Source organism: Chanodichthys erythropterus, chromosome 10 (genome assembly GCF_024489055.1).
Source record: "Chanodichthys erythropterus isolate Z2021 chromosome 10, ASM2448905v1, whole genome shotgun sequence".
In the NCBI taxonomy this organism is placed as follows: Eukaryota; Metazoa; Chordata; class Actinopteri; order Cypriniformes; family Xenocyprididae; genus Chanodichthys; species Chanodichthys erythropterus.
The window spans coordinates 6,133,153-6,205,241 of NC_090230.1; positions in this window are offsets into that span (position 1 = coordinate 6,133,153).

Below are 72,089 nucleotides of genomic sequence, written 5' to 3' on the forward strand. Positions count from 1 at the left end.
TTTGCAAAATCAGATACTAGTAACAGTTCCCTGGATATTCTGTATCAACACACATAGCGTCTCAACTAAAAAAAAAAAAAAAACGCCACACCACCGAAGCACTCTCAAGCGCCTGCAGCAAGAAGAGCACTGGTATTCTCAGCTGGCTAAAAACACTTTGGTGGGCACACAGCCTAAAGGTATCGTTTTTGCACTTTTATTTCTGAGAGTGTTTGTTGCCATTGACACAACCCAGAAAACCTTAGCAACCACCTAAAGCAGTGTCATAGGAACCACCCAGAACACTTTACCCATCACAATGAACACTTCAGCTACCTTGCAACACCTTATCAACCACACAGTACACCTTAGCAATTTCCTGTCAAATGCTTAACAACCACTCAGAAAAGCCTAGAAACCACCTAGCAACCACAGGTGACACCTTACCAACTACAGTACCTTGTAACAACCTATCAGCCAAAGCAGACATATTTCAAAGCCCTAATAACCAACACCCCAGCATTTGTCAAGCTGTTAAGATAAATGACTCGAGATTCAATTGCAAATGTACACATATTTATTAAGGAAGAAAACGTGAACAATAGCAGAATATCAAAGAAGGTCATGGGTGCTGATGGTGTCTACAATGGGCAGATGAATGAATTCCAAGACAGAAGTCCAGTGATAATGTGATCCACAAACGACATGCAGTAATAATCCATAACAGCGGAGAAATCCACAATGACAGGTAGTCCAAAACCAGCAGGAACACTGGAGCACAGCACACAGGGAGAACAGGTAACATTGGACAAAGAACGAGAGTGAGCAACAACAACGATCCAACAGTGAATGAACAAACACACACTCAATATAAAGCATAGCTGATCAGCACCAGCTGTGGCCAATCGCTATAATTCAGCAATAATGAGTTGCCCAGCAACGGAGGTGATGACCCCCCATATCCCCACAAATATGGTAGAACCATCACTTCTACCACTAAAGATTGCTTTATAAATAATCTTCCTGATCAGTTTCATTGCCTTAGCGTACCAGACAGTTTAGAAGACCTTGATGTTGCAACAAACTATTTACTTTTTTTCTCTTTTCCAGCACGTTAGACTCAGTTGCTCCTTTGCGCTTAAAAAAGATTAATGAAATTAATCCACTGCCGTGGTACAATGAGAACACTCGGGCCTTTAAGGGAGCAGCCAGAAACATGGAGCGCAGCTGGAAGAAAACAAAACTAAAAGTTTTTCGCATTTCGTTGAGAGAGAGAATGATTGAGTACAGAAAGAGTACAAAAACTGCTAGATCTGCTTATTTTTAAAATAATCTAAAAGAAAATAAACACAACCCTAGGTATTTATTTGATACAGTGGCTAAATTTGGCTAAATGCGATCTCAGAATTCAGGCCAGTTGATAATACCTAGAATATCAAAATTAACCGGAGGCAGTAGATCCTTCTCCTATTTGCACCTAAACTCTGGAACAATCTTCCTAGCATTGTTCGCTAAGCAGACACACTCTGTCAGTTTAAATCTAGACTAAAAACGCATCTCTTTAACCTGCCATACACAACACATTATCAAATTATATTGTTAGGCTGCATAAATTAGGTCAGCTGGAACTGGGAACGCTTCCTATAACACCAGATGTACTCGTTACATCAGAATAAGAAAGGCATCTACGCTAATATTAGTCTCTCTGTTTATCCCAAGGTTTACCGTAGTCAGCCGGATCCGGGCCGTATCCAGGTGAGATCGAGGATCTGCGCCTTGATACGACCACAATGCAGCCCTGAAGTATTAGCAGAGAGCAGAGATTGAGTCAACTAGATCATCCACTGTGCAGGCCTCATCGACACAGCAGCCAGTGGCACAGTTCCTCAACAAACCGTCCATACCGGCGTGATGAATACGATCATCAGCTGGATGTAACTGGAATAAATACTTTGACTGTTGCAATGCCATTGGACTTATGAAAGCTGCCGGAATCATAATAAAGCACTGTTCACCAAAGGAGGACCTGCCCCCTGACTAAGCCTGGATTCTCCCAAGGTTTTTTTCTCCATTTTAACACCTGTTTACCACCTGATGTCACCTGTTTGAGTTTGGGTTCCTTGGTGCTGTCGCCTTTGGCTTGCTTAGTTAGGGACACTTGACATTTGATATTCAACAGTGCTTTGATGTGCCTGCATTGACACCATTGTGTGCGAACTGAACTGAGCTGGATGATGACATCACTGTTTACTCCAGTGGTGATATAGATAAATTAACTAAATTAATAACTATTGATTCTTATATCGTAATGAATCAATACTGAATTTACTTAAGATGGATACTTACGCCATTTTCTTTAAGAGCTGTTGTGCAGCCAAAATTATATACCAGTTATCACTGTAAAGCTGCTTTGACACAATCTGCATTGTAAAAAGCGATATATAAATAAAGGTGACGTGAATTTACTTGATAAAAAAAACAAGTAAGTGTTCTAATTTCTCTCATTTTGGGTATCTCGACTTTCCACACACCAATACACACACTTGCAATTACAGGTAGAGAAAGAGGTGGTTGCAAATATCCTTTCATTGTTTCTTTCTCGTCTCACACTACAGGGTGGTCTAGCACTTTCCATGTTCTCCACTAAAATGTGCCATTTAAAAGGCCAAGTGGCTTTAAATTAGCCGCAGGCCATCTCTCCAGGCGGAAAGGGCACATCTTCACATTTTTAAAGAGATGTTTTCAATTAAATCAGTATTGGAGAGAGCATATGCTAATGCCATGAATATTTAATGTATGTTCTGAGAAATAGTTAAGACCCCTCTGGTCACAATGCTCTTTTCCTCACAATTGAGAGACGAAAAAAGTAAAAGAGTAACTAGAAGACAACGTTGACAGCTCTTGGGCAGAGCAGAGGGGAGAAAAGATAAAGGACGGGAGAGTGGGAAGAGATAACTTGGGCTTTTAAAAGCTGCTTTTCCTTCTTCTCTGTCTCACTTCTCCTTTCTTTCACAGACTAGGCTCGTTCTATCCTGAGGTGCATGAGTCTGGTGTGTTTAAGAACTCAGTGACTGATAGACAAAGAGTTTGAGGCGAAATCGCACAGGAATGCCAACAACCCCTCCTGTTATCGCCCGGCACCTCAAGCGTCCTCAACCTTTTTAGGGCAGCAGGCAAATTTAGGAAGCTATCTGAGCGACAACTGAATATCTTTTACCAAATGTAGAGCTTGTGCCTGTGTCATCTGCCTGCGGATTGTACAGTAGGTTATCTACAGTTTCACAGAATAGTTTCAAAGTCACTCCACTGGGTTCAGGTCAAGGTATCATGGTGGGGCGCTAGGACAGGAGTAAGGCATCATGCCTCAGAGAGGGTTTTATTCTAAATGAAAATACATATTGAAAAGGGATTAAAGTGTTCCTGGGAAGCAGTGAATTGAAAAGGGGCGTGGTGTCTGCATTTTGCCTTGGGAAGTCAAGGGCAGGTTGTGCTATAAAGGTCTGTTAAAGGGATAGTTAAAATTAAATAAAAGTGCTAAAATGAAAATTAATTCATCATTTACTCACCCTGGTGTTATTCTCATGCTGTATGCCCATTTTTCTGTTATAGACTACAAAAGGAGGATAAAAAAAAAAAAAAAAAAAATCGTGCTCGCCCATATAATGGCAGTGAATAGCGACCAGCATCAAGCTTTTTTTTAAAAAAAGACAAAAGTATCATAGAGTGTTCCCATGAATTGATATATATAAGATATATGTATCATAAGATATATGATATAATAATATTAGCACACACAGTTCATTCCGAATTGCCCATAAAAAGCACACAAGTTGTTAGAAATCAAGATTAACAAAAAGAAAGGTCAAGAATTTTTATTAAATTATACCTTACATTTTGGTGTGTTTTTCACCAAACCCTATTGTATACCCCCAGAGCATTTGGAATATATGGCACGTGTTGCATGGGATCATTATGTCATACTTTTGATTCTTTTTTAAAAGCTTGATGCTGGTCACTATTCACTGCCATTATATGGAAGAGCGTGATCTGCATTTATGTGGTCCATAAATGAAAGAAGGGCATAGGCCTACGGCATTAGGACAATACCAGTTTGAGTAAGTGATGACTTATTTTTCATTTTAGGGTGAACTGTCCGCTTTGAATGGCCTGGCTATTTGACGCCCTCCTTGGATCTCAAGGGCACATTGAATTAATCTAAGGTTTTTCATGGTGGATGTTTGAAACATGGAATTAGCTCTCTTAAAACAGGGGGAATACAAAGGAAGCCAGATCAGAAAAACAATATCCCAGGCTATAGGTCAACTATAATAATTTATTTGTTCTTATCAAGCATATGTGGCTGTCACACCAAAAGAAAGAATGATTCAAACAAGAGTGGAGAATTAACCATTAATTATTTATCATAATTTATCTTTGAAAGTGAAAGTGACATGTAGCCAAGTATGGTGTCCCAAACCCATAATTTGTGCTCTGCATTTCACCCATCCAAGTGCACACACACAGCAGTGAATAGTGAACACACACACACACACACACACCATGAACACACCTGGAGTAGTAGGCAGCCATTTTTGCTGCAGTATCTGGGGAGTGATTGGGGGTTAGGTGCCTTGCTGTGGATAATGAGAGTGGAAGAGAGTGCTGTTCATTCACTCCCCCCACCTACATTTCCTGCCGGTACTGAGATTCGAACCTTCAACCTTCGGGTTACAAGTCCAACTCTAACCATTAGTCCACAACGCACAACTCCACAACTCTGGCTGGTATTTTCATGATTTCCTCATTTGGAATATGATCAAATTTTGAATAAGTTGTCATGTGTTGGGGGATTTTTGCTATTGAAAACGTAACAGTTTATTTTGACTCAAACCAAATGAACAAAATGTCTTGTATAAAGATTTGTTCATTTTGTGAAAGGGATGTCAAGAAAATGATCTGAAAATGTCAAGAAAATGATCTGAACTTCCTATCACTAGGTCTTGTTAGGTTGTTCTGAATTGTTGCCTAAAAAAAGTAATTCCACATGCCAAATGATTTCAGGTATAATTAATGTATTACATCAAATATAATACTTAGGGTTCAAAGCACATTATACATTAAGTTTACTTAGAGTTAGGGGTAAAGCAAATTAATAGTGATGGTTGCTTTAGCACGACTAAAAAAAAAAAAAAAAAAAAAAAAAAAAAAAAAGAAAATGAATAAAAATCAATCACATGGCTTTAGAGCACAAGCAAATGATTTATTGCTGAATTAATTATTTATCAAGCCCTTATAAAAGGTTTTGAAATATGGATATGAAAGAAACAGCCACCAGGCTTAGGGAAATAAACTGTGACAGATTTACGAATGTAAACAAAGGACCAACTAATTTCAGCTTTCAAAAGGCTCCCTGCGGAGCTGCTAGCTCACCAGCACCTTTTTTTAATAGTAATTATTTGATTAGTTGCCAGTGTTGCTCACAGTCTTATAGATCACGGAGGTCACAGTAATGAAAACAGTCATGCTCTTCACTGTTGTCAAACCTAGCGTTAGCTGTTAGCTGTGCTTTGGAACCTGGTAGCTGGTTTGCTGCTGGTCCACCATCTTGAAACAGCACCAAACTAGCTAACTGCTAATCAAACCTTCTTCAGTCGTTTGCTTAATTGGTACTGTTGTCTTGTTTTTCAGTTAAAATGATAATAAAATAAAAAAACCTGAGAAGAAAAGCTGCACAAGAAATTATAATTGTTTTCAGAAAGGTTATTTTTTCTTGCTTATTTTAAACATCTAACAAAATTTAGTGATGTTTATGTTTAAAACAAGTGGAAAAAACATTTACCAGCATTACCAACATTTACCAGCCTTATTATGTTTTACACAATTTTGCTTCTCAAGTAAATTTATCCTGCTTTAAGGATAGATATTTACGGAGCCCTGAACATGTGGAAACAAAAGTAGTAAATTGTGAAAACCATGGTCAAGTTCTCCGCATGATATAATAATTCATTCCTTTGATTTTGTAATTCATGTCCACGCTGTACTAATTCGTCTCCTCATTTTGATATAACTAAAACAAGGGAACAAATTAAATTGTGCGCATGATTTAGTAAAACAAAAGAACAAATTATATTATGCACACAAATTAGTAAAACGAGGGAAATTATTATACTGTGCACATAATTTACTTAATATGAGGGAACCAATCAGCAAAAGCACTGTTGACATATGTGACCTTGGACCACAAAACCTGTCATAAGTCACATGGGTATATTTGTAGCAATAGCCAACGATACATTGTATGGGTCAAAATTATTGATTTTTCTTTTATGCCAAAAATCATTAGGATATTAAAGCAGAACTAAGCAAGATTCGCGAAGCTCCCCCTACAGTTTCCTTCAGTGAATGACACTGTCATAAATACTCCAAGCGCAGCTCTGGACTACAACGACTACAACACTCGCCAGCGCAGTAGTTTTGCAAATACAGTACAAGAAAGAGGAGGTGGGTAATTTGCAAATACAGTACACTCGATGGAGGTGGGTAATTTTCGAAATTGTCTTATAAAGTCATAATATATACATTGTTTTTGAATTACCGTAAAGCATTTTGTCACTCTCGCGTGAACGTGAACATGAGGCGAGATTGTGTCGGGTCGATGCAGCTCAAGTTGCAAGTGCTGTATTCTGGCATAGACGTACCAGAGGGGGTTAGTGCTCGCCTCAAACACACAACTACAAGTCAATTAACCATCGTAAGGACTTAGAAAACTATTTATGAAGGTAAAAAAAGTTACTTAGTTCTGCTTTAAGTAAAGATCATGTTCCATGAAGATAAGATATTTGAATAAATATCAAAAATTTATTTTTGTGAGTGGATATGCATTGCTAAGGACTTCAAATATTTTGATATTTTTTATAAATATAATTTTTTTTTTGATATTTGATATTTCAGATTCCAGATATACAAATAGTTGTATCTCGACCAAATATCCTAACAAATCATACATCGATGGAAAGCTTATTTATTCAGCTTTCAGGCAGTGTATAAATCTCAATTTTAAAAAATTGACTCTTATGACTGATTTAGTGGTCCAGGGTCACTGTTAACAATTGTTAATTTGTGGCCACGAAATAATTTTTTTTTTTTTTTTTTTTTTCCTGCATGTCATGTGCGGGGCTGCGTAGATATTATAGTGTTAAACAAGAAAAAAACACTGATTAACAAATTAAATGTTTGCATTATAATGAACAGTTTGAACAAGCTATCAGCTAGCTACCACATTCCGACACACATTAGCAACATAAGCGGTATTTTCCAGCAGGGCAGACCTTTCTGTAGTTGTTTGTTCCACACAATGACTGCCTGCACCGAGCTATTACTAGCCACGTGCTTGAGATTTCCAAAGCAAGGCTAATGCCAGCTCCTGACACTTCTCAAGCTGAACTCTGCCCTTTTAAGGTACTCAGAAAATCCCTCCTAGCTTGGTAGCATTATCACTCTGCTCTTTCGCTGTCTCATTTTCGCTCTCTCTCTTGGTCCGCAGAGAAATTCAGACATCCTTGAGCTGTGCGCTACTGTTGGTCTGCCCGGCTGCTGCTTTGAGTTTTATTAAGAGTGACCTTCAATATGCCTCAGCTTTCTGCAAAATGTCGCTAGCAGCACTAGGGCACCGAGAGGTCCTCTGGCTCCACAGACTGTCTCAACACTCTGCTTTCTTTCCCTCGCATTGTTTTGCCCGAGATGATTGAAATGGTTTGTGCAGAGATGAGCGGGGTGAACGCAGAGTTCAGGAGTCTGGAATATTTTTGTTCCAATTGCTCATGTTTTCCATCTAGAGATGACACAGGCTCAAAGTAGATCTCAATAAGATATACTACATGTGCACCAAACCTTTATTAGCAGTACTGGAAAAGAAGGGTAATTTTATATCATGGCAAAGGATAAAAATAGGATGAGAAAATAATAGACAGTCCAAAACTAAAAGGAAACAAATGGGTCAATTACTATTTTTTGGACAGATATATGAATTTATTAAAAAAAAAATATTTCATACATACAGTGACTTGATTAAAATTAAGACAAATTAAGTCATCCATAAACTACAAATAAAGGTGTAAATGATATTTAAAAGTACGTAAACTGCATACATTCAGGCACATGCTACATATATAGTATCATACCACCCAGCCCTAGTTCCTCGTGAGAATCTCTGTACTCTGTATAAATGCCATGTCCAAAACATTTTTGGTGACCCACAAGGCCTCACCAAAGTGATTTCCCTCTTTTAGAGGCCAAAACACTGATAAGACACATGCTAATATGTTTTACTCCTCAAACCTATTTAAAATTTCCAGAGGGTTGGTTCCTTCAAGGCGGCATTTCACAATAGATAAGACAGCTAAAGTGTTTATCCTTTTGGTAATCCAGCCTCAATATAAATCTATCCAGAGGTGCAAGTGACATTAGACACACCACCTAAACCTCCCAACCCTGCCTTTGCACCCCCCGTTGTTACCCAACTCTAAATATCTGACCTTTACAATGCTTGTGTCACCTGTCCTGTACAAACATAAAGCCATAAAACCCTTAATTACTAAAACCCTAATCAACTTTAACTTGTCAGGTCTAAATTGGATATGTTCATTTATTCAAGCTAATTGCTAGGCAACTGATCACCATGAGTTTATTCAAGGCCATTAAGTGCTAATGCAACAGAGGTAGCGGTAGCTATAGAGGCTGTCTGAAAAGTAAAAGTCATTGTCCTCGCTTCATGTTTACCAGGCCAGTGTGACTCATGAGGGTTGTCAATGCATAAACTAATTTCTCAAGAGAATAATGAGAATTTGGAGGTTGCGGGTAATGATACGTAACCTCAAGGCTGCATTCACAGCTCTGATAAGCCGAACTTCACCAGCGTTTGACAACGTACTGTTAAATGCTGCTTTAAATTATTTTATTAATCAGTATTTTGTCTTATCTATCTATCATCAGTTTGTTGTCATATATATCTATTTGGACATTTTGATCTATCTAAACTTTTTTCAAATTTTTAAATTCAAGTTTGTCTTAAAAGCTTCTATTTAAAAAAATGGCATATACGTTTTGAATTTCAACTCATTTAAGCAAAACAACTGGAATTTATAAACTCTAGTTTTCATAGAAGATATCTTGAATTAAGTTTATCTTATCTCTTCTTTGTCATTTTTTTTTAAACCTCATAAACCTCAAAATTGGTTAGCTTTATGCATCAACAAGAAAAAAAAAAGTTTATTTGTGGCAAAATTGCGATTTGCTACAAATTGTCCCTACACATTTTGCTGTTTATAATAACAAACTCTAATAATGACGTTATCACTTTAATATCACATTTCATATGTTCACGACCATCTTTATGTGATGATAAACACCTGCAATGGATCATCTTAGATCCTAAACTCTCTCATAAAAATACATTATTGAATATCTACCTCAGAATGATTCCCAGTTTCCAATTGCTTGGGATTTCACATTCCTGCCTGCTCGCTTCCAATGTTTAACATCTCAGAAAAGGCTCGAAACACGGAGGTGCTCATTTGTGAGATTGAAGAACACTAGAAATGATTGCAGAATCCTCGTGATTAGGGGTCAAATAGCAGCTTAATGACTTTCAAGTGGCAAAGCCTCGAGGGATTGAATATGAGGCCAGATGAATCCTGATTGATTCTCTATCATCCTGTCACAACCAGTGTCTCTCCGGCTTGTTTATTGGATTGAATTTATTACTTGAAATGATGTAATTTCATGAGACTAGGACAAAAAATTACATTATACTAATAGCGCTGTTACAGTGAAGCCAAGTGCATTACAAGACTGAAAATGTCACCCTGTTGACATAATAACACTCATTGGTACAAGCTTTACACGGATGTTATAATATCAAAAAAAAAAAAAAAAAAAAAAATGAAGGAAAGGGCTTGTAGACACTGCTAAAATAAGTTCAAATAGTCAACATAGCATTTATATAATATCCAGAATTTGGGGAATAATTAACTAAAAGTAGCAATGCTACACTCTAAAAAATGCTGGGTTAAAAACAACCCAAGTTGGGTTGAAAGTTGTTTTAACCCAACTGTTGGGTTAAATGTTTGCCCAACCTGCTGGGTAATTTTATTTAACCCAACTATTGTTTGAAAATGACTATATGGCTGACTTAAAATGAATCTAAAATTAAATTAAAATGTTCATTTATTAAACATATTATGGGTAAAAATATTTTGGGTTCATTTTAAGTAAGCAATACTGTAATTTTTAAACAACAGTTGAGTTAAATAACACTACTAGCAGGTTGGGCAAACATTTAACCCAACTGCTGGGTTAAAACAACCCAATCGCTGGATTTGTCCATTTTCAACCCAGCATTTTTTAGAGTGTACTATTTCAACTGCATTTTTAGCATAGCATAATAGCTGTTTTCAGAATAGTGTTGCTTTTCCATTAAAAAGAAACTTTTTGCAATAACTAGCAGAGTCTGATTATAAAAGGGAATTATATCAGTTATGTAAAAGTTTTCTTAATAGTTTGAAGTGCAGCTAAAGGGTAGCTTAACTGTGATTTAACTACGACCTTAAAAGTAAAGCTTCTTTATAGGTATTTATGGTTTCACGAAGAACCTTCAACATCCATGGAACTGTTCCATTGGAAAAAGGTAATTTAATTGTTCTTCACAACATGGACAACATGAACAACAAGAACAACATGTTTCTTTTTAAGGACAGTTTTAAAGATTGTTCACTTAAAGATTCTTTGGAGAACCAAAAATGGTTCTTCTATGGGATTACTGCAAAAACACCCTTCTGGAACCTTTACTTTTAAGAGTGCAAGTCGAATTAAAAGTAGTTTGGCAAGTTACATTGTCAAAGTACTTTCCCCAACATCTCCCTTCTCTTCAGACAGACACACAGAAGAGCATGGTTAATTATCTACATAGGAGTGCTGGGATCCATCTCCTCCTCATCTCCTGGTGCCGGTCTTCATGAGAGTGGGAGGATTACTACCTCCTCTGCTTCCCATCAGCCCAATCTCTACAAGGGACAAGCAGAGGTGAGCAGCAACTACACAGACACCAGAAGGAGATGGTGAACCGTGTCTCAGTGGCTCTTTAAAGCTCCTTTCCACGGCTCAATGAGCACACACCGTTTCATTGTCCCAGCCCCCGAGCTTCATAAATCCACTCGTATCTCTGGAGAGCAGCCAGAAATGCTGTACTACTCACTTTAGCCAGGATTCTGCCTGTTCCTCTCGGCACAGGCCATTATATCCAATATGAATGTAGGCGTCCTAAAGATGCCATGAATACAATAGACGGGGAGAAAGACAGCGTGGTGCCCAGGGGCGATGGAGCCAGAGTCGGGTCTGAGCACAATAACTGAGCCCAACTGCTGGCTAAAGGAAATGAGTGTGTGTTTTAGTACATAGAGTACAAGAGAAATATATAGACATAAACATCAGCTTCAGGTCATGCACTCACAAACGGTGATTTTGTGATCTGATCACTGAAACCACATTTGGAAAAAGTCAGAAATGCAGGTGACACGACATGCTGTGTAAATGATGATCTGAAGGAATCGCCTACTCACACTGAAACAAACTCATTTTCATACTTAGTATGCTTGTCTTATTTTCAAGCAAACATTCATAAACATTCATAAAACAAGATATATTTACTTTAGTATATTAAAGGTGCCCTAGAGGTGTCTTTTCAAAAGATGTAATATAAGTCTATGGTGTCCCCTGAACGTGTCTGTGAAGTTTCAGCTCAAAATACCCCATAGATTTTTTTTTAATACATTTTTTTTAACTGCCTATTTTGAGCCATTTTAACATATGCACCAATTATTCGTGCAGCCCCTTTAAAACTACCACTCCCCCGCCCCCGCGAGCTCTCAACTGCCTTAAACAGCAAACACAAAGTTCACCCAGCTAATATAACCATCAAAATGGATCTTTACAAAGTGTTCATCATGCATACATCGACTCCTGTGAGTACAGTATTTTTTTGGATGTTTACATTTGATTCTGAATGAGTTTGAGGCTATGCTCTGTGGCTAACGGCTAATGCTACACTGTTGGAGAGATTTATAAAAAATGAAATTGTGTTTATGAATTTTACAGACTGCAAGTGCTTAAAAATGAAAATAGCGACAGCTCTCTTGTCTCCGTGAATACAGTAGGAAAGGATGGTAACTTTAACCACATTTAACAGTACATTAGCAACATGCTAATGAAACATTTAGAAAGACAATTTACAAATATCACTAAAAATATCATGTTATCATGGATCATGTCAGTTATTATTGCTCCATCTGCCATTTTTTGCTATTGTTTTTGCTTGCTTACCTAGTCTGATGATTCAGCTGTGCACAGATCCAGACGATAATACTGGCTGCCCTTGTGTAATGCCTCCACCATGGGCTGGCATATGCAAATATTGGGGGTACATATTAATGATCCCGACTGTTACGTAACAGTCAGTGTTATGTTGAGATTCGCATGTTCTTTGGAGGTCGTTTAAACAAATGAGTTTTATATAAGAAGGAGGAAACAATGAAGTTTGAGACTCACTGTTTGTCATTTCCATGTACTGAACTCGTGTTATTCAATTTTTGAATCTAGGGCACCTTTAAGACAATTGAATTTATATATATATCATTTTTTTTATAAATTCTGCTATATATATATATATATATATATATATATATATATATAGCAGAATATAATATATAATATATAGTATATAATATATAGCAGAATTTATAAAAATGTCCCCGTTCAAAAGTTTACATACCCTTGATTCTTAATACTTTGTGGTTACCTGGATGATCCACGACTGTTTTTTTTTTTTTTTTTTTTTTTTTTTTTTGTTTTGAGATGGTGTTCATGAGTCCCTTGTTTGTTTTTAACAGTTAAACTGTTACACTGAAGTCCTCCAGGTGCTGCAGATTCTTTGGTTTTCCAGCATCTTCTGTATATTTGAACCCTTTCCAGCAGTGACTGTATAATTCTGAGATTTGTCTTTTCACACTGAGGAAAATTGAGGGACTCAAACACAACTATTAAAAAAGGTTCAAACATTGAACACTGATGCTTCAGAAGGAAACACGACACATTAAGAGTCGGGGATGTAAACTTTTTGAATTGGATGAACAAAATAAATTGTACTTTTTTTGTCTTCTAGGATACATGTAAGTATATTTTTTATCTTCCAAAGGGCAGAACTAAATGAAAAAATATGTTCTTTAAACAAAATAAAAACAAAAAACTAAAAAAAAACTTGCACATCATCTTCTTGTTCAAAAGATTTCACCCCTGACTCTTATGCATCGTGTTTCCTTCTGGAGCATCAGTGAATGTTTGCAGCTTTTGTAATAGTTTTGTCTGAGTCCCTCAATTGTCCTCAGTGTGAAAAGACGGATCTCAAAATCATACAGTCACTGCTGGAAAGGGTTCAAATATGCAAAAGATGCTGGAAAACCAAAGAATCTGTAGGACATGGAGGATTTTTCTGATGAACAGAGCTCAGAACAAACAAAGGACTCATGAACAACCATCCAAAACAAACAAACAAAACAAAAACAGTCGTGGATCATCCAGGTAATCACACACAGTATTAAAAATCAAGGGTATGTAAACTTTTGAACGGGTTCATTTTTATAAATTCTGCTATTTTTTTTGTCTTGTAGACTTTATGTAAACAACTGTTATGTGAAATACTTTATTCAGGACAGTACTAAATAAAAAAATAACATGCAATTTTCATGATCCTTCTTATTTTGTTAAAATGATTAACATTTTTATAGATTTTGCAAGGGGTATTTAACTTTTGAGCTCAACTGTATATATATATATTCATTGTATATATGATTTGCAGACCCAACGGTGTATGACATGAAAGTACCGCGAGAGCAGACGGCTCAGTAAGTCGAACACATGTATTGGAAAAAATGTTAAAACAATTATTAAATGAATATAAAATTAAATAACTAGAAATAACTAGAAAGAATTGAGAAGATATGTGATTAAGGCCCCATCCACACGAAGCCAGATCTTTCCCTAACCAATCTTTTTTTTTTTCTTGTCTCAAGAAATATCTGTGTACATAAAAAATATCGGATTCACCTTCTGAAAACGCCAGATTCATCTGGACGAAACGTCTATCTGATACAAAATTTTTGCGTATACACCTAAACGCGTCTCCATGTGGATGGGGCCTTAAGTAACTTTGAACATGGCATGGTTCGGGCTGGTCTGAGTATTTCAGAAACTGCTGATCTACTGGGATTTCCACACACAACCATCTTCAGGGTTTACAGAGAATGGTCCAAAAAAGAGAAAATATCCAGAGAGCGACCGTTCTGTGGGCGAAAATGGCTTGTTTATGCCAGAGGTCAGATGAGAATGACCAGACTTGTTTGAGCTGATAGAAAGGTACAAATAAGTAAAAAAACATTTGTTACAACCAAGGTCTGCAGAAGAGAATCTCTGAACACATTACATGTCAAACCTTGAAGCAGATGGGCAGCAGAAGACACACCGAGTGCCACTCCTGTCCGCTAAGAACAAGAAACTGAGGCTACAGTTCACACAGGCTCAAAAAAACGTTGCCTGGTCTGATGAATCTTGATTTCTGCTGCGACATTCAGATGGTAGGGTCAGAATTTGGCATAAACAACATGACAGCCTTGTCCTGCCTTGATTCAATGTTTCATGCTGCCGGTGGTGTAATGGTGTGGGGGATATTTTCTTGGCACACTTTGGACCCCTTAGTACCAACTGACCATTGTTTAAATGCCACTGCCTGAGTATTGTTGCTGACCATGTCCATCCCTTTATGACCACAGCGATAGGTATATGAAAGCTATGCTTGACAAAATCTTGTTAAACATGACAAAATATTTCGGCCCGGTTTCACAGACAGGGCTTAGGCTAAAACATGATTAGGCTTTAGTTTAATTAGGATTTTTAAAATAGCTTTTATAAGCGTACACTAGAATAAAACATTACTAGTGTGCATATTTAGACAAAACAATGGCTCTGACATATTTTAAAGCGGAACTCAGTAAGATTTGCAAACCTACAGATTCGAAAATTACCCATTCTCCATCGACGACTACAACGCTCACCAGCGCAGTAGTTTTGCAAATACAGTACAAGAAATCTCGATGGAGATGGGTAATTTTTGAAATTGTCTTATAAAGTGATAATATATACATTGTTTTTGAATTACCGTAAAGCATTTTGTCACTCTCGCGTGAACGTGAACATGAGGCAAGATTGTGTCGGGTCGGCGCAGCTCAACTTGCAAGTGCTGTTTTCTGGCGTAGACATGCCAGAGGGGGTTAGTGAACCCCTTAAACACACCACTACAAGTCAATTAACCATCGTAAGGACTTAGAAAACTATTTATGAAGGTAAAAAAGTTACTTAGTTCTGCTTTAAGATCTGTCAGTACAAGTTACTTTCAGTTGAAACAGCTCAAACATGCATTTTAGCCTAAGGCTAGCTTAAGCCTTGTCTGTGAAACTGGGGGTACAAATGTTAAATGGGAATAGAACTCACCAACTTTTGAAGATGGCCCCTCTGTACACTCTGTTATGACACTTCCTCTTCATCATCATTTAAAGGGACTATTATATTTATATATATATATATATATATATATATATAAAATACAGGGCTTGACATTAACACCCGCCAAATGCGGGTAAGACACACAGTCTCCCTTTTCCCCGCTACTGAAGCCTTTTCAATAACGCAGTGTAACTGCACCACTGCACAGCTGAGCCGCGCCGCCATTGGTTCAACAACTTGTCTATGAGTGAACCAATGGCGGCGCGGCTCAGCTCAAGGCCTATGAGAAGAGAGCGCGTGAACATTCTGTAATGTGCTATATAAGCGAGCGTTTCGCCATAGGCCATCAGGCCATATCGACTGAAGCGACGACCTAAGCTGCAGCCTCGTGGCATGGCAAGTAACGCAGTACTCGTTCCATATCTCAGGGAACCGAGGTTACGTTAGTAACCGAGTACGTTCCCTTTCGATATTTCACTCATACTGCGTATGGGGAACGAATCCAACCGCGCCGTGCCACGGCTGGGGAACGACAGACCAAGGACAAGTGAAGGCCGAAGCCGCCGTTCCACTATTACACTACAAAGGAGAGAACTCCTGGGTTTGTGCAAAAAGCGGAACTTATTTACACTGCGAATTTACACTGAAAGGACCCGAGCATGTAAGGTCGGAACGTCCAACTGGTAGAATCTGACAAAGGTGGACGAAGAAGACCAGCCGGCCGCTTCACAAATGTCTTTGATTGAGACTCCACTGGACCAGGCCCATGACGAAGCCATGCCTCTTGTGGAATGTGCCCTAACTCCGATGGGGCAAGTAGCGCCCACAGAGGAGTATGAAAGAGCTATAGCGTCAACGATCCATCGTGATAGATGTTGTCTCGAGACCGGGGACCCTTTGGTGCGACCACCGAAACAAACGAATAGCTGATCAGACTGCCGGAAAGGCTGTGATCGCTCAATGTAGACGCGTAAAGCCCTAACGGGGCATAAAGTTTCCATCTCTGGCTCGTCCGATGAACGGGGAAGCGCAAAAAGTGAAATCACTTGTGCTCTGAACGGCGTTGAGAGCACTTTGGGAACGTAGCCAATTTTTGGTTTCAAACCGACCATGGAGTCATTTGGACCGAACTCAAGGCATGCAGGGCTCACCGAGAGTGCCTGCAGATCACCAACTCGCTTTACTGATGCCAGAGCAAGTAGGAGGGCAGTTTTGAGCGTTAAGGGTCTGAGGCCCGCTAGACGCAGTGGCTCAAAAGGAGGACCTTTAAGAGCTCTGAGGACCACGGAGAGGTCCCAGGGGGGAACGGTGAGGGGACGAGGAGGATGCAATCGCCTAGAGCCCCTCAGGAACTTAATGACCAAATCGTTCTGCCCTACTGATTGTCCAGCAATGGGCAAGTGAAATGCTGCAATGGCTGCTACGTAGACCTTAAATGTAGAGGGGGCTTGTCCCAACTCTAAAGGCTCCTGGAGGAAGGTCAGGATGGAAGAAACATCACATCCTTCCGGGTCGATGTTGCATGTGGAACACCAGCTAACAAAGACCGACCACTTCTGGGCGTAGAGGCGTCTTGTATACGGGGCAGTTGATATGTAGGTGGCTTTCCTCATGTGTCCGCGAGCCGAAGGCCGGACTGCCCTCGCACAGAGCACCCCAACCCAAGTTGGATGCGTCTGTCGAAAGAACCGTTCTTTGTGATACGCCTGAAGGGGTACTCCGAGTGTGAACCAAGTGGGGTTCATCCAGGGCTTCAGGGCTGCCAGACAGGCCTGATTAACCTTGAGGCGCAGGCGACCATGGCACCAAGCGTAGGGAGGTACCCAAACCTTCAACCAGTACTGCAGAGGCCGCATGCGAAGTAGGCCAAGCTGAAGAACTGGAGAGGCGGAAGCCATGAGCCCTAGCAACCTCTGGAACAGCTTCAGAGGGAGGTAGGCTTTGTTCCTGACGGAGGCCGCGAGCTGCTGAATGGCCAGAGCGCGCTCTGGCGAGACAACTGCCGTCATACGGACAGAGTCGAAAACTGCGCCCAGGAACGGGATACGTTGAGTGGGAAGCAGCGAGCTCTTGGCTGGGTTGACCCTGAGACCCAGGCACTGTAAGTGGCTGAGAAGCACGGATCTGTGGTGCTCTAGTTCGGTTGTCGAGCTGGCTAAAATGAGCCAGTCGTCGAGGTAGTTTAAAACACGTATTCCCATCTGTCTCAGAGGGGAAAGGGCCGCGTTCATGCACTTCGTGAAAGTGCGAGGAGCCAGGGAGAGCCCGAAGGGGAGGTCCGTGTATTGGTAAGCCACACCCTCGAACGCGAATCTCAAGAATTGCCTGTGATGGGGGGCTATCTGGATGTGAAAGTAAGCATCCTTCAGATCCAGTGAACAGAACCAGTCCTCGTGGCAAATCTGCGGGAGGATCTGCTTCAGTGTCAGGACTTTGAACTTTCGTTTCATGAGGGAAAGGTTCAGTAACCTGAGGTCCAGAATGGGTCTGAGACCGCCGTCTTTCTTCGGCACCAAGAAGTAGCGGCTGTAGAAGCCCGACTCGCTCTCTGGGAAGGGAACTATTTCTATAGCCCCCTTTCTCAACAGGGTTAAAACCTCGGTTCGGAGGACATGTGCGTCGTCCGCTTGTACCGAAGTCTGAATGACCCCGCCAAACCGTGGAGGTCTTTTGGCAAATTGGAGCGAGTAGCCCTGGCTTATGACCTTCAGAATCCACTCTGACACGCCGGGGATGGCTTTCCAAGCCTCGGCCCGGGTGGCGAGAGGGAGAATAATATCGGATGACGGCCCGCTTAGAAGGGGGTCGAGCACCGTATTGGGTGGAAGAGGAAATTTGCTCTTTTATGAAATATTTAAAAAATGGGTCGCCGTGAAAACGGCGGTTGGTGAGGGCGCAGCACATGTGGGCCCTATTACAGCAGGTTGTGTTTCTCCCGCGCCCAGATATAAGGACCTGCCCCGATCCTCTTTCTTCTCAGACTAGGATGATTTAGGAGTCACAGGGTCCAGCAAAATCCTGGGCCGGGTTCCCTGGTTCCTGGGGAAGGAGGAGCGCTTAGAAGAGCACGAGCGTTGGCGTTGCTCCTTGGGCGGTGCTGCTTGGGAAGCAGAAGGGGCGGGCTTGGTCTGCTGAGCCGGCGCAGGCCTGGGGCGGCTAGAGGCAGACGCAGAGCTAGAACGTTTCGGCAAAAAGTGTCTCATAGCCTGAGAGGACTTCTGCGCCGCAGTAAAGCGTTCTGTGAAACCCTCCACCGCGGGTCCAAAGAGTCCTGACGGGGACACGGGGGCATCCAAGAAGGCCGTCTTGTCCTGCTCCTTGATCTCCGTCAGATTCAGCCATAGTTGGCACTCCAGCACAACAAGGCTGGCCATTGACCTGCCAATGGCCTGGGCCGTGGCCTTCGTGGCCCGCAGGGCTAAGTCAGTAGCGCTGCGGAGGTCCTTAAAGGCAGGCGCATCAATACCGGACTCGTCCAGAGAGCGTAGGAGTTTGGCTTGAGAAACCTGAAAGATGGCCATAGAGTGAAGTGCTGAGGCGTCCTGGCCCACTGAGGCGTAGGCTCTTCCTGCTAGGGCGGAGGTGGTCCTTTGGACGGGAGGGCTCTCTTGGCTTTCCATCCCACGGCCGCGGGAGGGTAGAGATGAGCGGCCACTGCTTCGTCCAGGGGCGGCAGGTGTTCGTACCCTTTTTCCTCCGCACCGTCCACAGCGGTGAGGGCCGAGCGGTGGGTCGTGTGTAGGTGGGCAGAGTAAGGGGCACGCCACGACTTTGTCAGCTCCTTGTGGACTTCGGGGAAGAACTGGGCGGAGTACTGGCGAGGGGCCTGGCGGCGGCCTGGAAGAAACCACTTGTCCAAGCGGCTCCGCGATGGCATCTCTGGCGGAGTCCATGCCAGTGCCGTGATCAATAGGCTCCAATGAAGGCAGGGGGGCAGGGTTGTCCGGCTCGCCAGCCCATGCTTCATGTTCAGAGGCTGCCATGGATAAGGAGTCGAAGAGCGGCTCCTCATCCATTCCACCGAAGGAGACGAGGTCGCTCGCATCTACCGAGGGACGCTGGTCTGGGCGGGAGAATGAGACGGGGGTTTGCTCTCTGTGGGGAGAGGGCGAGGCACGCAGGCGTTGGGCCGACGTGTGCTCGCCCGTCTCCATGCGCTGAACTGTTCTGCCCCGCGGTCTTTTCCTGGCAGGCGCAGGAGACGGGAGGGCATGAACAGGGGGGCCGCTCTCGGAGAAGAAGGCGGCCCGCGAGCGCAGAGATGCTAAACTCATGCGCTCACAGTGTGGGCATGAGCCGCCGGCAAGCGCGTCATCCGCGTGGACAACGCCCAGACATCCAACGCACTCCCCGTGTCCGTCATCTTTGTGCAGCGGGGCTCTGCATGTAGCACAGTGGTGAGGCATTGAAAAATGCCGGTAGCGCCGTGAAAACGGTGATTGGGAGGCTCTTTAACGGCGAGGGCCGGGCTCATAGCGGTGAAAACCACTGGAAAGTTGCTCTGAGGCACGGTAAAGTAACCGCGGGAAGACGCTCTCAGGGCGCGCCGGATGGCGGCAGGAGACATGCTGGGAAGTGGCCGGTTCGCGGGAGCGGGAGGCGGCGGCCCGACGATGGCGCGAAGGCGGCAGTCGGCGAGGGCGCGGGTGCTGCGAGGAGCCGGCGAGTCAGCTGGGTCCGCTGCGGGGCCTCTTCGACGGCGGCAAGAGCAACTTAGGAGAATTTCCCAAGAGCAAAATTGTGGCCAGTGAAAATGCTGAGTGGCTAGTAACTTTGGAAAACCACTAGGCACAGTAGCTGGTGAGCAAAAAAGTTAATGTCAAGCCATGTATATATATATATATATATATATATATATATATATATATATTAGTTACAAAACACTTTAGATTTGTGTTGTAGTGAGCGTCAACAAATGTGGATCTTATTGTGGCATGACTCAATATTTGGGAAAAAATATGAACAAACTTACTTCATTTTGTTCCATCACTTCATTATTAGTGAGCATAGAAAGGATTTTTATCCAAAGCAAAGTGTTGAAGTCAGCACAATGATGAATGAAAAGAACTCCAAGGTAAAACATAAGGCTGCAATGTGTCAAGGTGATTGGATGATAAAGTGTGGAGGGCAGAGAGACTTTTGCCAGTGGACATGGATGTGAATATTTATCTCTTACAATAATATTAGTTATGCATAAATCCTAGGGATGCTTGGCAAAAATTTTGGCAAGCATCTTCGAGGACAATGCTTGGTTTTGTGATTTTCTGAGAAGCAACTGCCACCTGAGGGCAACTTCTTCAAGAGACTACTGTCTATTTCTCTCTAGATAAAACGACTGAGGAATCATTCCTTGGATCATGTTTTGATGATGATGGATGAATTTATGAGTCATCAGAAATTATTCTTCACCATCTTGTCCTGGTCGTGAGCTGGGGTACGTTTCCCAAAAGCATCATTAGCCAACTATGGTCGCAAATTCCATTGAACTCTATTGGTAACAACAGAAACACACCCCTGGATGGCTGGTAAAATCTAAAATATTTAACATGACCGATGTTTGTTCAACAAAGTCAAGTTTGAGGGACCACAAAGATGAAGAATCTTAACATTTTTTGGTTTAATTTTCTATTTGCATTTACAGCTAACACAAATATGTTCTGAAGACATTATTTCTGAATGTACTCAGAAACATTTTTTTTTTAATCTTGGTTATGGGAACATTAGATAAAATATTAAGGAAATGTTTTCTCTATCATTTTGCAAATATTACGGGTTACTTTTGAATGAAAGTAAAGTAGTAAATAGTAACATTAACATTAAACAAATGTCCCACTAAGATAAGAAAAATGCATGTATGATTTATAATATTTTTTTTTCTAACATTTTGAGAACATTATTAAAGATCAGATAACTTAGGACAAACGTTCCATTAATGTTACTGGAAGAATGTTTGTTCATATCTTTGAGAGAACCTTGCCAGGATGTTAGAGAATGGGAGAATGTTTCCTGTTAGGTGGGTTGATGAAATACTTTTAAAATGTAATATTTTAGAAATGTTAAATCGTTAATTAGGACCTCAGTAATTTCATGATATTTTTTTTTACCTCTGAGTACAGCAAGTCATCACTTAGCATAATCACATAAATTTTATCAATATCAAATGTGCACCTCTCTCTCTAATTTTCCTCTATTTCGTGCCAGGTGGAACTTATGAATGAGGCTAATTTTGGCCCCCATTTTTCTAACTAGGCACTAGAATTTATTATTGGTAAATATGAGCATTTCAGGAAACAGTGGCCCCAAAATTATTTTGACATTTAAGTGATGCTTAAAATGTCATAATTTCACTGCATTAAGTAACAACATCACACTTATAGTGACATTAGGAAATAAATCATAATAATAATAAATTCTTATATTTATAAGAACTTTAACCATGTAAGGTTCCAGTTCCCATTCAGTCGGTCACGTTCGACGTACGTCGGACAGACCGACGAATAAGAATCTCACTAGAGAGGCCAATCTACTTCGAGTGTAACTAAAACGAGCCAATGCACATTGGCATGCAATCATATGCATCAGCTGCTCGCCTCGCAGCGCGGGTATATAATGAGCAGCAGGTGCGTTGCATCTTCAGCTTTTCGCTTCGGAGCCGAACGGTGTTTGTTCCTGTTCTCTGCAAGCGAGTGTCTGCTAGAAGACGAGTCAAGCTTTTTGGTTGAACTTCTCTTTTTTTTTCGATTGCAGGCGAACAGCACAGCAGCGGGGTCGAAGTCCTCTCTTTTTCTGTTTTTGTTTCGTTTGCCGTTTTTGAGCAAATAGCTGTTTGACAGCGTCAGAAGGCTGTTCTCACGGCCGGTACGGTGCGCTTTTGAGCGCTGAAAAGCCGTTTTTACGGCTGGTAAGAGTGAGCGCCTTCAAAGAGAGAGAAAGCACATGACAGGCTGCACACAATCCCTGTCTGTGTTGCGGTGGCCGTTCCCCTGCGTGCTTCAGCACTTCTAAAAGAGTAAAGTCCCTGAAAGAGCTTACACAAGTAGATTCGCGTCTTTTTAAAGACGACATCCTACTTGTGTTTCTGGATGCGATCGTTCCTGTCCTCACTGACGGCCACGATCACCGTTTCGCATGTCTGGGCGCGTGCTGAAATGATGTTCGTGGGTGTTCATGTTTTCATATGAGAACATGATCACGTCGACACGCCGGTCGTGACTCTTCTTTCTCCGGGAAGCTTGAGTCCCCTCTGTTGTTGGCCAGCTGCCGCTTGTGTGTAAAAGCACAGCCGCGGGTCTGCCCGACACTCTGGGAGACCGTGGAGATCAACGAGAGCAAACCTCTCGCTCCTCTGCGTGTCGTGTGCCGTCGAGCTGCCGGGCTGCAGCGCGGGTTGTCACGGCAACCCAGCGCTCGCTCGGCGCTCTAGATGCGCGGTTCCCTTGCGTAATCTCCATTGTAGCGCCCTCTCTGGTGCACCAGAAGACATGAGGTTGAGGGGTTCCTTCGGGGAACCAACCCCCTAGGGCCCCTCCCTCTCTAGCACATTGCAAGCTGTGCAGTTTCTGGATTGGATTGCTGGTCCTTTTCATAGGGGAACCTAGCATTTCATTCAGAGCTCCAGCTGAGGGACAGACGTCGATTGCAGCATTGGAGAGAGTGCTGTTATGCTCTGGAAATGAGGGTGACGCTGCCCACTGTAATGGTGTGTGCTTATGCTGACTCAGATTCAGAGTTTACAGCCATGCTTTCCTGGGTCTTCCAGATGTGCATGGAAAACTTGGCAGTATGGGGGTATATTGGTGCCATAAATATGGAATGCCAAAGGTGCCAATCTGCATAAGTTTTTCCTCTCTCACTACCCTCTTGGATGGGGTGGCTGTACACAGACCACACCCACCCTGCATGTGAGGCCAAGGCACTCTTTTTGCATGAGGTTAGTTCTGTGCTGGGGTTGAGCTGCGCTTGTTGACTAACCGTGATCAAAGTCACGGCGCAGGCCCTCAGCCAGACGATGTCCACCTCCGTGGTCCAGAAGTGCCCCCTGGCTTACCTTGTGAGGTGTGAGAGGTTGTCAAGCTAAATGCTTTCTCAATGCTCCCATCTTACGAGGTGGCCTTTCGGTGATACTGTCGAGGACTGAGCCCAGCGGTTCTCCTCAGTTAGTAGCGGATCGGGGAGCTTCCCATGACAAACCATTGAGTTCCTCTTGGGCCGCCCCTCAGTCTGCTCGTCGCCAAGGGTGTCGTCCCCTGCAAGAAACTCCGGCCCAGCAGGCTCTGCTGTATCCATTGTGGGGAGATGACGCCTCCCGTCTCTGCAGCTGTTTAACTGGTTGGTGAGAATCACCCCTGAGACGGGCGACCCAGAGATGGGTGGGGCTGCTCTTCCACCCCTGGAGGAGGGCCAGGTGGTAAATCCTTTATTGGGTTTGTTTCTGTTCCGCCACTGACCCAAGAGGCAGCGGTACCCAAATTTTAAAGAGCAGTTCCTCCATTTCCAGGTCTGAAGAGGGTTTGGAGAGCAGTGGGAGGAGAAAAACCTCACCACTCTCATCCCCCTCTTCTGTCGCCAGCGGACAGCAGCGGGCAGCCAAAGCCTCGACTGCTCCCTCTGTCCATCCGTGGAGCCAGGTAAGTGTTGCCTAGCACACTGTGACGCCGCTTCGGGCCGCCTCACAAAGAGAGCCCCCCGAGCCGCGTCCCTGTGTTCCACCTCGCTGCCCTGCTGCGGGTACACCGGTGGTCCCTTTGGTCCTGCTTGTACGGTCTCTGCGAGCCGGGTTAGCGCTCCCCAGTCCGTCTCGCTGGCTCCTTCGGACCATCAGGGTCGGCTTTGCGATTCAGTTCGCCCGGCTTCCCCCCCAAGTTCAGGGACGTCCTCTTCACTACAGTGAAAGATGCCGATGCCCCTGTCCTGCGTGCGGAGATCGCAGTCCTACTGGCGAAGGACGCGATAGAGCCGGTCCCTCCAGCCGATTTGAGGTCGGGGTTCTACAGCCCCTACTTCATTGTACCCAAGAAAAGCGGCAGTTTACGACCGATCTTGGACCTGCGAGTTTTGAATCGGAGCCTCCACAAGCTACCATTCAAAATGCTCACGCAGAAACGCATTTTCGAGTGCATCCGTCCCCGAGATTGGTTTGCAGCGATTGACCTGAAGGACGCGTACTTCCATGTTTCAATTCTTCCGCGACACAGGCCATTCCTGAGATTCGCGTTCGAAGGTCGAGCATATCAGTACAGAGTCCTACCCTTCGGGCTGGCCCTGTCTCCCCGCGTCTTCACGAAAGTCGTGGAGGGAGCCCTTGTTCCCATGAGAGAACAGGGTGTTCGCATTCTCAACTAGCTCGACGACTGGCTCATTCTAGCACAGTCCCGGGATCAGTTGTGCAAACACAGGGATTTGGTGCTCAGACACCTCAGCCAGTTGGGGCTTCAAGTCAACTGGGAAAAGAGCAAACTCGCCCCGGTGCAGAGGATCTCTTTTCTCGGTATGGAGTTGGATTCGGTCGAGCAGATAGCACGCCTCACAGAGGAACGTGCTCGGTTGGTGTTGAACTGCCTGAATACATTCAATGGCAGGACAGCGGTCCCACTGAAGTTCTTTCAGAGGCTCCTGGGGCATATGGCGGCTGCTGCGGCTGTAACACCGCTCGGTCTGCTTCATATGAGACCGCTTCAGCACTGGCTTCACGGCCGAGTCCCGAGATGGGTGTGGCAGCGCGGCACGTTCCGGGTGCCAATCACTCAGGAGTGCCGCCGAACCTTCAGTCCATGGTCGGACCCCTTGTTTCTTCGGGCAGGAGTGCACCTAGAACAGGTGTCCCGGCATGCTGTGGTGTTCACAGATGCTTCTGCCACTGGCTGGGGTGCCACGTAATACGGGCATGCAGTCTCAGGGGTTTGGACGGGACCCCATCTGCATTGGCACATCAATTGCCTCGAGTTGCTGGCAGTACACCTTGCTCTAAGCCGCCTCAAAGGCCTGCTTCAGGGCAAGCATGTACTGGTCCGTATGGACAACACTGCGACCGTTGCGTACATCAACCGTCAAGGTGGTCTACGCTCCCGTCGCATGTCGCAACTCGCCCGCCATCTCCTCCTGTGGAGTCGGAAGCATCTGAGGTCGCTTCGCGCCATTCATGTCTCCGGTGTGCTCAACCGTGTGGCCGACGAGCTATCACAAGCTGCGCTGCCAGGAGAGTGGCGACTCCACCCCCAGGTGGTTCAGCTGATCTGGAGAGAATTCGGAGAGGTTCAGGTAGACCTGTTTGCCTCACCAGAAACCTCCCACTGCCAGTTGTTTTACTCTCTGACCGAGGGGACACTCGGGACAGATGCACTGGCTCACAGCTGGCCCCGGGGCCTGCGCAAATATGCGTTTCCCCCAGTGAGCCTAATTGCACAGACCCTGTGCAAAGTCAGGGAGGACGAGGAGCAGGTCTTGTTAGTTGCGCCTTACTGGCCCAACCGGACCTGGTTCCCAGAACTCTCACTCCTCGCGACAGCCCCTCCCTGGCCCATCCCTCTGAGGAAAGACCTTCTTTCTCAGAGACGGGGCGCTCTTTGGCACCCGTGTCCAGACCTCTGGAAACTCCATGTCTGGTCCCTTGGACGGGATGCGGAGGTTCTAGGTGACTTACCCCCTGAGGTACTTAACACCATCACTTCGGCACGTGCACAGTCTACGAGACGTGCTTACGCCTCAAAGTGGAACCTGTTCGTCGAGTGGTGCTCTTCTCGCCGGGAAGACCCCCGAAGATGCTCGATCAGAGTCGTGCTTTCCTTCTTGCAGTAGGGTTGGAGCGTAGGCTGTCCCCCCTCCACCCTCAAAGTCCATACTGCTGCTATATCCGCTTACCACGACCACTTAGATGGCAAATCTGTTGGTCAGCACGACCTGGTCATCAGGTTCCTTAGGGGGGCGAGACGGTTAAATCCTTCTCTTCCCCTCTCCATACCCTCTTGGGACCTCACTCTGGTGCTGAGAGCACTTCAGATTGCTCCCTTTGAGCCTTTGCTGTCAGCAGACTTAAAGATTCTGTCTATTAAGACTTTGCTGCTGGTGGCATTGGCCTCCATCAAGAGGGTAGGGGACCTGCAGTCATTTTCGGTCGACAAATCGTGCCTGGAGTTCGGGCCGGGTGATAGCCACGTGGTACTAAGACCCCGGCCTGGCTATGTGCCCAAGGTTCCTACCACTCCCTTCAGGGACCAGGTGGTGAGCCTGCAAGCGCTGCCCTCGGAGGAGGCAGACCCAGCCCTGGCTTTACTCTGTCCAGTCCGCGCTTTGCGACTGTACATAGACAGAACCTAAAGCCTCAGGACCTCAGACCAGCTCTTGTCTGTTATGGAGGCCAGCAGAAGGGAAAGGCTGTCTCCAAGCAGAGGATGGCCCACTGGATAGTGGATGCCATCGCTCTGGCTTACCAAGCTCAGGGCGTGCCCTGCCCGCTCAGGTTGCATGCTCACTCCACGAGAGGTGTCGCATCCTCCTGGGCGCTGGCTCGTGGCGCCTCGCTGACAGACATTTGTAGAGCTGCGGGCTGGGCGACACCTACATGTTCGCTAGATACTATAGCCTTCGTGTCGAGCCGGTCTCCTCCCATGTTCTCGCCACAGGTCAGAGGCACGGAGAGGCCCCGGCTTAGTGTCGGCTTGCTGCGCTACATGCGCTTCTTTTCTCCAGAGAGTCCCTACAAGGCAGACCCTGTCGAGTCCTCCGATATCCCTTCGGCAGCCGACGTAGCGGAGCGTCTGGCGCCAGGCCTATACTCCGTTGTATCCTTGAGAACCGGGTTTAGGCTGGGTTCCATATGTGTGACCCTACGGGGATCCTATATGGTTGGTTCCACGGTTGCTCCTAAATGAAGCCCGTGTCTTTCCCTCTGGGAGAACCTACCCTTCATCGGGTTGGAGTCACCCCAGCTCTTCCATATGTAGCACAGCCCTACAGGGTTAGTCCATATGTACTTCTCCACATAACTCCTTCGGGGAAGGATGTGGCTTCCGCAGCGTTCCTTTCCCAGCGAAGGGTATGCTTTCCCAGCGTTATCCAATAGTCTCACTGAATGGGTTTTGGGGAACAGCAGTGATCGACTCTCTCTGTGTTAGCCCTGTCCCACCATCCTCAGGCAAGGGGGTTCAGGTGGCTTACAACAGAGCGCTGGAAGGGGGCAGCTCCTGTGGCGCTTTGGTAGGGATTCCTATTCGTCGGTCTGTCCGACGTACGTCGAAACGTGACCGACTGAATGGGAACGTCTCGGTTACAAAGGTAACCCTCGTTCCCTGAAGGAGGGAACGGAGACGTACGTCCCGTCGCCACAGTCGCTGTACCCCGCTGATGCTGCCGCCTATCCGGTTCGGCTCCTCAGCGAAAACCTGAAGATGCAACGCACCTGCTGCTCATTATATACCCGCGCTGCGAGGCGAGCAGCTGATGCATATGATTGCATGCCAATGTGCATTGGCTCGTTTTAGTTACACTCGAAGTAGATTGGCCTCTCTAGTGAGATTCCTATTCGTCGGTCTGTCCGACGTACGTCTCCGTTCCCTCCTTCAGGGAACGAGGGTTACCTTTGTAACCGAGACGTTCTGGTTCAATAAGAAAACTTTAATCTGTTAAAATCAACAAATAATCATTTAACTCTTAACACTTCTAGACATATGTAACCACTCTGGTTCTACTGGCGCTGCCCAAAGCGGGATTCAAACCGGCTAGCTTGATTCCATTACACTCACCCCCCTAAACCTCACTTTCATCTGGGTCACGGCACCAATGTAACCAGTCCTGCTCGACCGAGCGGGATTCAAATGCCTCTTAAGATCAGGGGAGTGAGGTTTAGACACACAGCTCTTACTAGCTGGCCTCCGTTACACATACACTCGCAAACTTCCCTAAGCACTTCCCCTTGGGGGAATTGACCCATTTACAGGCGATCTAACCAATCATAATGCCAAATCCTCCAAGAAGTCAGGACTTCAGGTAGATTAATGTTGGTGGATTTGTACTTGAAAATGGTGTGTACTGGCGTCTTTCTGCAGTTGAAACAACATTGCTTCTTATGTTCATTTGTGTTTGTTTGATGCTATAAATTCACTAGTAGGAAGAGATGATTGGTCCACAAGCCGCTTTAACTGAGGCGTTGCAGCGATCTGTCATGAAACATTAGAGATGGGGTGGGTCTTTGCGAATTGTCAGTTGCCGTTGCCATTTTAAAGTGCGTTCAACTTCGTCAAGAGAGCAAGGGAAGTTTATTTGGACCAACCCTCGACCCCTACATTTTGACCGAGGGAGTGAGTCTACTCAATATGTACACTTCAGGCAGATCCATAGACCACAATGCAACACGATTGTGAGGTCATATTAATATTTATATAATATTTTCTACAAGAGCCCAAGCATACATACAGGCCTATAGAATGGTGCGTAGAACAAATCATAAGGGAAAAATTGTAAATAATTAATCAGCTCCGTAGTGGATTCCAAGTGATCAAGGGCTTAGGGCGCTCCATTTAAACACATTGCAAGGGTTCCACCAGTAGTGGACGAGACGGACTGGACTTAAAAGCAGCCCAAATTTGTGAATTCTTTTTACTGATTCATTACAATGAACCGACTCATAAAGGCAGGAACACACCAAGCCGACGGTCAGCTGTCGGGCAGTTTTTCTTTGTCGTTTTCTCAGTGTGTTCCACACCGTCGGCTGAAGTTGGTCCTCGTCTGCTTTTTTTCTGCCAATTCGACATGTTGAATCGGCCGGTGGAGCTCGTCGGTCCATCGGGCCATCTGATCATTCTGATTGGCTGTTCAGCTACTGCCGCCTGCTGTTTTGGAAAGGCATTTCATCTCACGCAGGCACAGAACTGACGTGCTGCTTGGCCGTCGACTGTTTAGCGTCGGTTTGGTGTATCAGGGCAACTTTGGACACAGACGCTGCCGATGTGTGCCAACCCCGCAGTCTGCTTTCGTTGGTTCATCGCCATCGACTTGGTGTGTTCTGGCCTTAAGATTCATTCTTTCGTGAATCAAACTCCTCTGGTCATGCTACAGAATGTGTTTTTTGTTCAGTGTTAATCTGCGAGAAAATACAGTCATTCAAGAACCTCGTTCTTGAAATATTGTCATGAAATATTAAATTAACTTGAAATGTAAATAGAAAAATAACACATATTTTGTAGAACATTTTAAAAGCAATGACATTTGTGTACTTGAAATATTATTATTTTTTATTATTATTATTATTTTTAGGCACTGTAACTAATCTGGCTGAATGGAATTCTATAATGTTTTGCAATGCACTGTATTATCCAAGAATAACTCAGTTTTAATAACTGTATATCTTACCAAGCTTCAGATTTATTTGACATGTATTTAAGAGATAGGTGTTAGTGCTGACTCACAGGGCTCATTGAAATTGAGCTGTTTTTCCTATTTTTTAATTTGTTCTATTGAATGGAATAAATAAGGTCACTGAGACACCATGGCCGGAGTTATTATTTTACAGCACTGGAGATCACTGCAGACTGCTTAATATTTCCAACCAATTTGCACAATGAAAACAGACGCCATAGAGCACTGTTTTTCTTTACTTAGATGATTGCACTTCAGAGTCAAGGGTCGGTTTTTCACAGCAGCATTATTATTCAGCGTAGTAACGGTCCTGATAGGATTAACTTGTATATATTTGAATCCATCTTCACTGGACTATTTCACTATTGCAAGGAGAAATACAGTTGAAGTACATAATTCAACATGCAGACAGGTAGGGCATATCAATGAGGAGAGGCGAGAGCATAACTCAAACGGGTTCACAAATAGGCCAGTCATAATCTGGGAAATGGGTTTTGGGGAACACGGAGAGGCTACGTGGAATACAAAACGTAATGAATCTAGCGTGTACAGTGAAACTAGCGGGAACTTGTGCACTACTCACCTGGAGGGATTGAGGGAAAGTCGAGGTTATGCAGTAGTAGTTGGGTTCATAAACGACGTCAAGGTAAAGCCTGAGGCAAAAGTTCTTCATACTGACTTAGCCTACTCTTTTTAAAATAAGGAGTAGATAACATATTTTTATTACGTGCACTATACATATACGTGTAAGTTTTTCTGCAGCAACGATATACGTTTAGAGATGGAGGAAGTGGTCTTGCAGGAACAGTTCACCCAAAAATTAAACTACTATGTGGCGAGCAGGGCGGGCGAGAGCTGCGAGGGAACGGCGCGAGGCTGGTGATGCGAGAGTTAACGAGCTCCACCTGTGCAGCACACCGGCCTTGAGTCTCTCATGGAGGAGCTCCAGGAGCATAAAAGGAGGAGCGACGACAGTGAAGGACGAGAGAGGACCAGGCCTGGATATTATTTTATGTTTTATTATGTTGGTGTGGCCGGCAGACATCTGCGAGGGTCTGCAGGCATTACTTTCTTTTTGTTCTTTGTTTATTTTATTAAAGATTATTGTTTTAACGTTCGCCGGTTCCCGCCTCCTTCTTCCCGTACATACGAACTGTGTTACATACTGTTCCAATTCAGTCAGTCACGTTCGACGTTACGTCGATACTGACGTAATGGCGAGACCCCATTATGTCAGTATCGACGTAACGTCTCCGTTCCCTCCTTCTGGGAACGATGGTTACAATAGTAACCTAGACGTTATCCTCTGTTTCTAGCACAGAAAACGTCAAGTTAGATCTAGCAACAGCTTGCTGTTTTTAAAGCAAGGAGGCACCACGATTGTGGAATGTTGCTTTTATACAACAATTCAGTAAAAATAAATTGTGTAACTTACATTTTAGATACAATATTGGCAGATACTTGTCTAGTCCACCAACAAAAACAGTTCTAAACAAAGCCTCAGCAGAACTGCTGCAAAATAGAACAACTCACTAGTGTTACGTTCTGGAACAATACAATGTTTTTGAACAAACTGTTTGACTGAATTATTCAAATGACTTGTTTATTTCCTGAATGAAACAGTGTATTATTCAGCAACTCATTCAAGAAAATAGTTATGTTAGATGTTACCTGTTAGAACAAACTGGTTAATAAAATGACTCATAGTTGCTTGTTTTTCTTGAATGAATCAGCGTTTATGGACAAATTGGTTGAGTAAATGATTCAGTGACTCACTCATAAAAACTGTGTTGTCGGATTGTATTTCAGCACTCTCAGAATACTTGAGTGCTGTTCAAAAGCAGATTTACAGACCAGAACTAACTGTAATAATTATATTTGAAGTTTAAATATACAAATGTGCATCCTTATTTTTTATTTTTTTTTAAAGAAATTCCAAACCAGAATTTTATTTAAGTGCTGCAGCTTGCCTGTATTTCAGAGTGCTTGGTTGTTTATACAACAGCAAGTCAACAGCAACTGAAACTTCTCCTGAGCCAAAGTATATCATTAACCCACAGACCCCAATCTGAATCATATTTTTCCATTTGATCAGCCACACCATGCAAGCTAGCCGGTCATCTCAGTGATCAAAGAGTGGGGTCAGAGAGTAATTGCTAGCTTCAAGTTAAGATATCCGGGTAAACAGGTCTGACCCCCTAAACTTGACACATATGATGAGTGGGAGGAGAGCAAGTCAAGCAGAGCAGGTTCAGAGAGAGAGATAGACACAATATTAAAAATTAGTCAAAAGAGGGGTGGGTGGCATGAACACAATCTTGTATAATTTTATTTTATTTTTATTTTTTTTTACATATAAGTTAGGGCATCCCACTAAATTAATATTTTTAATTGACAACAGAAATGTAGGTCACATTCACATTTCTACTGTCAAACTGTATACAAAAATTTATTCTCAGAATGTTTTGATAACATTCTCATTAAGTTATGAAAACAATATTTCTGAATGTTCCCTAAATGTTCAAAACATAACATTTTTAAAAATGTTTTAAAAACTATTTTTTTCTTGATTATACAAAGTTTAATGGAACATTATATTCTGCAAACATTGTGGGAATATTACTTTTCAGTACTTCCAGGATTTTTTTCTGATTTTTGCGGCCTAAAATGACTGAATTTGTGGCGACTGTTCTCAAAATTTACAGCAATATTTACAGCATTTCTTGCTGTTTTGCTGTGAAAATGTACCACAGACAACATTCTTTTGACATTGTTATTACTTTTCTGACCTCGAGAACCATTGCTAACCAGACTAACATTTGAGGGCAGTAGCACAGTCCCTTTGGACTTGTCTCTCTACCGCCTGTGTGAGTTATAGAACTAGGAGTGGGAGTGGGAATTATCAAATTTCCAATAGCACGTGAAGATAGCATTAATGTATGGGACATGTCTAAGCCCAAATTCTGCTGAAATTCTGCGGCATTTAAGAAAAAAGCTTAAAAGCTCCTACGAATATTGTGGAGTTTGCTTGATTTTGCAATAAATTCAGCAATCGCAGAATCATAAAATCCTGGAGGGACTAACTTTTGACTGTTCTCTGAATGTTTTGAAACAAGTAGTAATAAACTAGTAAAGTAGTAAAAATAAATAAATAAATAAATTGTTCCATGAATGATATAAATAATATTTTTGTGCTAACTTTCTGACAACATTATTGAACACCTGATAAATTGGAACAAACATCTTATTAATGTTTCTGCAAGAACATTTGTTCATAACTTTGGAAGAATGTTGTGAGAATGTTCTAAAAACATTCTCTCTTAGCTGGGGACCATCAATTCCTAACCAAAATTGTAGGAAAATTCGCCACCAGCTACATCATGTTCTACTTTTACAGTATGCCATCTCATCTACCAGTGAGGAGTGAGTCCTAAGAATGTGATTGATGCTGAGGTAGAATAGTGCGCAAAAAGCACTGAAGAAGAGGGAAAAGGAAATGTGGTGTAAAGGAGATGATTACCCACTGGCACTCAACACTCTTTGCTTCTTAAGTTTGCATCACACCGGTTGCCTTCTTAATTTTCAGTTGAATCGCCTGAGATCTCCATTTGTTTCTGTCTGGATTGAGTGTAGAGGCAGCAGAGCTCTCCCTCATGCTGGGCTGCCTACGCCCGGCCGCCCCTGTCGGGTAGATTGATGGCACCCACCCCCTGTAGGCTGCGTGATGAGCTAATGATGGCTGCTGGGATATCGGCGAGACCCACCCACCCGAACTCCTAATCGTAACTAATGCCCTCTGTGATCTTCCTCTTCGCTTCATATTTTCCCGCAGGAAAAGCCACCCAAACACAGGAACAAATATAGAACCGAGAAGAATTGGGGTTTATGGTGTCAAGGTTTTATTTTAGACATATAATTTAGTTTAAGTGGCTTTTGCCATAAGTAAAGAGGAAATGGGAGCAGGAAAAATAAAGACAGCAAAGTTTGAACCTGAGTTTGAGCACATGACCAAGATTTAAAGGGACAGTTCACCCAAAAATTTACTCATCCTCATGTCATTGTAATCCTGTATTATTTATGAAGTTTTAAATAAAAGTGTTAAATGAACGTAAAGAGTTGTGAGACAATAGGACGTGTGTCAGATCTGTGTCATGTGAGTCGGATCTTAAAGTGACAGTAACCTGCTTCTCTGTGTCATTAATGTTAATCAAAGAACAAAAGACAAAGAGAAAATCACTCACTGTTCTTGACTGAATAACTTCCAAATATTAAAAACTAATAATGTATGTAACAATGAGAGAATTTTATTTTTTGTCAAAATAAAGTTGATTATATATATATATATATATATATATATATATATATATATATATATATATATATATATATATATATATATATATATAGCTCCAGCTTTTTGTTCATTTCTGACCCCTCCACGCCACAAGTGTTGATGGTTTTGTTCCTAAATTACTATTTTTTTTTATTCCGTGCACCTTGCAGGATGTGAGAAGTTGCACCAGACTATTGCAATTAATAGTATATTAGTAGTATTATATTAGTAATAGTATTATATAATTATATTACACTCTGTAACAATGAGAGAGTCACTGCTGTTTACATTTAGTATGGTAAATAAAATATTTATAGTATAGGTATAAAGATATTTTAGTAGGCAAATTTGATGTAAATGAGAAATAATGCAAGGGAAAGTAAATTTTCTGAAATGTTAATGAATGTTAATATGGCCCTCCTATGAGGTGTCAATCACAGAAACGGCCCCCTGCCAATTTGAGTTTGAGACCCCTGCATTACACACTGTTGGAGAGATTTATAAAGAATGAAGTTGTGTTTATGAATTATACAGACTGCAAGTGTTTAAAAATGAAAATAGCGACAGCTCTCGTCTCCATGAATACAGTAAGAAACGATGGTAACTTTAACCACATTTAACAGTACATTAGCAACATGCTAACGAAACATTTAGAAAGACAGTTTACAAATATCACTAAAAATATCATGTTATCATGGATCATGTCAGTTATTATTGCTCCATCTGCCATTTTTTGCTATTGTCCTTGCTTGCTTTAACTAGTCTGATGATCCAGCTGTACACATTCAGACGTCCTGCCCTTGTCTAATGCCTTGAACATGAGCTGGAATATGCAAATATTGGGGTCATACATATTAATGATCCTGACTGTTACGTAACAGTCGGTGTTATGTTGAGATTCGCCTGTTCTTCGGAGGTCTTTTAAACAAATAAGATTTACATAAGAAGGAGGAAACAATGGTGTTTGAGACTCACTGCATGTAATTTTCATGTACTGAACTCTTGTTATTCAACTATGCCAAGATAAATTCAGTTTTTGAATCTAGGGCACCTTTAAATACAGATTAAGCCTTATTAAAGCTATGCGACTTTATCAACTAAAATCACTGGCTTCTGTACGTGAATCAATTCCGGCGGAACAGTGAACTTGACATGACAAACACGGAAGCGCAGAGGATAAAGCAAAACAAAACACTGGTCACAAATTAAAAGTCTAAAACGAGAATTTTTAAAGAAAAATGTCAGAAGAGTTTGAGTTTGTCACATCACTCACTTAAGAAGGCCTTTAATAACCCCCTGGAGCTGTATGGATTACTTTTATGATGGATGGATGTGCTTATTTGGGCTTCAAAATCTTGGCTACTATTCGCTCCTATTATAAAACTTGGAAGATCCAGAATAATTTTAATATAACTCAGATTGTTTTGAAAGAAGAAAGTCATATACACCTAGGATGGCTTGAGGACGAATAAATTGTGGGATAATTTTCTTTTTTTTTGGGTGAACTAACCCTTTAATGACAGACTGCAGCAGTGTTATTTTTCTCCCATTTCCTCACAAGCCTTTACGTTCACATAAGACTTTATTTAAGTCATTTAAGACTGTGCTTATGAGGATACTTGTCAAGTGGGCATTTTAGCAAGTGCTCGCTGTCTGAAGCGGCTTTCTGTGTACTCGAGTCGTATGTGTCTCTCAGGAGATTCACAGACAGCGCTCTACTGAGTTCTCTTTTGTGTCTTGTCACATTGAATGGTTATTCATGCAAAAAGCATTTGCATGAATAAGAACATGTGTGTGTGTATGTATGTATATATATATATATATATATATATATATATATATATATATATATATATATATATATATATATATATATACACACACACACACACACACACACACACACAAACACAAAAATGAATTTTTCTAGTTATGATCAGGTATAAAATATCTCTCACCAACCATAATTTTCTATTTGTATTATATCATATATCATATTTCATATTTTACACACACTTTTTTTTTTTTTTTTTTTTTGCCTTTTCAATGTGGAAGCATACACATCCCTGATTTAGTTAGATTCATGCATTAAACATGAAAAATGATTGTTATGCAGTGTGATATTTTCATTTTGCCATGACCGTGGGAACCCTGTATAAACCACAGAACTAAACATATGGTTCACGTAGAAATAAAGCTCACAAACAGCTCAAATCATTTTGCCATCTGCTGCACAAGGATGCTGAGGGAGACCCTGCAAACCAAGTCATCACTGCGACTGTGGCAGAAGAGGACAGGAAGCTGCTATTTATAGCCCACTGTATATGACAAATAAGGTTAGAAAAACATCCGCTCGAGAATGAATGCAGAAACCACTGATGGGTGAGGTGGGGATATAAAACCTGTCAAATGGAAACTAACCTGTTTTTTCCTCTCTTCACACAATGCGCAAATCATGTTAATTTAATGATTCTTTTTCAATTGTAACTGATCTTCCTTGTGGATCCAAATCACTCTAAAACGGATACATTATGGAACCCTTTCATAGACTTCAATTCAAATGGCATTGCTCTTTGGAGGTAAAAGGACTCCAGGGTACAAAATTTTGCATGAAAGGACCAATTAGCAGCATATGAGCCATCTCAATCACACAAATCTCATTTGATCTTGCAAGTTAGGCCTCTTAATTAAGTTATTCACTGTAAATTGTCGACATGTTCAGTGCGTTTCTGGAACATCGGTGCATTAAATTGATATGATGTAGGATATTAAAGCCATTTCTGTGTCATCTACTTTTAACAATAGAAAAAAAAAAAAAAAAAAAAACAGTTTTGGATTAATCTAGCTGTGTAATTTGACACCTGAGGTTCCCTCTCGAAATATAAAAAGGGAAGCATTTGTGCATGTTACACTCTGATGCCACAATAAGAACATTCAGCCTAGAATTATGATCTGTATCCAATGGCTGGGCAGTATTTTACCTGCTAACAACCTCTGTCCTCTCCAATTTCAGATAAATTCTTCAGATAAATCCCCCCCACCTCCCCCTCAAAGGGTATTTTCCCCACTTATGGGGTAGGTAAAATGGATGACAGAAATTTCTACTGCTTATTTGCTAGCGTATTAGCCTCTTTATTCATCGTAGAGGACCATCAAAACATAAGTGAACCCACCTCCTGTCATTACGTTCTTTATACAACAAAGTAAATCCCATAAGGGCCCGCATTAGGAAACAATCTCAAGAAAGTCGACCCACAGTGCAACTGGCTCAGTATATATATATGCCATTCTCTCACAGAAAAGAGATTCTGAATTGAACGGATGGCACAAATAGCCGTATTGATCATGAGATAATGGAATCTTGTCCTCGTTGTTTTTCTTCAACAATTTCATTTCCTCATCTCTTTCTCCGCTATTCCTCCCCACCTGCGAGGGAAATGGAGGGGGATCGTATTCAACTCATCACTCGTTCCAGTCCTCCGCTAAGTGTTTAATTACATTAGCATACAAGAAAGTGGTCCAGTGATGTGTTATGATTTAGATAATTTTGGTAATTCGACATCCATGGCCTCTCGCTGAGAATCTTGCCGAAGTACAATTAAGCGCTTGGAAGTATCACCTTCGCAGACAGCGACAATTACACAATCTTAATAGGTTTCTGGAGAAATTGAACATTGAAAATATCTAAAAACAGGTCTGGTGCATGATTAAGGGTGAAGTGGGTGCATCTATATTCCTTGTTTGCTTTCAAAACTACTTTGAAACTGTAACTTGTAAAGCTACCAGCTATTCAAAAGTTAAAGTATTTTGAAAACGTAGTTGGTTACACTAAAACCCAGCTAACAGAAAAGGTTAGAACATTTTGCTACTGTGCATATTAAGTTATGAAAACACTTTTTCTGAATGTTCTCTGAGTTTATAGTCATCCAATATTGTCAAAAGTAACATTCCCATAATGTTTGTTTAATCAAGAAATATATATATATATATATATATATATATATATATATATATATATATATATATATATATATATATATATATATATATATATATATTTCTTGATTAAACAAACATTATGGGAATGTTACTTTTGACAATATTGGATGACTGTTCAACTAAGGGGCCATTCACACAACACCGTTTACAACTAAAAATGAAAAACTTTTTGTGAGTTTTGGCTGTTCATTTACAACGGTGTTTTGGGAGCCTGAAAACGCAAGCTTTTCTATAAGCACGTAGTGTTTCTTTAGAAACATTGCCAGCTACTGGCCTGGCATGTGTAAGAACTGTGGACGAACCAGACAAATGAATCATTTAGATGATTCTTTCAAAACATAATTCTAATTCAGAATTGAGGTTCCGGCTCCGGACCGTCTGCAGATAAAGCCAGGCTGATTACTTTTACGACACATGCTTCCTGATAGCAGAAGCGACATACCAAAGGGTCACCCAAGAAGACAGAGAGACAATCCAGACCCTTTTGTTTCCTTACTTCACAGGAGAGCCAAAGAGACTGTTGAACAAATAAATCTGCTTCAAAATTGTTCCAACAATTTTAACGGACTTATCAAACATCTTTTAACTACATACATTTTGCATTATGTGTCCACAAGTACTACCTGTAAACAGTTAGGCTTTAGAACACTCATAATTCGTGTAAATGCATTAACTCTTGACTGAATGACTGGAAGTATGCCTTATTTGGACTTAATTTGATTCTTTCTCCCTTTCCTATATTCTGACTTGAATGAAATCTGTTTAAAATGTATTGTATTCCATTTAATAGCAATTATGTTAAAATGGCACTCTGCTAAAGCAGAGACAGACCGGGATGTAACACTTAGGTTTTATTGGGGGCAGAGGAAGGCCCTCTTGAAACGGGTCAATGTCTGATTGGCCAAGACTCCTCAGAGGTGTGACAAACAACTAAGTTTAAATGATCATATTGCAAGATAGTGAATGGAGAGAAGTTGGTTAGTAAACGAACTGGAGTTGGTTAGTTCTGGTAAGAGAAACCATGACCAGAGTACCAAGAACAATGGAGTAACAAGAAGAACAGACCAGCCGCTCATTCAAGCCATCCAACCTTCACTCACTTTTCTTTTCTTTACTTAATTTTCCTTTACCGCTGAAAGTCTCGTGTCCTACGTTTCGCCGCAAAGTTCAACCAACGACTTTTGCCGCTTCAACTCCAGCGACAAAGAGACTTCCTTCATTGTTCCACACGGACCTGATCTGGACCAATCATCGACTTGGGAAACCCCTCTCTGCACGACGAGGGAAATTCACCTTTAAGTCAACGCAAGCAAGTACCTCCAGACCAAAACTGAACTGGTGCATAAATGAATGATTCATGGTTCGTTCTGGTCCTTGAAATGCATTGATAGGAATTCGGTTAATCAGATCTCTCTCTCTCTCTCTCTCTCTCTCTTTCAAAACTCTTTCTCTCTCATTTCCTTCTTACTGCAACGCGTATGAATGTGTGTGTGTGTGTATGTGCGTGCCTTTGTGTTAGATTAGTTTGTGTTAGAATAAATAAAATCTCTTGTAGATTTTAAAAGGAAAGTGTCTTGTATTATGTGCTTTATGATTTAATGTCTTAAACTGTGATCAAGTTACCGTGCTCTAATCAGTGTTTTCACGATTGTTGGATATTTATATCCGTTACAAGAGCTTATTACGGCTCGAGCAAATGAACGCTGGACGAATCAGTTGCTCGGTCGTAATCTAAACAACTCTTTATAATTCCCTAAATATTTCATTTGAGCTAATTTTACTTCCTAGGGTGTTTTCCCTACAGTAATGGTGGAGAATGCGGGCAGTTTAATCTAAATTTGGAGCACATATCAAGTCATTTTTCTTTTTATCAACGCAAATTATTAAACCCCTCAGTGTTTGAGTGACGTATGCAGCGCGCACGGCGCGGTCCGTTTGAACGAGTGCTTGAATGAGTGAGAGCTGTAACCCCAGTCTGCTGTCTTGTCTCTAAACTCCAGTCTGCAGTAAATTTCAGATCTATGAGGTAAGAATTAAGCGTGTTCCTTAAATTCTAGAATGCCTTTATAGCTATCCTGATGTCTGCGTGTTCCAGCGTCATTCAAATAGCTATAATAACGTTATTGTGTATCAGAGAGCTGAATTGAAACTAAACTGCAATAGTTAAAATAGTCTGTGCAGGACGAATACTCTCCTCACAGAACGGCAAGATCGAGCGTGTTCCTCGATCTGTTTCTAAAACTATATATTTATAGCTAAAGTGTCAGTGCATGTTCCACTGTACTCAATCTGCTATATTTTCCCCTTTGTAAAACAGTAACGCTATACGCTTGCTTGTTTTATATTTATAGCTAAACTGATTATAGTGCGTGTTCCACTGTACTCAATCTGCTATATTCTCCCTTTTTGCTAAACGCTATACGCTTGCTTGTTTGAGCTTGTGTAACACGTGTGTCCGAGCGCAATTTAAGTGATTTGAAACTGTTATATTTTGCGTGCAAATAGAGACCCGCCGAGGTCGCGATTTTTCCATCTATTACAGCAGAAAGCTATCACTTTAAGTTTAAGCCCCACGTCGTAAAACAGCTACGAGTGGTGTCTCTTATTTATAGAGTTGAAACGCGCCGACATTTCACGTAACGCTTGATTGTACGTGCATGTGTCTTTCATTTGTACAGTTACATGTATTTGATGTAATTCACATGTTCGCCACTATCATTTTGTTTGGTCGCCATAGTTACAGTCGTGGCACGGAAGTCTTAACCAACACTTCCGGAAAAACGTCATTGTAAACAAACCGCACGGTGTTGCTAAGCTAACCTCTGCAGTTGTTTACATTGAAGTTCATATGCTAAAGCCTTTAGCCTCGAAGCTAAGCTAGTTAACATCATTGTGAGAAAGCAGTGTCTGTGTGAGCAACTATAAAGTGATTTAACCACCTAAAACACTTAAATTTTATGTACACTTGTTGGTCTTTCCTTCTTATTTTCCCCTTTACTTTCTCACTTATTACTTTACCTATATTTTACTTGAAAAGAAAAATATTGGTTTACAATTATTAATCGTTTTACCTGCATTTGACTTGAAAAAGAAATACTGGCTTACAATTTTTAATTGTCAAATTTGAATTTAATAAAACTAATTAAATTGAAATTGAAATCCTATTTTTCTAGAAAGTAATTTTGAATGATTTCTACATTTCCAAATTTCCATTATTTCTAATTTCATAATTTTCATAACTAAAATTATATTTTAGATCTAATTACTTCAGGTATGAATAAGCCTTGAACTTTAAAAGTTTAAGCAAACTTATTCCACCAAAGTTTTTCCTAATTTTGACTCACATTTGCGTTACATCTTTCTTTTCCTTTTCTTGGTTATACACTTAGCCACTCTATTTTATTTATTCATTTACCTCTTTGTTTAATTCCCTTTTTCTTATCTCATCCCATTATTTTCATTTTTTCTCTTTCTTACCTTTTTCCTTTCCTCTTTGTATTCTAGCTTAGGAACGACACACCTGAGCCTTTTTAGGAGACATTGATAACTTATTACGAGTTTCAAACCAATCAGAGACAACCCTCTCTTACTAACATTTTTATTCTCATGGGTTAGTTGTCCATCAACTACCAATTATATCCTCGTAATTAGACAAAGGCTTCAGAGCCATTTGTGGATCTGGTCTCCTTTCTTCTCCTTTCCTTTTCCTCACGTCTTTCCTGTTCTATCCTCCTTTCTTCCATCTTATTCTTCAGATTTGTAGGGATCAAGCTTGGACGAACCATCAATCAATTCTAAAGAAAGAAAAACACAATCTTTCCAAAGAAACAATTCATTAGGTATTTGATTTTAATCAAACCCTTTTGGGTTCTCCACACTCCCTGCATTTGTAAACGCAATTTAAATTTTGACATTTCCTCCAAGAACATTTAACAGAGACAAGTGTTGAGCAACCGTTGCCTTCACAGCATCCCTGGTAAGCAGTTCAACTGAAGGTGTGTGGTGTCAATCCTGTCAAACTAAGAAAAGAGGTATCAGCATTATTATTGTATTATTGTCCTTGCGAACATAAACAATAATATATATATTTTCTTTTCTTTTACTTTAGAAACAGCTTTTCATTAATAGAAAATATTTATTTGAAATAAATATTTCTCTAAATTGAAAAAAAAAACCTTACAATTTGTTTTAACATTTTCTCTCTTTTCCCTTTCTCAGTTGAGTGACAAAGTCCTCACATCACGAGTTGAAAACAGTTTTTCATTAATAGAAAATATTTATAGAAAATATTTCATCTATTGAAATTTGTTTTAACTTTTTCTCTTTCTCTCTCTGACTCAGTTGAGTGACAAAGCCTTCTCATCACTAGCCTACCTGTCTACACTCTGAGACCAACACGTAGCCATCACACTTCACGATTGGTGTACATTCACTGAACGACACTTAGCTGTTCCACCACATATAGGCTTGCACCCCACACAGATCTGTGTCAGTCTCTTCTCCCCAGCGTGCCAACATGTCGCAGACGGAAAACCCCACTGCCCAAGATGTGGACGCCTGGCTCAGCGGCATTACAAACTGCCTCATGCCAAAGACAATTGAACTGTTATTATTTTTAATAATAATCATAATTCTGAGAAGATTCCCGACACATGATTCAAGCCAGAACCAAGACCACACTGAACTAGGCAAGATAACCAATTCTCTAAGCATTGCCTTCACAGCCCAGCTGAAACTAAGCGACAAGCACATCACCCACCTACAGAAGGAGCTGACACGTGCCCAGAGCCGCATAGACAAGCTGGAAGTGAAAGTCCAGGACCACTTCAAGCGTCAGACCACTGAGTTCCTGAGAGAGCTAATGCACATCCAACGCTGCACAGACCAGCACAAGGTGAAAGCTCAAGACAAACTTGCAGAGCAAGAAACAAAGGAACAAGTTGACAAGCTCCAAGAAGCCCTTGCAGTTGCGGAACGTGACAAGCAAGAATTAAAGACTGTCCAATGTCACCTGGTAAACAAACTAGAAAATGCCAATTCTGACATTAAAGATAAGAACTTTAAAATCAATGCTCTGGAAGACCATTTGAAATGGTACAGCACTGAAATGGACCATCTAAACCAACAATTAGACGATGCCAACGGCAAGCTCTACATGGTCAGAAATGAACTTAAACATGTTCACACCCAGAAACCAGAGTCAAGAAGGGAGGGGCCTCCCTCAGCATCACCACAGCTGAGCACAACAGAGTCCCCCATCCAAGAACTGCCATGCAACGGAAGAAGTGAGTGGCCACAACCCACAACATCACCGGCCTTCACTACAGAATTCTTCCCTGTCAACCAAAGAGAGCTCATCCATGCAGACCCCAAAGTTGCACACGAGATGACCCTTAAAGACCTTAACAAGCTGGCTAAGAACATCACACAGTTCAACCCGAACTCCATGGAGAACCACAACATCCAGACTTACCTCCGAGATATTGACTTCTACCTAGAGGTGAGACCCAATGTGACTGACAGAGACAGGTTGTATCTCCTCAGGTCCACATCCAGCCCAGAGGTACGAAGCTTCTTAGATCGACAACCTGTTCACGTTAAGCACAACTACCAGCTATTACGTGAGTCACTGATCAAAGAATTTACAGGCCCAGAGTCTGAACATGGACTGTTAGTCGCCTTGGAAACCAAACAAGGTCGACAAGAGACTCCCCAAGCTTACTACAACCGTTTCCGACAAGCCTACTTAGGTGCACATCACGAACCTGAACTTGAAGAGGATGTGAACTTCAAAACCCTCTTCCTGAGAAACCTGCACCCTGGACTAAGTCACCATCTTGGCGTCATGGCCTGCCCAAGCACAATGTCAATCCAACAGCTACGTGACTTGACACACAAGGCCTACATCAAACAGAAGATGAACTCAAAGAAAGGTTTGAAAACAGCCACAATTTCAAACTCCGGCAGCCAAGACTCAAGCCGTGCACTGCAAGACAGCCAGTCTTGGACACGGAGAACGTGACCCCCATGCCATTGACAGCTTCCACACCGACAGCTGGAAAATGCCATGGGACCAGCCACACTTCTCAAGAAACCCACCAGAAAGAAACATCTGGGATCCAAACTGGACAGCCAAAGTCCACCAACCAACACATTCAAATGCATCCACTGTGGGTAAGCGACGGCGGAACCCACCTCTGCATCACTCAGTTAAACACAGCACTGAGAACAAGAACGCCCAAGAACAAGACAGTTCCACCTCAGAAGACATGGAACAACTGATGAGGCAAATTACAGCGTTCTTTGCAAACAACATAAACAGCGACGATCACAAGGATCAGTCACCCTCGTTATGACTAGAGACGGAACGGAAGGTCAGTGATCACCTGATCCACCTTCCAAATGGAGATGACTGCCACCTGTTCTACAACAGCACAGAACGAAGCGGTTTCTTGCAGCCAAACACCGCTGGAAACTCAATAGTACCAGAGAACACAGTTCTGGTCACTCATCACCCACCAATAAACCCAACGAGTTCCCATCTCAAGAACCATGCTTGTGCAACAGTAACAACAGTAAGCACAGAAGGTCAGACAGTCTGTCACAACCAGAAGGCATTACAAAAGGAATGCAACGTAGGAGACAAAGTTTTGCACCACAGCTCAACACAGCCATGTCAAACTTCCTCCTACCTTCTGCCAAAGAACTTCCTGCCTCACTGGACTGACTCCCATCAAATTAGGGATGATCTCTCATCCCAAGTCCAAGATGCAAAGAGCCAATCTTCATCTAAGCCCTTCAAGAAAAGGGGGGAGCAAGACAGACTGAACCAGATCTGACCATACCTACACTGCACTACATTACATTTTACACTACACTACATTAACATACTCACCAACATGCTCTTCCTACAGACAGATATTAGTGTCAGAACCTAGCTCAACATCGACTTAGCTACATTCACCATAAGAAACATGCAACCATCTGCCCAACAAGTAGAACACCTTTCATTAAGCTGGTACATGACATCTTAGATGCACGCAGTAGTGTGAGCCATACCAGGAAACACTTAAGTGTTTTATTTTGTTTTGTTTTCCTCCTCCTCTCTTTCCCTTCTTCTTTATAAGGTAAAATACCTGTCTGCCCCATAAGGGTCAAGGTCATGACATTAGGATTGACGCACCACGCCTAAGGTCTGAAAGCCATTTGAAAATTCGAATGTGAGCCCGAGAGAGCTCCATGATGGGTCACATCATTTTTACCACAAATGATGTCACCAAACAACCTAGAACAAGTTAGAAGAGATGGAAACTAACAATTTAATCACACAATGTAGAATAACACTCCCAAAATTGAACTTAATCCATCAGTACTCAGATAATCTAATGCCCTGCACCAGTATAGTGGTCAATCATGGAGGTGTTGTTTTGTTGTTGCTTTGTGTGTGTCTGCTTCGTGTCCATTTTTCTACAGTGTCCGCCGATGTCTTCATCTCAACACATCGCCGAACCAAGGGGGGATATGTAAGAACTGTGGACGAACCAGACAAATGAATCATTTAGATGATTCTTTCAAAACATAATTCTAATTCAGAATTGAGGTTCCGGCTCCGGACCGTCTGCAGATAAAGCCAGGCTGATTACTTTTACGACACATGCTTCCTGATAGCAGAAGCGACATACCAAAGGGTCACCCAAGAAGACAGAGAGACAATCCAGACCCTTTTGTTTCCTTACTTCACAGGAGAGCCAAAGAGACTGTTGAACAAATAAATCTGCTTCAAAATTGTTCCAACAATTTTAACGGACTTATCAAACATCTTTTAACTACATACATTTTGCATTATGTGTCCACAAGTACTACCTGTAAACAGTTAGGCTTTAGAACACTCATAATTCGTGTAAATGCATTAACTCTTGACTGAATGACTGGAAGTATGCCTTATTTGGACTTAATTTGATTCTTTCTCCCTTTCCTATATTCTGACTTGAATGAAATCTGTTTAAAATGTATTGTATTCCATTTAATAGCAATTATGTTAAAATGGCACTCTGCTAAAGCAGAGACAGACCGGGATGTAACACTTAGGTTTTATTGGGGGCAGAGGAAGGCCCTCTTGAAACGGGTCAATGTCTGATTGGCCAAGACTCCTCAGAGGTGTGACAAACAACTAAGTTTAAATGATCATATTGCAAGATAGTGAATGGAGAGAAGTTGGTTAGTAAACGAACTGGAGTTGGTTAGTTCTGGTAAGAGAAACCATGACCAGAGTACCAAGAACAATGGAGTAACAAGAAGAACAGACCAGCCGCTCATTCAAGCCATCCAACCTTCACTCACTTTTCTTTTCTTTACTTAATTTTCCTTTACCGCTGAAAGTCTCGTGTCCTACGTTTCGCCGCAAAGTTCAACCAACGACTTTTGCCGCTTCAACTCCAGCGACAAAGAGACTTCCTTCATTGTTCCACACGGACCTGATCTGGACCAATCATCGACTTGGGAAACCCCTCTCTGCACGACGAGGGAAATTCACCTTTAAGTCAACGCAAGCAAGTACCTCCAGACCAAAACTGAACTGGTGCATAAATGAATGATTCATGGTTCGTTCTGGTCCTTGAAATGCATTGATAGGAATTCGGTTAATCAGATCACTCTCTCTCTCTCTCTCTCTCTCTCTTTCAAAACTCTTTCTCTCTCATTTCCTTCTTACTGCAACGCGTATGAATGTGTGTGTGTGTATGTGCGTGCCTTTGTGTTAGATTAGTTTGTGTTAGAATAAATAAAATCTCTTGTAGATTTTAAAAGGAAAGTGTCTTGTATTATGTGCTTTATGATTTAATGTCTTAAACTGTGATCAAGTTACCGTGCTCTAATCAGTGTTTTCACGATTGTTGGATATTTATATCCGTTACAAGAGCTTATTACGGCTCGAGCAAATGAACGCTGGACGAATCAGTTGCTCGGTCGTAATCTAAACAACTCTTTATAATTCCCTAAATATTTCATTTGAGCTAATTTTACTTCCTAGGGTGTTTTCCCTACACATGAATAATACAGAGTTTTTAGTCATTTTCACAGATCCGTGTGAATGGAAAACGTTTTGACAACGTTGTCGTCTGTACCGAAAAAAGGAAAAAATGTTTACATTGTACAATCTCATGTAAACGTACCCTAAAACATTTCAGAATAAAAACCTTCCACATTTTGAGAGCATTATTAAAGATGAGATAACTATTAACTATACTGAAAGAAAGTATGCTCATGACCTCAGGTCTGTTCTGACCTCGACGTACCGAACAGAAGAAATACACCGGAGAAGATTTCCAAGTAAAAGAAGCTGTTAAATGAGGCTCAGAGTCACACCCATCTATTACATCATCACCCCTGACCAATGGTTGTTTGAAGGTGTTTACCAACCGGAGCAAATTTTTCCAGATAGTTCAGTGACATGTTATTTCAAACTCCAGAAACTCCAAACGTACTTCATTTTGACCTTATTTTTTTTTTCTTTTTTTCCAAATTACACCAGTTCATTATTCAATTTCTCTTGAAGCATATCAGGACCTTAAGGACAACATCTTATATGTAATTATTGAATGTTTTAATTTATAATTGAATCAGAGACAGTTTTCTGGGACAAAGACACATTCACACTAAATATAACTAAAAACTTTAAATACAGCCAAATTTATATAATTATACATACACTGTAAAAAAAATCCTGTTGTTTCTACGGAAAAATACCGACAGCTGTGGTTACCAGAACAATACTGTAAAAATGACATCAAACTGTAAACATACTTACGGAGTTACATGTGAATTTTACATTTTAAATATGTATATTTAACATTGGATTTCAGTACACTGTAAAAAAAAAATCCCAGTAAAATTTACGGTAAAATAGCATATTTCATTAACTGATATAATGTTAGTTTACCAACCTAATGAAGTACTAATATCTGTTTTGTATCTTTATAATACACTGACAGTCACCAAACACAGTGGTGATAACAGTCACATGATGAATCAAAGTTCATCACAAGCTGAAGAGCACAATACAAATATATAGAAGGAGCACACAGTGTCATTCACACACACACTAAACACCCTCATGGTAACATGCATGACATTTTAAAAATGCAATAAACATTAATTTAACAACATTAGATGTAACATAAAACCCTAATGTACATAACTGATTAGAGAAAAATGAGAAAAACTAAGAAGAAAAATAGTTATTTCAACGAAAATATATCAAATGTGAAGTGTCACGCAGGGAATTGTGGGAATGTCAATTTACGTTTTTTCACTGTAAATTTTACAATGAATTGTTATTTTTCACTTTCAAAAACTGTGAATTTAATGGTATTTTACGGTAAAATTACATTAAATGTACCGTTAGATCTATTGCAGTTATTCACCGTATATAGTACGGAAACATTCTGTAAACCAATTTACAGTTTTTCACCGCAGCATTTTTACAGTCTTTTACTGTTAAAATCACGGTTCATTTTTTTTTTTTTTTTAATGGTCATAAAATAAATTCAAATTCAATTCCCAAAAAATGAAAATTCTGTCATCATTTACTCACCCTCATGTCATTCCAAACCCGCAAAAACTTTCATTCATCTTCGGAACATACAAATGTTTACAAACTAAAATCGCCAAGGTTTGCAAGGCTCATTTAATTTTGGGCAAACTTCTTATAGGCATATTGCTTCTGCAAGATTAATTCATTTTTGCAACACAGAAATTATAGGCCTGCTGTTACAAAATTCAGTTTAATTCATTAAATACGTAGACGCTGCTGTTATGTTGCTGTTATTAAAACTCATGCAAATATACAATATATTGTAGGCCTATGTATAGATATCATTTTAACTGTTTTCACTTATTAACTGTTATTTGGCCTCAATATCATAAAACTTTAGCCAAAGAGTATTACACCGGGTTTACTAGCCTCAAATCCCTCACCGTCTTTGTATATGCTGATTCTTTTGGCTAATTTGATTACAACAGGACATGGAAACAAATGCTCCAAATCCTTCTTTTTCCACATTCTCACAGCTGCTCGCTGACCTTCCTGGACTGATGCTGGGAATTGTCGCTCACCAGTTTTACATTAATCTGAAAAGCCAAGATTGGAGGAAGAAAGTCCTCTTCTTTTTTTTTTTTTTCTTTCTAAAGGATTCACATGTCTAATCCTAAACAAATCCATTTGCATTTGGAGTTCTTTGAGCCAGCCGGCATGGATTCCACTTTCTTCTTCCTGAGTTTCTTTTGAAGCCATTGCGGTGTCTTTGTTTTAGTGCATTTGAATGGGAGACTCCCACTGGGTTGAGACAAACTGCCTCTACTTATGCAGATGCTCATTAGCACAGTCCTTAGTCTTCACTCATACACAAAGCCAGAGGGGATTTATGAGTCTATGGGGCTCCAGATGCTGATCCAGAATGCTCAATGACAAAAGAGAAAGTTGTGCATCAGTAACGTTGAGAGATTAGGCTATATGCACCATGTTTAAATCAATGGCAGGCTTTGGTTATTTCCATTCTGATGAAACTTCAGCGGTACATCTGTAATAAGCCTACACCAATAAAAACCAATAGTATGTAAAATCACAAGCTGCTACGAGGAATACTACACAGAAGATATTCATACTAGTCAAAGCAGTAGCTTGGCGGCCCGATCCTTAAGGATAAATCTCACTAAAACTTCCAAAAATCAAAAAGAAAAAAGGAAAGAAACTATAAAAAAATGTACACACACACACACACACACACACACACACACACACACACACACACACACACACACACACACACACACACACACACATCATACCCTGTGAAAATCTTTACCTTTTGTCACATTACACCCTAAAAAATAAATTAAGTCTAACTATTTTGAGCTGCATGTACAAATTATAACTCTCATCATCAAAGTGAAAATAACATTTTAAAACATTCTGGAGGATTATTAAAAATGAAATACCTGGTTTGGTATAGTGATCAGCCCCTTAGTGTAGCCTATAGCATTATAAACTTGCTCTAGTGCAACCAATCAACTTCCAGATCAAACACCAGGCTAATTCACCTGACATCAATTGTAGTGGTTTTGGTTACTTCAGAATAAAAAAACAGCTCTTTCTAGAATATTCCAATGTTAGTAGTGCATGGTATTGCAAAGAATTCACCATGGTTGGAGAAAGTGCTTTCAAAAGACCTGCGGGATAAAGTTGTAGAAATGCACAAGCTAGGAGAAGACTACAAAAAACGTTTTGAAGGCTTTAGCTCACACGCTTTAAACAAAGTTAGCCTGTATGGCAGGGTAGCAAGAAGGAAGCCTTTCCTGAAAAAGTGCCATACTCAGTCTCGTTTGTGCAATGCAAAAAAACACCTGGAAGACTCTGCTGCCATCTAGTAAAAGGTGCTATGGTCTGATAAGATCAAAATGTACCTTTTTGGACTGAACTCCAAGTGTTATATTTGGCGAAAAGTAAACACAGCACACCACCCAAACACACCATAACTACTGTAAAGCATGGTGGTGGCAACATTATGTTGTAGGGGTGTTTGTCTTCAGCAGGGACTGGGCGATTGGTCAGGATTGAAGGGAAAATGGATGCTGCCAAGTATATCCAAATTTTTGAGGAAAACCCGTGTCCCTCTGCTAGACAGCTGAAGGTAGGCAGGTCATTCACCTTCAAACACGACAATGATCCGAAACGCACTACCAAAAGAACAACACAATGACTTAAGGATAGGAAGGTGAATGTCTTTGTGTGGCTAGTTGTAAGCAGCCCTCAGTCGTGGGTTATGAGAGTGGAAAAGAGTGCTGTTTATTCACTCCCTCCACCTACATTTCCTGTGGGTACTGAGACTTGAACCAGTAAACCTTTGGGTAACAAGTCCAACTCTCTAATCACTAGGCCACAACTACCCTTTCAATTTGCCTGAACTTGAGCAATTCTACAAGGAAGAATGGGCAAATATTCTTCAATCTAGGTGTGCAAAGCAAAGCTGGTACAGCCATATTCAAAAAGATTAAAGTGCCCCATTATATATTTTTGAAAATTACCTTTCATGTAGTGTGTAACATAGCTCAAGATGAATGAAAATGTCCTGCAAAGTTTTAAATCTGAAAGTGCACTGTACAGGTGCTGGTCATATAATTAGAATATCATCAAAAAGTTTATTTATTTTACTAATTTCATTCAAAAAGTGAAACTTGTATATTAAAGTCATTCATTACACACAGACTGATATATTTCAAATGTTTATTACTTTTGATTTTGATGATTATAACTGACAACTAAGGAAAATCCCAAATTCAGTATCTCAGAAAATTAGAATAATACTTAAGACCAATACAAAGAAAGGATTTTTAGAAATCTTGGCCAACTGAAAAGTATGAGCATGTACAGCACTCAATACTTAGTTGGGGCTCTTTTTGCCTGAATTACTGCAGCAACTTTTCTGATGCTGTCTGTTGTTCAAGAGTGGCTTGACACAAGGAATGTGACAGCTGAAACCAATGGTCATCTTTTGGACAACTGCCAAGTCAGCAGTCTTCCCCATGATTGTGTAGCCTACAGAACTAGACTGAGAGACCATTTAAAGGCCTTTGCAGGGGTTTTGAGTTAATTAGCTGATTAGAGTGTGGCATCAGGTGAACCTTTTCACAATATTCTAATTTTCTGAGATAGTGAATTTGGGTATTTTCCTTAATTGTCAGTTATAATCATCAAAATAAAAAGAAATAAACATTTGAAATATATCAGTCTGTGTGTAATGAATATAATATACAAGTTTCACTTTTTGAATGGAATTAGTGAAATAAATAAACTTTTTGATGATATTCTAATTATATGACCAGCACCTGTATATAAAGTTATTGTCTCTCAAAAGTAAGTGTCGACTCTGAGTTAATTAAACGAGGCATTTGTAGAATGAATACCAAGCCGTTTCATTGTGACGTCAAGACGCAACATTAGCATATTGCCCACCCAGTTATTGCTTGCACAGACACCAGGGAAAACTTGAAACCCCTCAAACACTGCTAAGACATGAAGAATCAGTGGTTAAAGTTCATCTTTACAACAATACCACAGCAGTATAGCCTGAACCTTGTGCTGTGTTCTCGTCATTTTACTGATGACTGCTTCTTCAACCTAAATGCGTTCAACGAGGGATTCACATGTCAGTTGTTATTGAAGGATGGGTCAGTACTCAGTTTATTTGGACCAGCTTCTTCCTCCTCTGAATCACAACCTGTCAGTATCATTAAAGGTACCATTTTTCGTGTTTTTTTTTAAGCTTTGATTGTGTTTATAGTGTGCAATATAACATGTGTTCATGTTTCGCGTGTAAAAAAAACACAGTATTTTCCACATAATTTACTTATCTGTATACCGCTGTTTCCACTGTCATAAAAACGGGCTGATGACTTCCTTGTTCTCTGAAGTCCCTCCTTCAGAAATACGTAACAAGTTCTGATTGTGCCAGCGGTTCCTGTGTTGTGATTCGACAGCAGCTTAGCGCACCCAGAGTCATAGAGAGCGCACCTTGCCCGGAAAGGTCATGCCTCTTACCATAACGTGGAGATGCACATAGTTTTACATGTGGATTATTGTGGTGTTGTGCCGAATGAACACAAAAGACAATAATTCCCGAGAGACTGAACTCTTTAATCTCCACAAGCAGCGACAGAAAATGTACAACGTTAGCACTCACTCAGAAGAGTACCTCATACGGAAAACAGCCTTGTACATAAACATAGTCCCCTCTTGTGGCCATTATGTGCACTGCAGTCCAACATTAACTATTGCAGTAAGGATACCACAATTATAATTTTCGAGAAACGAGTTATACATAAATTGTAATGATTGATCTCTAAGTACAGCGTCCCTGGGAAGGCCAAACAAAGGTGATTGGACTGCGGGATGAAAATAACACCGTTTCGACGACATGGCGACAAAAACACTCTACAAACGCAACTCTTGTTCTTCTCCGTGGGAGCGCAACAAGACCACGCCCCCTTTTTTGTGTATTCCTGTGGACGGAGGTTAGTCAAAAAACTGTTTTAGTGACCTCATTAAAGAAGGAAGTAGAGGGATGTAGTCCAAACTGGCCGTTCGATGTAAGCGACTTCTGTTAAATAAAATATCTTATTTAATTTAAAATTGTACAGATTTTATTTATACTCTAACAACAACATTACACACTAACTAAAGTTTGAAACATGGGATCACGAAGAACGGGACCTTTAATAATTGTTGCTGTTATGTAGCATGCGCAATACATAATTTGTTGTGTATGTTGTGTACGCTCCACACAGCTTGTAGGTCTCCGGCTAACCAGCTAACAGCAATATTTGTTCACTCACAATTGTCTACAAATGTGTCAAATGTTTTTTGTTGTTATTACTTGGAGTTATGATAAATAATAGAGCAATACGTTGGTGTACAACTGCAGTGCTTTATCAAAACATTTCTGCGTTGGGATGACGCATATACCATGACTGTTTGGGTGTTTACCACCAAGCTGTGGGCTAGGTTTGCAAAAAGCAAAAGCAAAAGGTGGCTTTTTTTATTATTTTTTTGTAGGGTAAAATTTGTAAATAACGCTGGGAAAGTTTTTTGGAATATTATTTATATATATACACCTCTAAGTGCCATCTGAAATTTTTATAAAGCAATTAATAGGTAATTTTCATTGCCATTAAAGTGAAATAACTGAACATAAACATACAATCTTGATAAAAAAATGCTCATGTTCATGTAAAGGTAGGTATCCCAAAACTTTGGCAATATAGTGTGTGTGTGTGTGAATATATATATATATATATATATATATATATATATATATATATATATATATATATATATATACACACTGTATATACTGTATATATATTCATGACAACTCATGACATATTTTACCCCTCAATACCTTTCACCATAATACAAAACTAAAGAAATATATCACAACGAATAAGATGAAGACGAAAGCACACAGGATCTGCAGTGATTTTAATTATACCATAAACACAGGAACAGATAGAAGGTTTAACAGTGCGTGTGTGAAACGGGTAAACACACGCAACATGCAAACATCAACTGACCACTGAAGGGTGTATTTAAGAACTTAAATACACAGTGATAATGAGGTGATAACGAACAGGTGTGATGATTCGCTGAGTGTCCATGACAACTGATAATTGGCAGGAAACTAAGACAAAGAGACACATGTGAATGATGAAAACAAACTGAAAGTCCATGAAAACAAACTAACTGAACATATAATACATATAAATAAAAATAAAAAGTAAAATGTCATGAAAATAAAATTCAAATTGCAAACAGGCCATATATTTATGTGACTTTGACATATTTTCAAAAAGGGAAAAAAAAAGTTAATTATATTATCAGTATTTTTTTTTTTAAATCAAATAATGCCTTTGAAGCATATCTAGACATAGATGACTGAATATTTTTGGACATAGAGTACAGGTGTGTGGTGGTTTTCACGGATCTGATTTTATTACAGTCTGTGCGTACGTGAAGTAGAGCATCCACCGCTCCCTAATGGCTAAAAAAAATGCTCTTGACGTAAGAAACAAACGCATGAGCACACCAGCGTTTCTCTGCAGGGATTCAGAGTAAATGTCTGTTATGAAGCTACTTATTCTGCAGTCTGTGCCAAGACCGTATGCAGAGACATGTCAAAATCCATCTGCTGTGACGGATATCAACCTCATATGAAGGGAGGCATTGATCCAGTCATTTACCATTATATCTCTCAAACAGAACTGACACCAAGGCTCAGTCAGACTTATTGATGTTTAATTCTGACCGAGTAGATTTGAAATAACATCTAAAATATCGAAGAGCCACTATTCCAGTCTCACGGCCTGCCAAATTGGCCTCTAATGATAAGAATTAGTCTAATTATGCACTCATATTGAGAGCTGCTTTATTGCATATGCAATTCCATAAGCCCTGCGATATCTGCAGTTTTCTGGAGCTGAATGATTGAACACACTCGTGACAACGCAAAAGAATTCTACATGCTTTGTTCCTGGGTGTATGCTGCTTCCAAAGGTCATTCCGTTTGGAACTCTACGTGTCAGCGTGGAGCAATAATGAAACATACAAAGCAAGAACTCAAAAGCAATTTCTCTGAAGACTTACTGATCAGCATGAACTGTTCCAAGAAACAGCAAGAGACTGAATTTACAAATGGCTTGTTCCTGTAGAAATAACAGCGGTTCAATAAGAGTAGTAAAATAGCATAAAATAAAAGAAAATTGATCTGTTGTCAATAAAAAAGTGCTTGTGTTCATTTGGTATGGTTTCTTCCCTGCACTGAAGTAACCATGACTTCTGGCAAAATACTATCTGTCTGTCGTTCTAAAGAAGATATTTTTGAGCTGTTTTTAATCCAAGATTTGTTTTATTATTGCATAAATAAAAAAATAATATTAACATGCAATAATATTATTCCATATATAAATATATACAGTATATATATATATATATATATATATATATATATATATATATATATATATATATATATATATATATATATATATATATATATGATTAAAAACCAGCCTTATTATGTAAATACCTTATTTAACTAAATAAATGCATAATTGAATAAATATCACATTGAAGAAATGATTCTTGTTAAAAGTTAAAAACTGAAAGATCCAGTGTGTAATATTTAGGATGATCTATTGACAGAAATGCAATAAAATATACATAACTATGTTTTCAGTATAAAGACCTTACATAATGAACCGTTATGTTTTTATTACCTTAGAATGAGCCATTTCTATCTACATACACCACGGGTCCCCTTACATGGAAGTCGCCATTTTGCGCAGCCATGTTTCTACAGGTGCCTTAAATGGACAAACTGCTCCTCTGCCTCTCCTCGCCCTGACTGCACCTCCAAATCTATCTACTCTGGGGTGCGTTTCCCAAAAGCATCGCTAGCCAACTAACATCGCAAGTTCCGTCGTAACTAACATAGTTCAACAATTTGGTGTTTCCCGAAAGCACAGTTCAAACAAAACATTCACAAACTGCATAGCAAACTTCTGTGGTTGGAACGACAGCTCTCGACCTGTGGTTAGAAGCATAGATTCTTGTTTTTATGACATGTGGACTTAATAAATCATTATCTTGAGCAAGATAAGCAAGCTGACATTAAGTACAATGTATATCTTTTATTTTGAATATATACAAATGTCATATTTTAAATTTTTAAAGATTTCACATATTTTAGTTTGTCGAGAGATGCACCGTTTTTGAAGTGCGCATATGCGTACGTCCTCTAGTACGTAAGAACAAGCCTATGATTGAATCTGGAAATAAAACATAATGAAAATTAGTCCTAAGATGCCATGTCCATAATTTATAGCAAAAAATCTGGCATTAATTCGATCTCAAACTGATTAATTTAAAGAAGTTATTACTCACCATCTGCGTGACCTCATTCACCAACGTGGCTGAACGTCAGGTTTGTGACAATACGGTTTCGGGAAACAGTCGTGACTAGCTAGTTGATTTGTTCAACAATGCATCATACTGTGGTAGTGAAGGAGCGAGTTACGTCGTTGTAAGGGAAACTACTCTTACCTTGTGCTAACTAGCATGCAAAAAAGCTAATTGTGAAAATTATTAAATTATAATTGTGAAAATTAATAAAGGCCTTGTGAAGCGAAGCAATGCATTTGTGTAACAAAAATATCCACATTTAACAAGTTATGAAGTAAAATATCTAGCTTCCGCTGACGACAGTTTGCCATATTTTTATTTTTATAAAAATATTATAAATGTTTTTTTTTAAAAATGTCATATCAAAGTCATGTTGTGCAAACAATAGGCAGAAACATACACCTATTTAAGGACACATTTATGAATTATTCATTCATGATACAGTATATGTAAACAATACTTTTTATCCAACAGAGAAAAAAAAAATAATAAGGATGATTTCATATACACATAAAACCAATTTCGAACAACATGAATAAAAATATGACAATTCTAAGAACTAGCATTTTAAATTAGATTTTTAAAAGATTTTCCCATTTCTTTTTCCTGGACACTCTTATTTGTCCCATGCCACAAAGCATTATGGGATTGGGTGACCTCAAAGAAGGTCGTCTCCCAGATTTGTATCTGGTAAGGACTTTATCACAGCACAGCCTCCATCTACTGTAAACCCATGTTTTAATTCGGTCTTCGGACGACTTTTCCTTTCCCTCCCCTGGTGGCTGAATCTAATTTGTTGTGTCGGTGTGATGCAGTACCTGTTGGCTCTCTTCTCCTGGCCCATTTGCCATCCGCCCTTCCCCCCACCGCAGCTACAGAGCGGCAGATACTACAGCAGCCAAGACAACTGGGATCTTTCTCAATCAGCGTGTATCTGGCCGTGCGGAGGGGAGATAAGGGTGGGATTCATCTACCTTTGAGAGACTGTGCGAAGGATCAGTTCACAGGAGGCTTGAGAGACTCTGCAATGCTGCAGATCATTAGATGCGCTATCTGCTTTCACTCAGAAGCCCTGTGGAAAGAGATACTAAACAAACACCATTCACAACACGAGCTGAAAATCCTTGCCTATTTATCTCTGACTTAGTACTGTATTGATATTGATTTTTGGGATATGGATAGGTCGAGGACAAATCCCAAGTCAACAGACAAATGCTTATGATAACAGATGTTTAGTTAATGAGACTTTGATGCCAAAATGTTGAATACATAGAATTTTTAAAAATATAGGTTCCTGTTAGAACTGTAAACGTACAACATTTTTAAACGTTTTTTTTTTGTGCTTATTTGTGCTTATTCATTAATGAAAGTGGAAAGTATTTTAATGTTCAAATGTCCAAAACTGAAACTGTCACTCAATTAAATTTTTTCCTTCCAATACATTTTCATTTTTGGGTGACCTATGTCTTTAAATATCTTCTATTGTGTTATGTGTAAACAAACAAACAAAGTAATATCATATTAAATTACAGTGAGGTTATTAAATGATTCAATAAAAATAAAAATTATGTATTAATTGAATTCCCTCTGAGAAAAAGAAAAAAGAAAAACATGGGAAATGCCATTTTGGGTTTAGCTCCAGTCCCCATCCACTTTAACTGTATGGAAAAGAAAAGCGTGGACATTCTGCTAAATATCTTCTATTGTGTTCTACAGAAACAAAAACTGCAATATGTTTGGAATGACAGTAAGGTTAGTAAATGAAATGAAATGAAATGAAATTATATAAATGATATATATATATAAATTAAGTAATTAAAAAAATCTATTAATTGTATGGAAAACAGATGCTTGAACATTCTGCTAAATATCTTCTATTGTGTTCTACGGAAACAAACAAACAAACAAACAAACAAAAACATACTATTTGAAATTAAAGGAGGGTAAGTGAATAATTAAAAATATAAACTTTTGGGTTTGGGATATATTTGTTTGAAAAAGGATATCAATGAGGGCAGGGCGGGGGAGGCATTTTCAATGAATTTTCAATTTTGGGTGAACTATGCCTTTAAACAACTAAAAAAAAACAAGACAAAAAAAACCCCACACAGTTAAACTTTTGTAATGTGATGTATTTGTGAGTGAAAAAGGGTATCAATGAGGGGGGAAAAGCCATTTTGGAGCTTGAAAGCTCCAGTCCCCAACCACTTTCACTGTATAGAAGAGCAGCGTGGACATTCAGCTAAACATCTTCCACAGAAACAAACAAAAGTCATATGATGTTGAAACAACAGAAGGGTGAGTAAATTAATTAATAAAAGTATAAATAAAAAATAAATAAAAACTATGCCTTTTTTTCCCCCTCTCTTTTCAAAGAAAAAAATCCACAGTGTTGAAAAAGTAGAGACTGTTTCTAAAATACGAGCAAAACAAATCACTCCACATGAATAGGCCTGAAGCAAGACATCAACTGTAATCTGCGAACACGGTCTATTATCAGAAACATTTTCCCGCGGTACAGAAACAGCCATATGAACTGTTCTACCACATACTGGTCCAATTTCAAGCATTTTCACTGTATTGCAGGTTCAGCTATCCGTATCTAAGTCTGTAATGATTTGAACCTGTACTAGCTGAACAAATGTGCAAGCCTCTAGTGGAATCAGAAGTTTATAAAGAAACATGCATACATTAGAGCCAAACAAAGTGAAGGACTTTCAGTTAGGGACTCTTTATGAACTAGTTCCAACTACTGTCTCTGGCACTTCTCCCAGAGGGATGGCTAACTTCACCCAAGAGACTCCACTTCCCTGGAGGCTTGGAGTATTGACATTTTGTAACTCTCTCTCTCTCTGTCTGTGTGTGTGATACTCCCTTTGTGAGTTTTAGCACTGCACTGCAGACACAAAGGTAAACTGAAACCTTGCTGTCTGTGGACAGTTCATATCTGTTTCTGAGAACCACAAACACATTCAGGTCAGATTTATTTAAAATAATGAATGAATGAATGAATGAATGAGGCATTTTATATAGCGCTTTCATATGTACTACTGTACACCCAAAGCGCTTTACAATCATATCAGGGGTCTCTCCTCATCCACCACCAGTGTGCAGCATCCACTTTGATGATATGGTGGATATGGTGGATATGGATATGGTAAAATAACACCTCAATATAGCTAAAAACAATCATTTTCATTTGCCCACTGTATTTAATTTAGTTACAAAGTTAAAATAGCGTTGTTACCGTATAATTACACAATACTGAGTCTGTTATTACTATAGTAAGTGCATGTAACTTCTGTAACTATGTTACCTATCATTCTCTTCTTGCAATATGTTGCATTGACCAAATTTACATGAAAAATCATCTTCTATATTTAGGTTACAAACAAATGTTACACAAATGTTGCAGCTTGGTTTGATTTTTGTTTTTAAAGTAAAAAAAAAAAAAAAAAAAAAAAGATAATTATTATTGATGTAATTTTCACTTCTCTATTGAAGCTTTTTTCCACCATGGAATAAAAAATTATTGAATAATTGTGCCTTTTTATCTTCGTAATACAGTCAGAATTGCAAGGGTAGCCTATATCTGACAGGCTGTGGCTGTATTAAAGTGCACAATGATGGGAAATTGAACAAAAACAATATTTAATCAAAAAATTCTACAAAAGAATACATAGGAGATGACACGAGAAAGCTCAGCATAATAATCACTTAGGGTACATTTACATGACAGCGATGTACTAAAAATGGAAAACAGATGACAACGTTTTCAAAACCATCCCTGTTCACACAGATCCACGCAAAGGACTAAAACCACTGTATTACGCATGCCACTCAAGCAGTAGGCGATGTCACTTTTTTTTGAAGAAAGACTTTCGTATGAATTTCTACGACCTCACTCATGCGAATTGTACGATTTGTCTAAACCCTTGTGATGGGTAGGTTTAGGGGTGGGGTTTGGGGTAGGTCATTCGTATGAATTCATACCAATTTGTCAACTCGTAAAACACGTACGATTTAGCAAAAAACTTATGAATTCATACGAGTGAGGTCGTACAAATTAGCCACCTCGTAAAATACATACAAATTGCCATAAGATCGGGCTGGATAAAACTGTATAGTTTTCAAAAACTTCCACTTTGAAACCCGTTTTCAAAGGTTTGTTTTCAGGTCACTTAAAAACCACTGTCGTGTAAATGAATGACCAAAACGCATAAAATGTTTTCCGTTTTTAGTTGAAAACAGTGTCGTGTAAATAGCCCCTTAGATGACACCAAACAACAAACTGAATGAACTAAGAACTTAAATACACATGGGAAGCTAATTAATTAGAAACTGAAACAGGTGTATAATTCAAAACAGTAACCACAGAAACAAACTAATGGTGGGAAAATGAGAACAAAGGAAACAGGAACTAGAATTAAACCAAAACAGAACATACACTACACATGACAATATATTGCAATGCTGACATTTTTTCCTCACAATTTTGAGGTAATATCTCACAGTTCTGACTTTTGTTCTCAGAATTGTGATATATAAACTTAACCAAAGCACAGTGGAAAAAAATCTACAAGAAAAAAAAAAAAAAAAAAAATCAGAATTGTGAGATATAGACTCGTAATTACAAGACAAAAGTCAGAATTGTGTGATTAAAAATGACATGGTGAACCAGGGATGTGCACACACCTCGTTGACATCCAGGTAGGTATCCAGGTAAGTAGCATACAAACAGGGAATACACACAAGGAGGAGAATTGAGTGTGTGCAGGTGGAAGCCAGGGAGGATGATGGAAAATGTAGTGCAGAGATAACAGGTGAATCGTGACTATTATATTATATTATATTATATTATATTATATTATATTATATTATATTATATTATATTATATTATGTTATGTTATATTATATTATATTATATTATATTATATTATGTTATGTTATGTTATGTTATGTTATGTTATGTTATATTATATTATATTATATTATATTTATTATATTATATTATATTATATTATATTATATTATATTATATTATATTATATTAATTATATTATATTATATTATATTATATTATATTATATTAATAATTATATTCCATGGTGGAAACAAGCTTCCATACATTTACAAAATGTTTTATTTTGGTCATAAAATTAAGACATATTTGAGATTAAAATATAAATTTTCTCAAAATTGCATTTTGTTATTAAGGATTTCAGTTGTCCAAATATATAAACTGTGCTTTGGTTAAAATTTTTTTTTTTTTTTTTTTTTTTTTTTTTTTAAGTGTGATTTCTGGAATTTTTTTTTAAATGCAAATGCAGTGTAACCTAACTGCAAACAAAAATGCAATGCTATAAAAACGTTTTGTACTTATAAGGTTGTTTCTCAAAAAATCTGTCTAATTGGCTGGTGCTCAAGTGTACAAAAACTACTTTTAGGTTACTGTGGATACCCCCTGTTTCATATGACTTACTGGCACTGATGTTTGTGATTAAAGGTCAGAGGTCATTGGGAACATGACTTACACAAGTAAATCTATGAAGGATCTGGGGTTAGTGTCTGACAGTCCAATAGGACTGGAAAAATGGAAAAATGGGAGTTTAATTAGTCATTAGCTCAAACATGAAGCTCACTCCATCCTTACAATCAATCAATCAATCAATCAATCAATCAATTAGTCATTCATTCAATCAATCAATCCAAACCCACACATAATACATAAGAATACTTGCATATTCATGTTAAAACTTCAAGAAATATAATGGATATTAAATAAAATAAACATTTACCTAGCAAGACGAAAGAGCCAGCCATTTTATTCCAAAATATTAAAAATGTCATTTCCACCACAAAATGCATATTTTGAGATGTGTTAGAAATGACTTTCAGAAAAATTACAAAAAATGATTAGCAATTTCTGGTTCCCAGAACATTCGGGGAATGTTGTATTTAAGTTAGAACGTTTTTAGAACTTTCCCAAAAATATATATATATTTTTCAATGTTGGAGGGGTTTAGTAGCCATTAAAGCTTTCTGAACAGAAATAGAATGCTCTTTGCAAATCTGCTGAATGTTCCTCTAAAAATTAACCTTTAGGAAACTATCTAACAAGTCATTTAAACAACAAAAACAATTTTTTTTTTAAGGTTGGAAAAAAACAAACAAAAAACTATTAAATGGCATTATTAGCAGACAAATTAAACTAGTGAGAGTGTGAAAGGATGTTTATTTTCTAAAGGTCCACGGGACCAAATTTGCCCATAGTTAAAGAAACATTTAAATAGAAAATGTTATCAAAAAGCCTCTTTAATGTTTTTATAGCCTAAGTCTACTTTTATTTATGAACACAGATGTTATCCATCATTTTACATAATAGTGAATAACAACAACAATGAAAATTAATCTTTTGTTAAAATGAGCTAATTGAGTTTCAGAGCCTAGAGAAAAACAAAAGTCAAAAACAAAGGCAAAAGAAAACGCACAACAATTGATGTTTACAGCCGCGCTGAACTTTTATTTGAGTTCAGTAACTTCACGTCCTCATCTTTTGTTTTGGCCAAAGTAATTATTGTGGTTCTTCAAGGGTATCACAGCTTTAGCCCATGAAAACAGCCTTTACTGTTCTTTTTCCAGAGAGAAACTGATTTTTTCTTTTTTTATTATTATTGTTTGTAGTGAATCTCTAAGTGTGCACCCTCTCTCTCTCTCTCTTTTTTTTTTTTTTTTTATATACATATGCGACTTCCAAAACTGTGGCAAAAAGAAAGAGTTTGTGATTTGTTTAGATATCGCTTTATGTTTACTTTTTTTTTTTTTCAAATAAACAGAAATTTTACACATGACCTTTTACTAATTAGGAATTTATTTGTTAGCAATTGAGAGCGGCAACACACTCTCATGGCAATTCATAACTATTTTATGTTTTGACAAATTGGTTGCAAATTCATATGAATTTGTACAATCTCAGGGGCTATTTACACAACAACCTTCTTAAACTAAAAACAGAAATTGTATGTGTTTTGGCCATTCATTAACATGACAGCACCTGAAAATGCAAACTTGTGAAAATGGGTTTCATAGTGCAAGTTTTTGAAAACAATACATTATCATCTCAATGTAAATTACCAAAATGTGTGATTTGTGAAAACAGTAACGTCATACGTATGCGTATCACGTGTTTAGTCTATAGACGTGTAACATCGCCAACTACTGGTCTGGCATGCAAAATACAGTGCTTTTAGTCATTTTCGCAGATCTGTGAACCGCAAAAACAGACCACGGCATAGTTTTGACAACATTGTCGTCTGTTGGAAAAACGTTTCTGTTTTTAGTACATCTGTCGTGTAAACCTACCCTCATTCGTACGTTTTTGTATGATCTGCTTATGTCTCTTCCAAGGGTTAGGTTTAGAGATGAACCTTCATGCTTACTTTTAAAAAAATAGTATGTTTTCAAACTAATCAAATTGTACGAATTCAAATTCGCCAAAAGTAAAACAGTAAAGTTTTCTCTAGGGATCAGGTTGGTATGTTACATCAAAGGCAGTAGTTGAAATAAATAAATAATGACAGATTTTTTGTTGTTGTTGAGGTTTCTAAAGTGCTGTTTATTTCCACAACCCATCAATATCTGGCTCAACATCTGACTACCTCTTTGTCCAAACAATTTCAGATGTGAGGACTTTTTTTGGGAAACTCATTTGGCAACAATCATTATTTTTCCAACATCGTTGCCACTAGGGGCATTAAGACAAAACACTTGTCCCAGTTCCCAGACAGGTATTTGTGTTGTTCATTAGTTTGTTCATCATATTCAGTGCAATATAGACAATCATAAACCTCTCCTGGAGTAAACAAACCTGCTGTAACAGTAGTGAAATTCACCCACATACAGAAATAAACCAACACCCCACAGCTGCATGTATTACCAGAGGAACGTCAACCCCGCAAGCTCTGTCATGCCCTGAAACATTTCCTCAGCCAGACGCACACGTTAAGATCAGAGGATCATTGATGTGGGCCAGTGAGCATCAGGTCTCGACCTGGAGTCTGGAGTCCCACATGACTTTCCGCAGCATTCCGCCGACATTCCTCATGGCCCACCGCAAGCGCAATAACAGGATCTGTATGCACTGAACTCTGCCGTGTCCAATTGATGTGACAACCTCCCTATCTCTTTAGACACCAAATTCACATCCAGCTAAACAATTACGCTCTGCTTCTGTGCGAGTATGCGCTCGGTTCAAATAAATACAACTTGGCCCCTTCTCTTTGAACAGTATCTTCTCTTTCCTTTTTGTTTGCTCACTATTTCCTTCCTGCTCTAATTTTCAGGACAGAGAAATGAATAAAATTAGCATATAGCACCCAAGGGACATATGGGAAGGTAAATAAACAGCCGAAAAGTCATCATCTGAATATCAAAACAGCCAATTTGCATGGCTGGTGATCATTAACTAAATGTAGATCTACTTATTTTGCCAAATGTTAACAACAAGGGAGAGAAAAAGGAAGGATGGGGCTGGTGGAGAAATGGAAAACAACTTAATTGTGGATCAGTAATCAATGGCCCTGTTTGTACCGAGTTCAAAAGGGTTGAAAGTTCAATCATTCACTCACCCCCATGCAGTTCCAAACCCGTTTGACTTTCTTTCTCTGTGGAACACAAAAGAAGATATTTTGAGAAATGTTCAAGCTGAAAGTAGATGGTGATTTTTTTTTTTTTAACTGCCATGCTTTAACAAGTGGTCCACTTTGACCACCTTAAAAGTGGTCCTAGTAATCTGAAGTCATATGTTAGCTTTGTGTGATAAATATACTGAAAATTCTTTATTTGCTAATAACTACAAACAATATGCCATACACTTTTTGCTATCAAAGTGAGGACATTCCATAGGCGTAATGATTTTTATACTGTACAAAATGTACATTTTATCCCCCTACACTACCCGTACTCCTAAACCTACCCATCACAGAAAACATTCTTCATTTTTACATTTTTAACGAAACATTGTTTAGTATGTTTTTAAAGCTAATTATGAGGACTCATGAAATGTCCTCATATTTCATGTTTACGTTGTAATACCTTTGTAATACTGTACAAATTTGTCTCCTCATAAATCAAAAAATGCATGTGCACACACATACACAAATATACAACTTTAGGATACTAAAGATTAAAGAAAAAAAAATGTATGGAGCCCTGCACATGACAGATAGAATAGATATTGTGGCAGTGAATTATGAATTCGTTCACACAACTTATTCATTCGTTGGACTAATTTGTTCCCTTACTTGCTCCCGATTTAATTTAGTTAAATCGCAGCAGTGTTGTGGGAATGGATTCTTACTTCCACTTTATCGTTTTTTTTTTTTTTTCCCGCATGTGCGGGGCTCTGTTATGATTATCACAAAAATATATAATTCTTGGAATTGTGAGTATTCCCAAAATATTTGAATGTATCATTTTTTAAAAAAAAAAAAAAATTGTCATCTCATAATGTTACAACTGTTTTCGTAAAATTAGTTTCATAAAATTATTCTCAATGATTCTTTTATGTAACATGGAACTTAAACATCAAACACAAATATATGTAAAAGCTATTCCAAAAATTTTCATTTGCATGGTTAATTTTCATATTAAAAAAATAAATAATATAATATTTTATTCTTGTAATTTTGACAATATATTTTAATGTTTTAAAATTGCAATCTTGTAACATCACGGTTTTATTTGAAATCTTATTTCTTTATTTTTAATGTTATACAGTAGATGTATAGTATCACAGAACATACAGTATATTGTAAATATGAAAACACTATTCCACATAATTTCCACATAAAGGACAAAAATTGAAATCTGTGTGTTAGCACAGTAGTTGATTGACAGGAAAGTAGATGGGACTTTCACTATAAAGATGCACTGGCCCTCACACTACAAACACAGTGTGGTCATTTGGATTTCTGACGTCCTGCAAATGAAGCTTAAATGATCGAGTCACGATACATGATTTTACACCTGGAGGCATTGTCATATTCATGAAGTTTCAGCAAAATTTCATAGAAAAGGGTTAATTGAATTCACAAAATGATCACAAAAATGTTCATTGTTCATTGTCAATAGTGTAGATGAATGAGAGCTACACAACTACACAGTCACTTCCAAACCTTTCTTCTGTGTGAATTTGCATGAAAAATTTGAATCTGGTGCAAAATCTGCATGGGAAATGTTTTACCCTAAAGGATCCCAAAAGTTTGCTGAGCAACAATAAATGTGGCCTCACTTTTACTGTGATCAAGTGCTCTCACTGTATACATGTTAATGACAGAAGTGAAGTACACTGTATAGTATCCTTTTTTGAAGTTGTAAATAAAAACAAAGATTAAATACTGTTTAAGTCTTTCTACTTTAAGAAATCAATGTTATTTGTGAAATGTACTAGCACTTTCTGAGTAAAATTTGTTTTGAAATAATAGGATTTTTTTTTTTTTTTACTGTGTAAATGTTTTTTTTCATCCTGACTCTTTAACATGAGTGTTACAGGCCTGCAGCACTCTTTTAACATTGTTTACTGTGGTAAAGCATACTCACAGCTCACCTTTACTTACCCTCTCTTTGCACTCTCTTTTCTCTCACTGAAAAGAAAAATGCCAACGTGTCCAGCGTTTTTTTGGCTTGACCTTCCAAACAGGCGCTATGTGAATGGAATCCTAAACTTGCCAGAACACCACGGAAACACACAGGAGGGGGCGTTAGGACAAAGAGAGTGTTGTTTCATCAGCCCACCCCCCGATTGCCCTCCTCTCTTTAGCAGGCCTGCCCAAATATTTGTCAACCAGACACTGGGGGGGAAAAAAAAAAAACGCTTAACAAGAGGGCAGACAATTCTAAAGCTTCACTAATCAGCTTGGGGTCGTGTTGTTTTTGTGTGTTTGTAGTTTTGTAAGTATGCAGGAGTTTCGTCTGCAGACATTGGCTGAGGAATGTTGTTAAACACAAGACAACCAATGAATCAAAACCTTTGCACATTCCTAAACCTGTACTTAAAGGGACATTCATAATTTAGTTTATTAAGGTAACTAGGATGTGTATACATCCTTATTTGATAATTAATATTAAGATTTTGATTATGAAGTAAGCATGGGTGTTTATATGATTTAGAAAGATCTAAATCGATAGATAGATAGATAGATAGATAGATAGATAGATAGATAGATAGATAGATAGATAGATAGATAGATAGATAGATAGATAGATAGATAGATAGATAGATAGATAGATAGATAGATAGATAGATAGATAGATAGATAGATAGATAGATAGATAGATAGATAGATAGATAGATGATAGAGTAAATACAACTGAAACGCTTTAAAGGTACATCTTAAACATTAAAATAATAATAATAAACAAATGTTAATAATAAAACAGAACTGCTAATGTTATTGTACAGTATTGTAAAGAGTAAAAAAGTTACATAATGTGACCTCCATCAGTGACATAATGATTCGCAATACCGATTTTGATACGGCACCAAAAAGTACTAATATGTTACTTTTCTGTGAGTATGCTGGAAATTTCTGTTAGTAAGTTCATGTAGTCTCTTGAAATTCATCTAGTGCAACTGAATTGTCTTAAAAACTTAAACACTTTTTGTGGTATAAAATGATTATTAAATAAAAAACATAAAAAAGTACTTATATATAATCACCAAATGTGATAAAACAAACTGAAAATAGTTTAATTGATGGTAGTGACTGGATTCAAATGACAGAGTCGGCTTTTTTGTTCTGGACTTTTCGAAATCCCTACACAGGAAACATGCTACTCAAAGAAATAAACATTGTGTTTACCAATTGTTCAAGCATACGGGTGCATACAGCCCTGAGGATATTTCTGAGAATAATTACATACTGATAGCCAGAGGCTTCAGAGGCATGTAGTTATCTGTGTAAAATATTCAAAACACCATGACCAGCAGGTCTCAAGAGAGACACTTTATAACAACTGCAGTTCATGTGCAGATCAATGGGAGAGAGAGAGTTTACATTAGCACACCTGCTTAACTTTGAGTTCACATGCACTTGCTGAAATCAAACCTCAGTGAGATCAGACAGAACTCACTGCAGAGAACCTCCGCTTTGAAAGAGATGCTGCCATGTGACTGAAGTCTGTTAAAGGAAAAGAGAATGTTTGATAGGAGTCAACACCAGCGTACTCCTTCATACCTCATAACTCCTCAACATACCCTGCATCGCAAAAATAAAATAAAAGAGAAAGTAAAAAATAAATAATAATAATAATAAAATCTAAATTGTGTCACTATTATTGCACTAGCATTAAGAAAAAGCTTGACTTTTCATTTTAATATTATAATTTAATTATATTTTACTAGTGGCTATCCTTGAAACATTTCATATGAGACATAAACTCGCAATTACAAGTTATGAAGTCTGATTTGTGAAATTGTGACTTTTTTCGCAATTGCGAGTTTATATCTCCCAGTTCTGGCTTTTTTAAACTCACAATTCTGACTTTTTTCTCAGAATTGTAAGATATATGCAGCTAACAGGGAACGTTCTTAGAACTTTAGCTAACTCTCACAAAGTCAACAACATCCTCAGAACCAGACCTCACTGCTCCACCCACTCATTCCTGCTCTCCAAAATTCTAATTGGTAACACCTGCCACATTTACCAAGTTCACCCATATAAATCCTCACTATGCCTCTTCGCTTTGTCTGATCTCGTTGATCACTACCGTGAACTACATACCCGACTCCTTACCTTGTTCTTACCTGTGTCGATCTCATCTTCAGTCTGCCATCGTCCTTCTGCCATTCCTGCTCCTCCACCTTTCTCCAAGTTGTTTTAACCTGTTTGTGGAATCACAATACTCACCAGTGCAGTTCCTGTTCAATTCTGATTCCTGTCAATAAACAACCATTACTGTGATTCCTGTATCTTTTCTTCTGTTTGCTGACAGAAGACCAGACCCAGACCACAAAAGAAGGAGATATGGAATAAGGAGCCTCCTATAATTCCCTTTTGCTGAGCTGGTGCAGATGTTCCGTCGGACACTCCAGCCGCCCGTCAGCTCTTCCTCACCAGAGCTTTCCGCCAATCCCATGGCCCAACCAGTGACATATGGCGGTGTGGCGGAGGAATGCAGCGTTTTTTTCCCTGCAGTGCACCCTGTATTTCGAATGCAGCCTTAGCGCTTCCAGTCAAATCGGACGAGCTCTGCAGTGGGCAAAGACTATCTGGGGGGCAAATGGCCTCAACTATTTCTGTGATGTATTCGCTCAAACCAACAGGTCTCTGACTGTGCAAGATCAGCTGTATCATCTCTGCCAGGGACATTCATCTGTGGCTGACTATGCACTTCAAATTAGAATGCTGGCGGTGGCCAGCAGATGGAATGAGACTGTGCTGATCACTCCATTCTGTCAAGGGCTATCTCCAGATTTATGACTAAAAATGGAAAAATTATGATTCAATAGGTTTAGACAACTTAATTCAGCATTCCATCCGGGTAACCCACTGCCTCACAGCCTGCCATCTCGAAGCTCCACCGCTGCATTCTCCTCCCGCCTCACTGTCAACAGGCCCTCTAGCACCCATAGCAGAGACTATGCAAATTGATTCATTCCAACTGTCCTACTCAGAACTCCAATGGAGGATTATAAATCACTTGTGTTTAGGCAAGGGTCGTCTTCTACCTGACTGCCCAGTGCATCCACTTCACCCAGTGGTGAGTACTATTCACATTCCTCCCATTATTACTAATTTGAAACATACCACTGTATGTTTCAAAAGTGACTACTACACATCTTTCCGTTACAACCCAGGAGCTCATTGACTCTGGATCAGTGGGCAACTTCATTTTCAGGCAAACTCCAGCTCAGCAGGAACCCATGCCTGCAGGTCCTAAATATTCACCGCTGGGCCGAAATGTGATAACCCATAGTTCACCCACCGTCACCCTCTGTGTTGGCTGCCTTCACGAGGATAAAATCTCATTCATGGAGCTGGAGGGCTCAACTGCTGATGTCATCCTGGGACACCCATGGATACTCCAACTTTCACCAAGGATCTATTGGACCAGCGGTGAGGTTCTTCAGTGGGGAGAAGAGTGTTTCCAGCACTGTTTAATGAAACCAAAGAATATAAAGCCCAGCGTATTCCAGTCACCTGATACCATAACCCAAAATTCCTCCACCATCGAAAGCCCCGGGTCCCATATCCAGCAGGAGATCCCAGTTGAATGCTGGACATTACAGGATGTGTTTAGTAAGCAGCTGGAAACCAAAGTAACACCACACTGGCCATGGGACTGTGTGATTGATCTACTTCCTGGGACAATCCTACCCAAAGGAAAAATATATCCACTGTCCATCCCAGAGCAGAAGACAATGGAGGAGTATATCGAGGAAGCTCTCCTTTAAGGATTTATTCATCCATCAACCTCCCTGCTGCTTCTAGTTTTTTCTTTGTGGCTAATAAGGATGGAGGATTGTCACCCTTCATAGCTTACCATGTCCTCAATTCACAGACAATCAAGTACTCCACCACTTCATCATAATTTACATCGATGACATCTTAAATTAATCCCGGAACCAGGCTGAGCCTCGCTGCCATGTTACATAGGTCCTTCAGAAGCTCAGAGAGAACCACCTGTACTTAAACTGGAGAAATGGTATCCAAATGGACCAGAGTAAGGTTCAATCTGTCAAGAACTGGCCACAACCATCATCAGTCTGTGAACTGCAATGTTTCCTTGGTTTCACCAATTTCTACCACAGTTTCATTGTCAATTTCGGTAAGATCAGTACCCCTTTATCATGCATGCCATCCATGCCCAAGTCCTGGGATTCAACAGCCATTGAAGCCTTCTGGAACCCGAAGAATGCCTTCTGCACCACTCTTACCCTTGCCCATATGAATTCCGACCTCCCGAGGATGCTTCCACCACAGGGGTTGGAGCAGTATTCGCACAGCAGGAGAGGAAACCTCCCCATCTCCATCCATGTGCCTTCTTCTAAAGAAAACTGTCCCAAGTGGAGAGCAACTATGATATCAACAACTGGGAGCTATTAGCCATCAAGATTGCCCTGAAGGAGTGGAGACACTGGTTGCACGGAGCAAAACATCCATTTCAAGTCATTACCGATCACAGAAACCTGGAGTATCTTCGTGAAGCACACAGAATTAATCCCCGCCAAGCACGTTGGGCACTCTTTTTTTACCTGCTTTGACTTCTTAGTCACCTACAGACCTAGTCACAATAATCAGAAGGCTAAC